The 72,089-nt window shown below is 32.8% G+C and overlaps 2 protein-coding genes, 2 long non-coding RNA genes and 1 other non-coding gene across 10 annotated transcripts; 3 read left to right on the top strand and 2 right to left on the bottom strand.

Moving 5' to 3' along the window:
- Positions 1-19,386: 19,386 nt before the first annotated feature.
- On the bottom strand, positions 19,387-20,267 carry LOC128039737 (uncharacterized). Its single transcript, XR_008194217.1, has 2 exons — positions 20,208-20,267; positions 19,387-19,646 (listed from the first exon to the last, which is right to left on the bottom strand). It is a non-coding gene; the product is annotated as an uncharacterized LOC128039737 (long non-coding RNA).
- A 146-nt stretch (positions 20,268-20,413) lies between these two features.
- LOC105785807 (uncharacterized) lies at positions 20,414-24,362 on the bottom strand. Of its 4 annotated transcripts, none has more exons than XR_001131196.2 (7): positions 24,199-24,362; positions 23,850-23,938; positions 22,885-22,990; positions 22,656-22,796; positions 21,649-21,878; positions 21,406-21,499; positions 20,420-21,300 (listed from the first exon to the last, which is right to left on the bottom strand). It is a non-coding gene; the product is annotated as an uncharacterized LOC105785807 (long non-coding RNA). The 4 variants fall into 4 exon arrangements; XR_001131195.2 differs by having other exon boundaries at positions 22,885-23,018; XR_008197993.1 differs by having other exon boundaries at positions 20,414-21,300; positions 22,885-23,938.
- A 4,558-nt stretch (positions 24,363-28,920) lies between these two features.
- LOC105785808 (F-box protein At1g70590) lies at positions 28,921-30,698 on the top strand. Of its 3 annotated transcripts, none has more exons than XM_012611974.2 (4): positions 28,921-29,523; positions 29,627-29,760; positions 29,871-30,053; positions 30,409-30,698. In XM_012611974.2, the coding sequence occupies exons 1-4, from the start codon at positions 29,004-29,006 to the stop codon at positions 30,574-30,576; spliced, it is 1,005 nt and encodes a 334-aa protein (XP_012467428.1). In that variant the 5' UTR covers positions 28,921-29,003; the 3' UTR covers positions 30,577-30,698. The 3 variants fall into 3 exon arrangements, with proteins under 3 accessions (XP_012467428.1, XP_052489761.1, XP_052489762.1); XM_052633801.1 differs by having other exon boundaries at positions 30,337-30,551; XM_052633802.1 differs by having other exon boundaries at positions 30,380-30,551.
- Positions 30,699-51,866: 21,168 nt separating this feature from the next.
- LOC105787013 (uncharacterized) lies at positions 51,867-54,384 on the top strand. The gene is made up of 2 exons (XM_012613480.1): positions 51,867-51,936; positions 53,954-54,384. The coding sequence occupies exons 1-2, from the start codon at positions 51,867-51,869 to the stop codon at positions 54,382-54,384; spliced, it is 501 nt and encodes a 166-aa protein (XP_012468934.1).
- A 6,792-nt stretch (positions 54,385-61,176) lies between these two features.
- On the top strand, positions 61,177-61,283 carry LOC128033150 (small nucleolar RNA R71). Its single transcript, XR_008189489.1, has one exon. It is a non-coding gene; the product is annotated as a small nucleolar RNA R71 (small nucleolar RNA).
- Positions 61,284-72,089: the final 10,806 nt, after the last annotated feature.

Consider the following 72,089-nt stretch of genomic DNA (forward strand, 5'->3'; position numbering starts at 1 on the left):
GTGAAAAGTTCAGTTTTCTATTCGAGGTTCCTATGTATGTATTGCAAGTGATTATCAAAACAATTCATAGTACTTAAGTTTTGTTTTAGTGACATGTATATTTAAGTTTCAGCTTGGCTAAGTACCTTTAAACATAAAAAAATATTATACATGGGTTTAATCTTGAGTGTGCCTCTTATAACATTTTGTATACATAATAGCTCGATCCACCACTACTTGGCGCAACCCTAGCGTCATCCCTCTCCACACACTTCTTTACAACTTGAAACATGAAATAACTTTCGTAAGTTCATAAGAACTTAGTGAGGTAATCCTTCAATACTTATTTCCTTATGCCCTAATGATTTAGATGCTTTGTCTATCCTTCATGTATCCCTTGATCTTTCTTTTTCGTCTAGCAGGTACTTACTAGGATTTTTCTCATGTACCGTGCTTATCCTTTCTTAGCTGAGGCCATTTCCTTTCCCTTAATATCATTAAGGACTTACCTTCCATTCTGAATGATTAACCATTTCCTTGTCATCTTCCAATATACAACCCATAATCATGCAAACTATTCCTTCTTATGAGTGTATCATAATACAACTTCATTACTTTCCATATTTCTTTGAATCTTGTCATTACACAGACCTTTATCCTCTTATTCACCTTATCAATGCACTTATAACTTCATTTCTTACTTACCGACTTTATCATTTACATTTGGGGCAAAGTAAACTACGCCAATTACTTAGTGTAGAGTTCGCCAACATTTCTATTTTATTCTCAAGTATCATTTCTTTTACTTATACCTTAAGTCTATGTAAGGTTCACCATACCTTTCCTTTAGAGGTCATTCCTTTAGAGTTCTCTATATACCTTATTCCTTCTGCTTGTCCCTTTTGAGTTCATTACATTTTCCATGCCTTCAAGGTACTATACTTACCATTCCTTCAAGAAACCTTACACACCATTCATTCCTTGTCCTTTGAAATTTTTTTTGTTCGTTATTCACCACAAGGGTCTTTTCTTAAATAGATGCCACAATGTCCATTCCTTAAATTGCGCCACGATTCTGTATTCTCCATAAAGGCTTTCCTATCCAGAGCTTTTCCACAAAGGTGTTCCTTTACATTTAATGCTCGCCACAAAGGCTTTCTTGTCCAAAGTTTTTTCCACAAAGGCATTTCTTTACATTCAGTACTCGCTACAGAGGCTTTCCTGTCTAGAGTTTTTCCATAAAGGCAATCTTTTACATTCAGTACTCGCCACAAATGCTTTCCTATCCAAAGCTTTTCCACAAAGGCATTCTTAAACAAATATTACCACAAAGGCTTTCCTTCTCCTGGAGATTTAGGGGATAGGGATTTGCCTAGTCTCACAGTTAGTAAGGTTTTCCCCTCATAGTCCTGGGACACATAGAGAACCACATTAGGTAATAAACTTCCTTAAATTTTTTCATATGATTCCATAACTCACCAGTTATGGTTTTACATAATATGGTCCGTCAACGTTATGGCCAAGGACCTGTCCTTTTAAGTATTCATGTTTTTAGTCCTTACGAACCCTTTTGACAACTCCGAAGATAGACACAAATTCTTCATACTTAGACCCATCTTTCATGAACTCATCATATTTTGACTTACACATAACAAACACATCCAGAATTTTCACACACAATAACATATTTCCATTATCCAGACACAAACATCCTTTAACCTCAAGATTCATGTTTCATACTTTGACCATGAAACTTCATGTTATCCATACATGCAAGTTCATAAATCGTATGTTCCTCATTAGAGTCATGACATCATATTTTACTAGTTCTATTTCACGATTTGGTTACTTAGCATAGAAGTTTCTAGAAGGTATATTATGCATGCATGAGTTAGTTTAGGGACTCACCTGATAACCTCAAAGGGAGTTTAAAATTTAGATCTAACCTTTCCTTGAGAAATCAACAGTTTGGGCTCTAGATCCATCATTCAGCCAGATGCTACAACCTCCTTTTCCTTGTCAAATAGAAACAATTCGTTAGAACCCATCTAGGTAGCCATTATCATCATTTGAAACCTAGACATCTCTGAAAGCCATATTTCTTCAATCATATTTAAAAATCTATGTTCCCTTGAAAAATAAAAGTCACGAACTGTACCATATAGTGAAGAAAATCACTAGAAATATCCAGGATTTTGAACTCAGCCTAGAGCAATGTTTATATCTCTCTTTAGCCCTAAATATTTTTTATTTTTCAGAGAAAAAGAGAATGAAGATAACATTTTTTTAACCCAATCGAAGTGTCCTTTTAACATAACCCAAGTCTTTATAAGAACTTGGCAAATTTCACATCAAGACTGAGTGGCGTTATCAAAATTTATCACTTTTAAGAACTTACTTGATTACTCCTTTAGCCTTTAACCTTTTCAGTTCACGTTTGGTTAATTCCTAACCAGATTTCCTCACAATTTTGTTGGCACGGGACCATAATGGCTACAGAGTGTACTATGCCACAAGCATGAACTCACATCCTGAAGGTCATTTTACATAACTATAAGTCTCATTTCACCACTCATAGTAATCGTACATGAAATCCTTACTTTATTCTCATATTAGAGTCTGCCCATTCTAAACGCCAAGAAGTGCATTTGGGCGAATACTATTTCGCCAATCGTACCCTTCTATAACTATGCGTCATAAACATATATTCGTACATTCACACCATTATTCTTTGTTTGGTCATACCTGATCCATTTCATGATTTCCCTTAACTATTCCTATTACAAAGGGTCTCATAGATATAATACTTTTGGTTTGCCACATACTCGGCCACACTCTAACTTCTATCTTCTTATCTTGTTACTATACAGGGTTAGCCATAACACTTCTTACGAAGATTTTTTTAGGATCCACCGAGCTAGGGCGTATAATCATTTTTGAGGAATTTTTATGCTTAGCCAAATATTTATGTCTTACTCACCCAAACCTTACTCTTTGTGCCTTACATCCAATAACATCGTTCGATCATTGGGACTTCGTCAAGCAACATGTTACATCCTGCTTCGACAGTCCTTCTCGATCCAACAATAACAACTGCTTAAACGATCAAAAGATTTCCATTAAAATATTTATTACTGACAATTTACTAATATTTCAACTATAAGCGACCCCTATGTACGACCTTCTTGTAACACTCTTCCCTTCTATAGTCGTAACATGTAAAGTTGTAAGACTTACTAGAAGGCGAATCATCTATCTTAGTTTGACCTTAATAAAGAGGGAGAAGAGAATGTTGATGTTAGAAGGAAGAACCTAAGCATTAAGCAGATAGCCAAAAACCATTCAAAGTGTCCACTTCCTATAAATACATTCTCGGTCCCCTGATTTCCTTACCTAATCCAGGGTAGGTAAAAGAAAATCTAGTGATGATTAACCTCACTGTTGAGCATTAAGTAGATAGCCAAAAACCATTCCAAGTGTCCACTTCCCATAAATATATTCTCGATCTCCTGATTTCCTTACCTAATCTAGGGTAGGTAAAAGAAAATCTGGCAAAAATAAACCTCATTGTTGACCAGTCATGGGGAGGTCAAATAAATCTCATTTACTCTTGTTGAGAAATGGCCAACCATGTTGCACATGATGATTTGTTTAGTTGGCTTGATATTGAGTACAAGTAATTTTTCATTCATTTAGCTACTCTTCTCTTTACTTTGATCTTTGCCTTCTGCTACTGTAGAATTCCAACAACTCCCAACTAACCTGATATGAAATCCAATTGAACAATACTCATACAAATCAGGCGAACTATATCTGAGCGGAGACTCTCATTTGGCATGGTTTCAAAAACAATTAAGTCTTCTTCAGTTTCCCCACACTCTTGAAAGTCTCTTAGTGGTCAAACAAAACTCTAGGGTGTGCCCCTTTATAGGCGCATACTCTCTTAGGCGTAATATTTCTTCACTTGAAAACATCCTGCAACTATTTCTTTAGATACCCCGGGAAAATGCTTTAACGCTAGTATGTGCCAATACTCTAACTCACCAACCAACCAGTCGAGTGGTGAATTAAGCTGCCATGGTGCACTTGCCTGCCTGCGAATGCACTAACGTCCAGATTGTGAATACTATAGTAAAAGATATATAGATGAAGAGGTATCCACAAGTTTATGGGTCCAGTTGTAATATAGTTACAACAGAGTAGGTGATTACTCCGAGAATCGTACCCAATGGAGGATAGTGCTAGATCAATTTTAACCTGAACACTAAAAGATCTAATTGGTACTCAAATAAGTTATAGTATTAAAGTAAAAATGAAAGGAGTTTTTAATATTTTTGTATTAATAAAATTATGTAAAATAAAATAATAAATATCAATAGATTAGAAAGTAGAATTAATCAAATCTAGTTATGAGAGATTTAGCTTACTTCGGTAATTTTCATTAACTGTTGCTTCGGGTTCCTTGTCAACCAACTAGTCATTGTCCAAGCAGGACCTTCTGTTCTTCCACTAAAATAATGAGTCATCGAGGACTACTTATCTTCCGACCTTACAGTTTAGACCAGCTCGGGGTTAAGGCATTCATGAATGGGCCATACCAATTTTGGGCTAATTCCCACCTTGATAACTTCCTAAGGTCGTCAAGCCTAGGGTTTGTTTCACGTTCTTCCTTTCTCGAACAGCTGATCCATTAAGCAACCTTACAAAATAGTTAATTCATCATACCTCTACTCACTAATCCCCAATAGAGGGATTAGTTCCTCATGGTTTTCGTAAATACTATAAAATTGATATAAAAGATTGACATAATAAGCAAATCAAAAATATAAGATTTAGGAAAATGCTTGATTTGTATTAAGAGCAAGAACGAATCCATAGCGTCTAATCGCATTCACAAATTAGATCTCCCGAAATAAAATAAAGACAAAACGGAAGTAAACTAAAACGTAATAAAAAGAGAAAAACTAAACTAAACTTAAGAGAGAAATTCTAAGCTAAGGAATTGGTGTCCATAATGTGTAAGAAATGAGCATATTTATAAATTTCAGGTGGTCGTCATCTTTAAACCTAGGTTAGCTAACGTTCTCAAGCTTTAAGTTTGATTATATGGACCAAAACGCCTCCTGGCCCGTGTTAATTGCAGTCCAGAATCGATGTCGTGACACATCAGGACCTATGTCGTGATAAAGGAGTCAATATAATCCTCTTGAGATATCTTCAAGGGTATGTCAGAAATCCTTAGGTTGTGTCGCGACATCAAAGGCAGGATTTTGATTTCTCTATTTTGCTCCCTATATTGCGACATTGATCATTTCGTGTTGCGACATAGTGAATAGTATCGGTTTATTACGCCTTCTAATGGTCTCCTGCACAGTTACAAAGTTTATTAGCTCACCCTTAGGCCTTATTCGACCCCTAAGGTCAATAAAAGATTCACTTTGCACATTTTATTAACTTTAAGAAAACTTACGAAAACATAATTAAAACTTAATGAAAATGCTTGCTTTCAAGCTCCTAAAGTGCGGAATTTATTTTGATTTTCTACACTGAATTACGACAAATCAGTGCCCAAAACAAAATTAACATACATTATCTCACTCTTAATTGAATTTATAAATTCTAGGGTGTGACAATATAGGTCTGCATAGGCAACTAATGAAGATAGAGTATGCAGGGATAATCCGCCAAGAGGTCAATGCTATTAAATTTGTATTTTGGTATTACATCTATCAGTGGAAGCTTTGTGTATGCAAGGCTTTGTGTAGTCAAACGTGAAACCTTCAGTTAAGAAGTCATCAGTTGGAAATCAATTGCAATTAAGTAAAATGAATTGTTCTCCGGGATGTGTGAGTAAATAAGCGGCAATATCATTGAAGATATTATGCCTAGTACAAGTGAGCTAGTTCGTATGATATAAATATTATGCCAATGAAATTGGTGAATTGTCCTAGTACAAACAGTTAGACTTTAATTCTTAATCATGAAGCGCCAGCTTGTTAGCATTCTGTTAATGCAAGGTATGGATAACTTATGTATGCGTCATTATGTATTGTAGGTAAAAAGGAAAATGCGAGAATTCGAGAAAGGACCAGGCTAGAATCTGTTATGCTTAGAGGGACATGCTCGTTTGATGTAATATACATACAACTGGGAGACCTAGAGGCAGAGCCTCAGGGTCTTAGTTGTAGTTGTAATTAAGTGGTCAAAATATAACTTCAATACTAAGTAAATATTCAATAGGTTAAAGTTACTTAACAAGACCATTGTATATTAAATTAAAGTTTTATCATTTAAATAAATTCTTGAGATTTTTGAATTCGTGTAGTGACGATGTTAAATATTATTTATCATGCATTGTTTTAATAGTGCAGATTGTAATAATGAAGGTGTTAGGTAAATTGGATAACTATGTTTTATTAATAACTGTATTAAGTATGAATGACGAAATATACATAACAAATGTGTTAGCTAAATGTGTTAGTATGAATGACGAACCGATCATCGGTTCTGGTCTATAAATTGGATAACGATGTTAAATATTATGGGGTTTACAATTTTAGTGGTATTAGAGCCAGGTTTAGCCGGTCCTTAGGAAATAGGATTTTGAAATATAGCCCCTGTATACTTGTTATGTTATTCTAGCTTTGTCCCTTGTCTTGTTATTCAGTTTTGTTATGTCGCATAGTGTATATGTATTGGTGAACAGATAATGGAATGTCAATGATAAAGGGAGACCCGCATGTTGTTGATCTAAGTATGAACATTCAAGAAATTGTAAGGAAAAAGGGGAAGCAAACCAGGAGAGTAAGCAATCATGAAAGTCCAGAGAAGAATAAAAATTTCATTAATGAAAGATATAGGTAAAATTACAAAAAGAAAAATTTAATTCCTTTCAACTAGTGGGGTAGGAAAGGCTATGCTTTATTGGGTTTCCTCCTCATGGCTAGAGCCTTCTACAGGAGTAGGGTTTGTTTCCTCTGGTTCTGGGGGATAGAAAAGTTTACTTGACTCTTTCCATCCTTTTTGAAATTCTTTCCACTTCACGCCTGAAGGATTGAGAATGTCAAAGTCAAGATCTAAATCTGTAACTTTCCACAGGCAATTGAAGTTTACTCGACTTACATCAAAAGGGCCCACAGCCACTTGGGCGTGCAACATTAAATTCATTTTTAACTTAGGCAGATAATTCTTCAGGTTTGCATTGGTTTCTGCCTTATAGTCCTCCAAAGCTTCGTGGTTTTCACTTAAAAGTTGCTCTAATTCATAAAGGTGTTGTTCCTCTATAGTTTTCCTATTAGCCTCTAATTGGCAGACTTTCTCCCTTATCTCCTTCCTTTTTGTCTCCCAAGTTATTCCTCTTGTCTCTCAAGAAGAGACAAATGCAACGAGCTCCCTATTTTGATGGATTGCATCCTTATGTATTTGGCGAGCTAGCTGAGTGTTCCCTCAACTGAACTTAAAGACTCTTCGAACATAGCCCACTTGACTTGGTTTTCGATGCAGGCTTCAGACAGGGCCCAACCAAGGAGTCCACACTCTGCCACTATAAACTAGAAAGTACTCACCAAATCTTTCAATGAAGGTTTCTAGACAGTTGATAAAAAAGAGTAGACACATTCCCTCAGCACTAGAGACAAGTCCCTCTCTTATTTCTATCTGATCTTGTGGGGGGATGAGGAAGACTGTCTTGCCCTAAAGGGAACTCTCCAAGGGAAGAAGGTTTGTACCTCGCTAGACGGAGTAGTTTGTTGAAAGGAACGAAAAGAATAAGCCTGAGAGAAGGAGTGGACTATGCCAAAGGTAGGCTCTGCAGTAGGTGGTGTAGTAGAAGGGATAGGTGGGTCCACAGGATTGGTGAACTCTATAGGAGGCTTAAAAATTTGAGGGACATCAGGTAAAGTATTTCCCACATCAACAGGTGCTGCTATCTCTAGTTCTATGAGACCCTTCCTCTACCCTTAGCCTCTTGCAGCCACTATTGCTGGTCCTTGCCTCTAGTGTAGTAACTTCTTTATCCTCTTATAAATTGTTCATCAAAGCTTCTACGTCTATGTTGTGCTGATTACTGGAAGAATTAGAGGAATTGGGAGAGCCTGCAACAGTAGCAACAACAACAGAGTCAGCCCTACGGGGAACTAGAGCTTTACTAAAAGACTAACCTCTATCACCCGCTAACAAGGAAGACCAACGATGGAAACGTATGTTACAGACAATGTAAAAGAAGTTGGTAGGTTCCCTTCTCTTCCCTGCCAATGCCAACACTAGCTCATTACTAGACCTATAAGGCCATATTTCACTAGCAAATTATACCCTTCAAGTATCCGCACCCAATATCAAGTCAACTATTCAAAAACCATTGGGGCTTTGCCCTTCCAAACAGTATCGAAAAATGTTCCTAACTGTTAGAAACTTCTCCAACTTTAGAGTGACACCAAATTTTAACTTATTTTATTGCGCCATTGAAATTTTGGAATAAAAAATTTGCCATTGGAAACAAGTGAACTTTTGAGGGATGGACCACTTAATGGGGAAGCCAAATCTGCCATCAAGCTTTCTCCTTACCTGGTTGTATTTGTGGTGGTTCAGATGGAGATTTGAAGCCTGGTTCTGGAGAATGGGCTCACGGCCCATGTGGGTATTGAAGTGGACCATTCCACTTAAGGCCCTTTGTGTAGTGACTTTCAACTAATAAATGTGTTAGAATAATAAATGGTGTCTCGCATCATTTATTGTATTCGATGAAGTAAGCCATCAGTGTCCACCATGATAGGCTAGCAAGTTTCCCCGGTGCAATCCCATAATCTTTTAAAATCACATAAGAGAAGGGATGTATAGGAATATGGAAGCCTGCCTCTAGCAGATACAAAGTGAGCATAAACCCATTGTTGAAGTCATTCAATCAGCACTCCCTTTTAATGACTTTAAAATCGTAGGCGAAGTTGGGCAAATTGATTCCCTTATTTTCCAAGTGCCTAACCATCTCTTCTTCAGTGGTCATACACTTATAAAGTGGGGTTTCTACCAGTGTACCAGCTTCACGATTTCATGGCTCGTCGCCACCTTCTACAGCAAACCTACCCCCACGACCCTTCTGAACTTAGCCACAATGACCACTGACTGTACCCCTTGTGCTTATTCTAACCCTAGCCATTCGAAGAAAAATAAAGCAAAGGAAGATGAAGAATGAAGGATTACCTTTAGAACTGGTTGAACTCTGGAACAAACAGTAGTAATGCTTTGGTGATGAAATGTAGAAGAACAAAATAAAAGGAAAAAGATGAAGAAAAGAGATTAAGGTTCTGAAAGAACTTGAATGACAAGAAAATTTGGGGAAAAACAATTATAATAATTATAAAGCCAATCGGTTATAAAGCCAATCATCCATAGGAACTTTCAGGTTTAAAAATAATTATAATAAACTATTCAAATCCTCCAATTCGTGCTCAACAACTGTTAGTTTCTTATAAGGGTTTTCTTAAACCCTTAGTATTCAGAAAAGCGAGAATATCTGCCAATATAAGTCACGTAGGCTCGTATTCAACAAATTGGGTTCGTCCATTATGTACTCGCCAAAATGAATTATGCAAGGCAACTATCTATTAAGGCTATATATATTTTGACACTCCGCAAGACTGTATCCTGCGTCTCTACGATAAGAAGTTGTGGGTTCGGCTTGGGAGCTTTACATCACCCTTCATTCAAGGTTGTTATATATTTATATTAATTTTTTTATTGTATAAAAACTTCGGGATGTACATAAAGACTTAGTTTGAATTCGTATTTGTAAATTTGATTGTAATATTGAATCTCTTTCAGTTTTCTTAATGTAGTTTTACTCTGCTATACATTTCAAATGCATGTATTCCTTGTATTTTGAGTTTAAATGAGTTTATAAATTGATTTATAATGGTTTGGAACTCAATGATAAGTTATAGTAGAGTTTGGGGATGTTTTATAGTGTTTTCGGATTAATTTTCAGCTCTAAGGGTTTTAGTATCAGTACTTGGCCTTGGAGGTATCTCAACAAATCAAACAAAATGCAAACATCTATGGTAGTAGGGACTTGTATCAGTACAACTAGGGAGTTGTACCAATAACACAATGTTAGGGCTAAACCACTTCATTGTTTTGAGTTATTTTGACTTTCTGGGGTCCATTTTGGGTCTCAAGCACCTCCGATCACCCCCAAACCTCTTCAAAATTATTTTAAATCAATTATAAAATCCCCAAATTATCTTTAATTTGATTTTATGATTTTATAAAAATGTTTTAAGTTTTGAAATTTTAAATAACTTTGAGATTTTGATCAGTACGTGCTTTAGTGGCACTTCCTATTTGTATCGTATGTCGAATGAATGGGGGGTGGTACATGTGCTTTACCCTATTTTAAACAGGATTTATTTAGGATTTACACTTCAAATAGGTTTAAATATGCCACAGGTTCATATACTCTTCAAGAAATTAAAATTTAGCCTCTATACTTTAATTTTGAGAAATTGGGTCTCTATACTTCTTTTGATTTGAAAATCTTTATCCCTTCGTCAGTTTTTGCTGTTAGGATGATTGATTTGGTTGCTTAAAAAAGGTAAAATAATTCTTCTAGCCTTATTTGTGTCAATTTGGTCCTTACTCTTCAAAAGTAAATAAACAATTACAAAAAAATGTTTTGAAATTTTTTATTTTCCATAAAAATATAAAAAAAATTATGAACAATTAAAAACTCTTTAAAATTGAAAAAAAATAATTTAAAAATATATGAAAAACATTAAAATTAAAAAAATTAAAAAAGAAATATTTACTTAGACATGCTCATGGGTTTGGATGAGTTGGGTTGTACCCTGGATCCAAAAAGATTTCAGGTCCAAAGTCGTTTTTGGCTTGTCCTGGACCATAAAAAATCTTATCTAAGCTAGTCCTAAGTTAGGTTGGGCGAGCTACCTGGCCATGGACAAGTCTATTAATTCACTCCATGAATGTCATAAGGTCTCTCCAAACTTTTTGAGCTATTTGTTCTGCCCATATGAATCAAAATTGAACACAAATTTTTAATTAGATTAATTATATATCAAAAATATTTTTATGTAAATTTAATTATAAATTATATAGAATATTAGTATAAAATATCTTTTTAATAATGATACAACTTTGAATATGTTTAAATTATTTAAAAACTATTTACTCCATGGTACATCGATTTTAATTATTTTTCCATTATAATTGATTTGAATTAAATAATGGTACAAAGTATAAACTGATTTGAATTAAATTTTAAAACATTTTGTAAATTTTTTTCAAAATATAGTATATAAAAATTTCAATGCTTAGTTTATTACCTTTTTTGCCAAAATGGTGTCTTTTATATAAAATTATTTTAATATAGTGTATTTTGAAAAAAATATTAAATTTAATTTGATTAGATTTATAGTTTGTATCATTATTTAAAATTTATTTTATACTGATATTTTATATACTTGTACTTAAATTTACATAAAAATATTATAATTAATCTTATTGAAAATAAATAAATAAAAATATGTTTAAATTTGATTTAATATTGACTGAACGAATAACTCAAAGTTTGGAGAGATTTTATTACTATTCATGGAGAAAATTAATAGACCTGTCCATAAGTCGAGCAGCCTGTCTGGCCTGATAGGCCCAACTCTAATTGAATCGAGCTTGAATAAGGTTTTTTATGTCCTGGATCGAATCGTCCTGAATTCAATTTAAATAGTAAAGAGATTTTTAAAACTACATTTAATTCTACAATACATATAATATTAATATAAAAATATATTTTAATATTTTATTAAATTTTGAACAGTGAAATGAGATTTTTAGGAGAGTCGAAAGTGGGACTGGACTTGAAATTTTTTTTACCCCGGCTATGGCCCAACTCATGGACAAGTTTAAGAAAATAATGTTGTTTTATAAATTTTATATATTTCATATATTTTAAATTATTTTAAATTATATTTTTTAATTTCTAATTTTTTATATTTTTATTGAAAGTAAAAAAACTTTTAAAAATTTTTGTTTAATTGTTTTTCTACATTTTAAAGACTAAATATCAAATTGACACAAAATTGTAAATAATGAGAATTAAAATAACTTATTTTACCTTTTTTATAACATTTATGTTTAAATTATTTAAAATTATTTACTCCATGAATGGTCATAATCAGTTTTAAATATTTTTCATATATAATTGTTTTGAATTAAATAATGATAGAAAGTATAAATTGATTTGAATTAAATTTAAATATATTTTGTAAATTTTTGTTCAAAATACACTATATAAAAATTTCAATGCTTAATTTATTACCTTTTGATTTTGCCAAAATGAGGTCTTTTGTATAAAATCATTTTAATATAGTGTATTTTGAAAAGAAATATATTAAATTAATTTTGAGTCTGTTTTAGTTTGTATTGTTATTTAAAAATTATTTTATACTAATATTTTATATACTTATATTAAATTTACATAAAAATATTTTTGATATATAATTAATCTTATTGAAAATAAAAAATATGTTCAAAGTTGATTTAATATTGACTAAATGAATAACTCAAAGTTTGGAGAGACTTTATTACCATTCATGGAGTAACTTAATAGACATGTACATAGGTCGGACAACCTGCCTGGCCTGATAGGCTCGACTCTAGTTGAGTCGAGCTTGGACAAGGTTTTTTTATGCCTTGGGTTGGACCGTCCTGAATTCAGTTTAAATAGTAAAGATATTTATAAAATTGTTATAAAATAAAGAGAGATAGAGAGAATAAAGAACAAAGAAAATATGAAAGCAATAGAGAATGTATTTTATTGATCAAAGGGATGATTATAATGATTCATTAGAGTCTCTATTTATAGGCATAAGAAGTATAAAAGAAGTAGAGATCTAATTCTAATAACTATTAGAATTTAAAGTACATTAAAACTTTATCTTGATCATGATGGACATCCACTTAATAAGATATTCATAACACTCCCTCTTGGATGTCCATTGGTAGATAATGTGTCTCGTTAAAACCTTATTAGGAAAAACCCTATGGGATAAAAACCTAATGAAGGAAAAAGAGTACACAATGTCTAATACGCATAATATGTTGCCTCATTAAAAACCTTACTAACAAAACCCAATGGGACAAAACCTCGATTAAGGGAAAAAGAGTGCAATGCGTATTTACTCCCCCTCATGAAAACATCACATATTTTCTCATATTCTACGTATTCAATCTTAAATACTAGTTTTTCAAATGACTATTTGAATGTGTTTGCTAAGCATTTATATTACCATTTTTTTTTAAAAGTCATGAGTGAGGGAAATTTTTAGGGAAATATATTTTGATCTCTTTAGGAGATTCAACAATAATCATAACAAACTTTAATCATGGTTCTTTTATAAAACACAAATAGGTATTTTGGGTCATTTTATAATCCTCCTTCAACTACTCAAATTTACCACATATGTTCAAATTATTTCAATTCATATAAATGAACAATTTCTCGAGAATTTCAATATGCTTCTAGCATCCTAAATCCTTCAAGGATTTTAATATAAACTTTACTATATAGTGATTCATAAACGTTGTAACAATAACCATTAGACGCAAATTAAATCTTTTATGAATTGTCAATTTAATAATATATCTAAAGGTTATCGCATCCACCACAAAAGGATATTATATCTTTTTGTAATCAATGTTAGGACTTAACGAAAAATTTATATTTTTATTCCGCTTATGCAAAACTACTTCAATTGTACCCTCACTGGCTTTATACATTTAGATGTTTGGACTACTGGTCCAAAAACTCCACGAATTTAATTGTACTTGAGTTGCGTCTTTCTATTTTGATTCATTTACTCCATATCTAAATTTCTCAATAGATTTATTCAAGATCCTCATTTTATTTTATTATTTCAATAATAATATTGCATGCAAACTCATTATCGACCACTTTTATTATTTGGTTCCACATTTTCTCGAATTGACATAACTTATCGAGATCTCTTATTTTCATTATTTTGAAATTCAGTTTCAGGTACCTGAATCTCTTCTGAAGTTCTTCTTATTAGTTATGTCTTAGGTCTCTTCTAGAGCACCTACCTCCATTATATGACCATCTAGAAGAATTTTCATATTTGGAACCGATCAAGCTATTGTTTATTCTAATTGATCGTCCTACTGGGACTTTGATTCAAATTAAAATATTAGATGGTATATAACACTTGGTTATTCTCATTAAGTTTGTAAATACATCTAACAATTAACTTTTAATGAGTTATCCTTATTGAACTTCTGGTTCAAATTACTTTCCCCCTAACTCATTACAAGTTATTATTTATCTCCCCCTAATGTAAGACCCCAAACCCATATCTGTCACCAGATTAGGGTTACAAGGCATTACCAGACATAGCACAGATCAAGACAGCCATTTACTACATTTCTTGTTTCGTAATTCAATCACATCAATACACATGCATTTTATATGTAATAACAATATAAATCAAAACACATTCAATTAAATTGTTATACATATAATTCACTTAACCAACTAAAATCAAATCATGCTTTTCTACTTAAAGTATATAAACAAATCATGCTTTAAATTTTTTTAAATATATCAATAATAATAATGTAATCACTTATTCGACCCAATTAATCTACATCGATCATAATGCAAATATCATATAATTTCAATAGCCAAACCTTATGACCAAAATTCATGGCATTTAGACTTCTACTTAATCATCAAACCTATTTTATTTCACATATATTGCATACATATATCCATCTGTTTATAAACATCCATTTTATTAGTAATTACCAAAGACAACAATCTATATATACAGAATTCACTCATTAAGTCAAAACAAAATGTATCATTTATCATATTTAAAACCATGCATGAAACATTATCAAACATTACAAATAGTCAAATAGTATCTAGTTCCTTACCAATTCATATGCATTTTCAATAATAAAATTTATCATATTCGATCATAAATAGGCAAATAATATTACACCCAACTCACATGCTTATCAAAATGAACCATTTACTAAGGCCAATTTTACTACCACATTTTATCACATTTCAAGCCTATCCATAAATCAAAGTATACATTATAAATGAATCCATAAATAACCATAATTGAATCATATTCATTACATATATCTTCTTACCAAATACATCATACTTATATAAATACATACTAGTACTTCCAAAATGAACTTAAACCATATTCAATTTCAATAATTAACCGGACATATCAATTTACTCCACCTATATGCTATAACCGAACCTATATATGTACATATGTATATATCAAAACATTTACCACATTATTAACTAAACATAGCAACCATACTTCACATACAAATGGGCCATAGCCGAATTGCTAAAACCAACACATCAAGTATTAAATCAAAACACATAAAACCGAACTTAAACAATTTAGTATCATAGTCGAATATATATAATGTGCTTATCATTACCCTTTATCGAATCATGTATATATATCAAACATCACAAACATTTATATATTAAGTATTAAGCTTGCTAATTTAAACTATAAGCATATACTAAGCACACCACACATATATGACATACATAATACTTAATTCATAAATTAAAATTATACATATCATTTCATTTATAATATACTTAGCATTTTACCCATTTATTCAATCCACATATCAAAACCTTTTCACTAAGCATAAACCGAATATATATATCACATACATATGAAATATATAATACTTCTGATACCAGCTTAAATCATAACTTAATTCAATCGATCATTAACAAAACATATCAAACAAGTCACACATAATCATACCATGATCGAATCTAAATAACTCAAGCATCAAATAAATCCATTATATTCAAAGGTATAGATACTAAGCTTGACCAAAAGAAATAAGCCATTTTCGGATGGCTTAATATTACATAACCCCAAATCAAGCATGTCAGCTATGCTATACATGCCATAAAATTGAATTCAATTTCAAAAAATACCGAAAGGAGTCGAAAGTATGATAGACTTTGCTGACGATCCCCGAACTCGTAACTTGACTCCAAAATCTATAAAACAAAGGTAAACCAGTACAAACACACAGAGTAAGCTATTTAAGCTTAGTAGGTCATAAGCAAAAACATATATATATTAACAAAGGCATATTAACATTTTACTAATAAGGTCGAATACACATAATTTCCAATACAAAGATATCATTTAGTACAAAAATCATACTTTAATCACACATACATATCATATGGCCGATTATAAACAATCATGTACACATATATATTTTCATTTTTAATATCACAATTACAACAATAGGTCAAATCACTTATATGTTCAACTATGCTAACACAAAGTCCATATTCACATAACTTTATAACATTTCAAGTAATCAACTTACCTTGTTTCCTTATAAACATTTAACTAGCACATACCTGAACCTGTAATTCGATTTCACATTCAGTCTTTACTTCACATTGCCCATTGAACCTTTCAGAATTAAAAAGGATACGTGAACAATCAGAAATCTCGTACAATGCCAACGTCCCAGACGTGGTCTTACATGCAATCACATATCGATGCCACTGTTCCAGACAGGGTCTTACACATAAACACAAATCGATGTCAACGTCCCATACGTGGTCTTACACGAAAAGCACATATCAGAGGTCCTATGTCATGACATATGTATCCTATCTATTCCTAGGGTTCGTATGGGACTTTCGGACATTTTATCTCGATCAAAACGAGCTCGAAACATAGTTCCCCTATCTCAAATCACATTTGGCCAAACACATATGTAATCGAATAATTCATTTCATCACATAACATTTATATATTCTTAATTTTAACAACACTTAAATGCCTATAGACTTACCTCAGATGTTGTCGGACGATATAATTGACTATTCGATAACTTTCGATTTCCCTCGATCTAATTCCGTTTTCTTTTATTCTTGATCTAAATAAATTCAAATTTAACTAATTTAATCACACATTCATTCAATTTAATCCAAAAACACATAAATGGGAAAATTACCATTTTGCCCCTGACATTTTACACTTTTTGCAATTTAGTCCCTATTGCATAAAACACAAAATACACAAAATTTGCATATACCATAGCTGGGCCAAATCTTCCTATAGTCCATCTAAGTTCACATATTTTATTTATTTCAATTTTAGTCTCTAAAAATATTATTTTTGCAATTTAGCCCTAATTACTCAATTTCATCAAAAATTTCAATACAAAACATATCTTTTATTATTCATCATCAAACTTCAGAAAACACAATTATTCATCAATGGAATAACTCAAAATATTCATAAAAATAAAAAAATTCAAGCATGGGTCAGATAGTATTCGAAGCAACGATCCCAAAAACATAAAAATCATCAAAAACTGAACAAAATCTATACCTTAATCAAGACTTGAAAGTGCCAAATGAAACAAAGCTTTAAACCCTTTTTTTCTTTCAAATTAGGCCAAAAGATGAAGAGCATGGCTTTTAATTTTTTATATTAAACATATATTAACCTTATTATTAAATTACAATATTAACCTTTACTAATATATATAAAACATATATAATAAGGTTACATTAGTCCTTTGCTACCCACTAACTTACATAGTGGGCTAATTGCATCATAAAACCTCTAAATTATAAAGACAACAACAATTAGGCACTTTCATATTTTACCATTAAATTTTCATTTTACGCGATTAAGCCCTTTTCTCAAATTAAGCACACAAACAATAAAATAAATTCACGAAACTTTCACACATAATTAACACAAAAAATAATATTAAAATATTTTTTAGACTCAGATTTGTGGTCTCAAAACCACTGTTCCAATTAGGGTCAAAATCGGGCTGTTACAGCTAATGTCGGGAAAACTATCGAATCAAAATTGTAATAACAAATTATGTCATAATTGAATCTCGAATACATTCAAAACATCTCATAATATAAAGAAACTTGTAATTAATATGTATTCCCAACTTTATTTGAGGATTCACTCATCTTTGTGCGTTGTGGTGGAGCAATTGGAACATATACGCACATACAAAATTCAAAGATGAGAAATATTTAGCTCTTGATCAAAAAACAATTATAATGGGGAGTATTTATAACTTATTGGCTTGATGCTAACAACACGTAAATCAACATAATCTCATGTTGAAATAAGAAGTTTAGTCCTCATAAGTAATGGTTTAGACATTAATCAGAGGTGTTTAATCAATAATTTCTCTAAACCATTATCCGCAATCTTTTACAAAAGTTTTTCAAACTCAATCAATAAAAGATTGAGATATAAACTCATTAGTATTAGCAAGATGAATTGTCTCAATTGCATGATCTGAAATTAATTATTTAAACAAGCAATCTTACAAACGACAGGTTGCAAATTGATAACACATATGTGATTATTTTGTAGATGCAACTACCAAAATCATATAATGTTAAAACCACCCACATGGTGGATGAATGAGCTCATAGTCGTTTCAGAAATGTAAGACATTAAATCTCAACTTTGGTAATGAATTTCTAATAATCAATTTTCATTGAGAATAAGCAACATATGAGAATTCTTTTAAGTTAAAGAATCTTCTAGTTCTTTAATGAATGTCCATATGAATTCTTAATTAATTTTGGAATCATATATGATCCAGGATGGTCTAACTGGTTATGCCAAGTAGCAAATGCATTTGTATAAGTAAACTAGAAGTTTACTTTAACATGTGTTTCAATTGTACTAAATTCTAACAAATTAATACTTTCACTACGCCAAAACAGGCTTTTAGCGGCGCTTTTTTAGGCCTTTAAGCGCCGCTAAAAGTATTTGCGGCGCTTTTAGAAGCGCCGCAAAAAATGCCGCTAGTGACAACGTCGCTAACTTTAGCGGCATTTTCAGAAAATAAACGCCACTAAAGACCATGACCTTTAGCGGCGCTTTTCCCACAAATGTCGCTAAAGACCATGACCTTTAGCTGCGCTTTTCCCACAAACGCCGGCTAAAGACCATAACCTTTAGCGGCGCTTTTGCCACAAACACCGCTAAAGACCATGACCTTTAGAGGCGCTTCTACCGCAAACGCCACTATAAGTCATAACTTTTTAGCGACAAACGCAACTATAAAAATGACTTTTAGCGACGCTTTTTCACAAACGCCGCTAAAAACATAACTTTTAAAAAAAATAAATTAAATAATATTTATTTCTATGATAAATATTATATTATGTTTTATTTTTGATATTTAAACTTTAAACTATATACTTTTAAGGATAAAAAAATTAATTAAATTAAATTTTCTATTAAAATTTTAACTTTAAAGGTAAATATAAAAATTAATGAATTTAAATTTAGAATTAAAATATTATGTTCAAACTCATATGATCTATATTAACTCGGCCAAATATAAAAGAAGCTACAAAACACGTAATAATTAACAATCATGGTTAAAGAAGCTAGTATACAAGGTAGCTACAAAACCCTGTTTCAATAACACCTAATTCAAGTTCTGAATAAGATAAACGACCATGGAATGCAACATTAAATAACACTCTACTTGAAGAAGTGCTAAGCCTTGGCTTTTCCAGCTTGAAGATATTGAATCCTCCACTACACCTTCAATATCTAAAGGATGCAAAACCAAATGATCAGATAAACCAACAAACTTGGTAAACAATAGAGATGTTAAAAATAAAAAATATATATAGCCATTAAGGCTCAAAAAATAAATATAACAAACAATTATGTGCAGCTTTAGTAGCAGGTTGAACCATACTAACAAACAATCTCAATCATAGCTCTTCCATGTGTCACAAATAGGCATTCTTTCTAATGATTGTCTAAACTATTCAATTTTTTAACAAGGAACAATAGTATTAATTTACAAAAGCGAATGAAACATGTTTTACTATTATTGTTTAACGTTATATAGAAATGTCTTATATAGCATAAAAGAGAACTAAGGCATAGAAAAAAGAACACCATAATAATTAAATTGATCATTGATATATTCAATTTTTCCAATACAGGTATATTCAATTTTTCCAAGTTTTTCCATGAATCTGAAGGGTCATAACTCTATACCCATCATGTCCAAACATGATTCCAACATTGGTGCCAGACTCAGGTATTTCAAGAAAAATAAAAAATCATAGCAACATTGGCCAATGTAAGGGATAACGATACCTTGGTCAAGCAAGATATCGCCGCTCATCTTGTCACCAACATAGCAAGTGGAGCCTGTGTTGCCTTCCTCATCAAAGACAACCCTTGTCCCCACAGTGCCTATGAACATTGATCTTCACTTTTTTTCTTCAAGATCCGTGTTGTTGACCGAAAATAAGAAAACCAGCTCAAAACTGATTTCAAGTAATGGACTACAAATAAAACAAATCATTAAGGTGAAACTACCCAAGGGCATACATAATTGACTAATGTAAACGATCTACCTATTCCCAAAAAAGAAAAACTAGAATCTGTGCAAGTTACCACATAACCGGGTAAGCTTACGAGCCAGAGCAGCTATATAAAAGAATTTACCATTTAACCTACTAGTACATAAATGAAATTATTTTTCCTTATTGCAACTAATATAATCATAAATAATTTAAGAAAACAACTAAAAACAACTCTTATCTACCTAAAGCATAAGAATTCAAAATCTTTTAGATTATTTGATAAATAAAATATTTTATCTTTCTTGCCAATAAAATAAAATAAAATAAAAACCAGAATCAAATTAGTTCAACCTCAAGTCTTTAGTCAAATTTAATTAAACCTCAAGTTCTTTATCAAAAGAAAATAATATATATAAAAAATCAAGAAAACAAATACCTAGTTTGATTGGCAAAACTTCGTTTTCTTTAGTAGGCGGCCATTGGGAAGATTAACAATTAATTAAGAAGATGAAAAGAGATAGACCTTGAAGAGTTTTTACAAGCAAATTGATTAAACTTCTTCTATGTTTGAATTTTTTGATATTCGATTCTTGTTTTTTATTTTATTTTATTTTCATATGGCATATTATTATTTGAATTACAAAATGTTTTCAGGCAGTACAGAGAAACCCTTATCTACCTAAAGCATAAGAATTCAAACAAAGGAACTGAGCTTCACTGATTATGTATAATTTTTTCATAAATCAAAATATAAGTTTATTATGTATTAATTTATAATTTCATTATTTTATTCTGTAGGTGAAAGAAACAGAATAAGCATGTCAAATCTTGGAACCTTGGTTAAATTTTCTAGATACTTAATAGCCAAATCCACATCTTCCCTGCCAAATTGATAAGCCAATAAGGAGTTAAGAATCTAGCCAAACATAAAATAATAAACTGGCATGAGTCCTAGGCAGTAGAGATCATAGAAAGACTTCATTTACCTGAAAAATGTAGCGACACATTTAACAATGTCAACTAACATGGAAGCAGACATTGCATTTTTAAAGATCTGTGGTAAAGCACTTGGAGATGAACCTACAAATTAAAAAGGAAAATCAGTTGTGGCACAAATGAAGAGACTTGGACGAGAAATAATAACATTCACATGGACATTCATCTTAAAGGACCCCATATAGGTGACTTATTATGTAAAACAGAAATAGAAAATATGAACTAACACAGACCTTCAGAAGATGAGCCTGTAGCGAACGATCACTAGATAGGGCTTTACAGGAAACCTCAAATTGATATGCTGTATTTGGAGGGCTGATGCTTTTTGCAGCTTCAGCCATGGCTCGACTAGCTGCACGAGAAGCAAGGTCTTACACTGAAGCCTTCATCCACAAACTTAGTGCCTGCCTCTTTCTTTGTTGCGAAGGCAGTATGCTCTTCCTGCCATAGAAATTCACGACTCCTACAATCAAGCATCAAGTTAGCAGTGCAAAATCCATCCTCAAATATTTTAAATAAAAACTCTAGCTTGCCATCGAAAATAATCTACACATATGTGAACATTAACAACTAATGCTAAGAAAATACGCAATTTATGCATGGAACATGTCACAGTCAACAATTAAGTCTATGACTACAAATCAAAATACAAATCCAGAACAATTATAGCTAAATAATAGGAGATTTACAGCACTATCATATTTACATGTAAAGAATCCATGAGATTCTCCAACAGCAAAGATAGAATATCAAAAAACATTAATAAACGGATAAATAGTCAAACTAGTAGAGTTAGTATATGCATGTCATGCAGGTCTAAATGCTGGAGCTCAACTTCCACTGAGATGTATCTCCAGCAGCAAAACAACTTCTAGAAACATTACCATAAAAAGAAATTGGATCGGCAAAGTGAGAGCACCTGATCAAATAAGATAACGAATTAAAGAGACTGAGACCTTTGCAGTCTTCCACACAAGATAAGAAGTATTATAACAATTCCAGTTATGAAAGACACAAAATGAGATCGAAAAAGATATGGAATATCATAAATTCCACAAGCAATTTGTTAACTACGGTGCAAGGGATAGCATGATGAAAGATAAAAAAATATAAAAAAATACTACACACAGAAAATAAATAAATTGCTGATCAACAAAAACTTGCAAAATTAAAAATTAAGCCACTTTCAATAATTCAATTAAAGTTCTAAAATCTCCAATGATAAACAGAAGAGTCTTACCTCAGACAATTTTTCTGATAACGATGTTATCTGAGAATTGTATAACTTTCTTTTCTCTTCAATAGCTTCAATTGAAGCCTTCTCTCTAGCACACTGTATTGCATTTTCTTCCTCCATTTCCAATAGTGAATTAGTAAGTTGCTGCAATATCAAAGGCACGGTCCAACAAACACAATTAGACTACCAAAGACACAAAGCTTTCTTCATAGCCAATGATATATTAGACTACCATTGCCAATTCTTCCTTTTCTGCAAGCAAACTCTTAATGGAGGCTTCCATTCCTTGCTGGCTAGAATTAGATTGTTCCAAACTAAGTTTCTGTGCAGTCTAGAGACTACAAAATAAGAAATAAACCTATCATTCTGCACAATTATCAGAAGTAAACCGATAAGAACTGGGAAAAGGATATTCTCTCTATACTAAGATCCTCAATCAAGCTACTTTAGCAAGGAACCACTTAGTAATAACTCAAGATTCTGTCATCTATATATCGAAAAACTCATGTCCACAACTCAAAATCACTCTTAAATCATCCATCAAGCACATCCAATCTTACAACAAATACTGCCAACAAACTTAGCCGGTCTCTTATTTCCTCTCTAGTTAAATCAATAAAATCAGCATCCAATGCACACCTTATAACCTACGATTTTTATACTCAATTTCGGTCACAGCAACCACAGTTCAGAGATAAAACCCACCCTATCCACCAAAATTAGAAAAAAAAATGAAAAAGAATCCATCCTATCAAAACATTCAAATCTCAAACCCAGAAAAAGAGAATAATAGTTAAATAACCAGCTATAAGACAAAAATAATTACGCAACCAGAACAAAAGAAATCACATATATAGCATCAAACAAATAATAATCCAGCTAAATCTAGATATAATCATAACAAAAATATATATTTTCTCCATTTATCTACGAATGAAGAAAATTGAATAACAAAAAAAAAATCAATATTTTTGGTGAGCAAAACTTATAAAAGAAATCCAAAAATCCATTTCATTTTTCTAGCATTTTTATAAACATTACAAAAAGAGAGATTAGCGTCAAATAAATCCATGAAAAAAAATAGAACTTACGGGATCGGAAGAACTAGAAGAACGACCGGAAGCAATTGAGATAAGGAACTAAGTTTAAACAATAAGGAGGGAAAATGCATATAGGAAATAAGGAGGGAAAACTCACCGAGAGACCTTCAATGGGATCTAGGTGGGATCTAAAATGCTTTGCAAACTCAATCCCAACTGCTTTCTTCTTCCAAAATTTCAAATGCCCTAGTAAAAATAAATAAATAAAATGAAGACAAGCAATCTATAAGCCAGTACCAAAATCCCATTCACTGTTAATGCCTCAAATATTACAGATTACCACAATCCACGCACAACTTACTCTTCAAAGTTCAAACCCATAATTTGTATGTTGAAGGAAATGGAAATAAATGATGAGAAGAAGTTGAGAAAGGCAAAGTCACATGAAGAATTAAAATAGATAAAGATGGAAATAAATGATTGAGAAGAAGTTGAGAAAACTTTACCTTGGGTATGTTGAAGGAAAGAAAGAGGCTTCAGAGTCACATGAGAAATAGATAAAGTATGAGCTCTTCTAAGATGTATCCAAAAAGAGGGAGAAAGGGGAAGATGATGATGAAGACGGTGGTGGCAGAGAGAAACACTTAATGTTTTGAAGATACCAATTTTAGGGGGGAAAATTTAGGGGTTTCAGGGGGAATTCTGGGAAAAATGCCTTAAAATATTATTTTATTTTGAACAAAATGACACCGTTTTGTTATTTTGTTTTTTATAAGTTGATTTATTTTTTGCACGCCGCTATTGCTTATCTTTTGTTGTGTTTTTCATAAAAATGCCACAAAATATTATTTCATTTTGAACAAAATGACGCCGTTTTACTTTGCTAATTTTTTTTTATTTTTTATTATAAATTGATTTTTATAAAATAAAAAAAGTACTCTCAAAATAAATATTGTATATTTTAATAAGAAAACAAATGATAAAATTGCTGTAATTAATTATTAAGTTAGAATTATCTAAATTAAATAATTACCTATATATCCATATAATTTTTATTTCATTTTTATTTTGTATTTTTTCTTATAATTTGGTCCTCTCCAAAATAAATAATTATACCTAAATATCTATATCAATCTATTACTTTTTTAACTTATTTATTAATTCTATTTAAACTAATATTTAAATATATCAAATGGTTTAGATTAAATTTTTAAACTATAAAAGCATTAATTAATTGTATATCATTTAACAAATCTCAAGTAAACCTTAACCTTAAACCCTAAATTAACCATTCAATACATATAAAGTCTATCTATTATATATCTCTAAAATAATTTAAACTATATTCATAATTTCAATATGTTTGATTTACTATTATCTCTTTTACAATTATATAAGAACATATTTAAAATATAAATTAAAAAAATAATTAATCTAAACTCAAAACCTTAACTCGACCCCTGAATCTCTAAACCTTAAATCCCTAACTCTTAACCCCTAACGTCTAACCCCTAAACCCTTAACCCCTAAATCTTAAATCCTAACCCTTAAACCATAATCCCTAAATCCATACTCCCTAACCTTAAAATATGAACTCCTAAACCGGCCTTAAGTCTTAAATTAATCATATACCCTAAACTAAAAACCCTAAACAAATTTATTATATCTTTTACAATTATATAAGATTAACATATTTAAAATATAAATTAAAAAAATAATTAATCTAAACTCAAAACCCTAACTCGACCCTGAATCCCTAACTTTTAACCCTTAGTGCATCTAACCCCTAAACCCTTAACCCTCTAACCCCTAAACCTTAAATCCCAACCCTTAAACCATAATCCATAATCCATAATCCCTAACCCATACTCCATATACCTTAAAATAGTAACTCCTAAACTGGCCTTAAATCTTAAATAAATCATATACCCTAAACCAAAAACCCTAAATTATAATGATAATTAATTCAATATTTTAAAATTAATACTATCTCTTTTACGATTATATACAAAAAATTTTAATATATTAATTAAAAAACAATCAGTAATCATGTATCCAAAAAACTTTAAAATTGTTTTAAATTAATACTATCTCTTTCTTAAAAACGCCGCTAAATCCCCGAAAGCTCAAAAAACGGCGACGTTGGGCTTAGATTTTTTTGCGGCGCTTTCTTGAAAATGCCGCTAAATCCCCGAAAGCTCAGAAAACGGCATCGTTGGGCTTAGGTTTTTTTGCGGCGCTTTCTCAAAAATGCCACTAAAGCCCTGAGCATTAGCGGCGCTGTCTTAAAAACGCCACTAAATCCCCGAAAGCTCAGAAAGCGGCGTCGTTGGGCTTAGGTTTTTTTGCGGCGCTTTCTCAAAAACGCCGTTAAATCCCCGAAAGCTCAGAAAACGGCGTCGTTGGGCTAAAGTTTTTTTGCGGCGCTTTCTCAAAAACGCCGCTAAAGCCCTGAGCATTAGTGGCGCTTTCTTAAAATCGCCGCTAAATCCCCAAAAGCTCAGAAAATGACGTCGTTGGGCTTAGGTATTTTTGTGGCGCTTTCTCAAAAACGCCGCTAAAGCCTTGAGTATTAGCGGCGCTTTCTTAAAAATGCCGCAAAATCCCCGAAAGCTCAGAAAACGGCGTCGTTGGGCTTAGGTTTTTTTGCGGCGCTTTCTCAAAAACGCCGCTAAAGCCCTCAGCATTAGCGGCGCTTTCTTAAAAACGCCGCTAAATCCCCGAAAGCTCTGAAACGGCGTTGGCCTTAGGTTTTTCGCGGCGCTTTCCTAATGCTTATTTTCAGCGGTGTTTTCCGTAAAGCGCCGCTAATGATCGATCTTTAGCGGCGTTTTTTAACCAAACGCTGCAAAAAACGCCGCTAAAAGCCTGTTTTGGTGTAGTGTTTTACTATCATTCCTTTTACTTTGTATCCATATATAAGTGCTATTGTGACATTTACTACTGGAAATGTCTAAATCAATGTGAATATTATAATGTCACTAGTTCAACAAAATAAATATAATTTCCAAACAATTATATGCAATATTCGCTTAAGGGAACATGCCAAAATATTCAAATATCTAAAAAAATTGTAACTTCAGTGCATCCAACCATAATGAGCTTTAGATAGAATTATCATATTTTATTGCTCATAAATAGATCTTTCACAGTCAAATATTTTACTTCCAACCCCTTATTGGGGATGATGACAAAAGAATATCACAAAGATTATAAAATAAATATAAATTAATAACCCAATCCTCTCTTTTCATCCTTTCAAAATAGATATTTATAGCAATAGTGATTCATATGAAATATAATATTTTCCTCATTCACAATCTCAATATAAGATCCATTATAAATATATTTTAAAACCAATGGATTAACTATCATAAGATATTAATATATTAGCTATTCTAGAGCTTTCGGCTAATTTTATACTATCAAATATTGGAATAATATTTGTTTATTTTGGTACCAAATAAGATAAATACTTTCTATCTATAACGATAGAATTTACTACTTCATTCTCATATCTTTCCTCAAAGAATATTAATGAAACAAAATATTTAGGCATATGCCATATATGTAGCCAATAATCTTTCATATCACATTGATAACATAAGTTATTTTTACCCTTTGAAGATTTATCTTAAGAACTCTCATTGTTCTCTTATTTATTACTATGTTCCCAGTTTTAGTGATCCATAATTATATCTTTTATTTTTTTTATGTTTGCGTTCACTTCAGGGAATGCAATAGATTTACTAGGATGAACTTATAAACGTCCCAATAGATTATTTATTTCAGAATCACCATCGCAAATATGCGTGAATTTTAAATTAGAATCCATCTATTAATGTTGTCATGATTAGTCTCCAATTATAATAAACATGATATAATAAATAAAATATAGCAAAATATACCTGAAAATCTTTGACATCATTGTCATCACCATGATCCATTATGAGATTGAATCTTTCAACATCCTGAAGATGAAGTTGTAAGGGTGAAAGTTTAAGATGAAAGAGGAATTGGATTTGGGGGGCGACTTCAAAAGATTTTAAAAGAAAAAAATAGAGAATCATCGTGCTGATAACGTGTTATAAAATAAAGAGAGATGGAGAGAATAAAGAACAAAGAAAATATAAAAGCAATAGAAAATGTACTTTATTGATCAAAAGGATGATTACAATGCTTTATCAGAGTCTCTATTTATAGGCATAAGAAGTATAAAAGAAGTAGATATCTAATTCTAGTAACTATTAGAATTTAAAGTACATTAAAACTTTATCTTGATCATGATGGACATCTACTTAATAAGATATTCATAACAAAAATTACATTTATCTTGACCGTTAAAGTTAACGATCCCCAGTTTTTTTCCAGTTAAAACTATCACATGTCACAACACAGTGCGACATGTGGCGAAAAATGATAAAAAAATAAAAATCAATAAAAGTTATAGAAAAATTACAAAATGCTTCTTTTGGTATGATAATTTTTATAATTCTTTTACGAATTTTATAATTCTTTACATTTTTTATCATTTTCTTACGACTTTATAAAATTTCTATTTTTTTTCTATATTTCTATATAGTTTATAATATTTTTCTAATTTTTAATAAAATTAAATATTTCTTATATTTTTATTAAAATTTAATATAGTTTATAATTTTTATTTTTTTAATTTTTTTTGCCACATGTCATGCTATAGTTGTGATATGTGGTGATTTTAATTAAAAAAATAGGGGCAGTTAGCTTTAACGATCAAATGGCTTTTTGGATGCATTTTAGCAATTGAGTGAAAAAAAAAGTAGGGGCCTAATTGCTTTTTTGAAAATGTTTGAGTGTCTTTTTAATGCATTTTGATAGTTCAAGTACCTAATTGAGTGAAAAACAACAATAAGGGCTTAATTATTTTTTTTTTGAAAATGTTTTAAGGCCTTTTAATATATTTTGAAAGTTTAAGTATCCAATTGAGTGAAAAACAGAGATTTAATTATTGTTTTTGAAAAGTTTGTGAACTTTTTACACCATTTAGCCTAAAAAAAGTAGAGAGATATAATGTCTAAAAATAAAGTAAGGACTTAAATTTTAAATTCTAGAAGATTACAGGGTCCTTTCACATATTTAAACCCTTCAAATATATTTTCCGGTAAGAACTATAATTAAAGTACCACGTGTCGAGTTACTGTGTTCCAAATTAATATAGAGGTCACGTCATGCTACAAGCAATTGCTCCCATAGTTCTTTCTTAAAGAACAAATAAATAAATGCTTCCCCTGACGCTTTCTCTATGCGAACTTAGGAAAGTAAAGCAGGCAACATGAACCAAAAAACATTGCTTTACCGATCGGACGCCTCCCGGTTCATTGCGTTTCCGTTCTCCAAACCCGACGGAAGAGATGCAAAGACCAAATCTTCACGCTGGTCCAAGGTCAGTTCAGAATCGTCATCATCTCCGACCAACGATCCCGATTTTTCAGCTCTCCCTTTCGACATATTAACGAAAATCGCGGCGCCGTTTAATTTCCCGAATCTTCTAGCGGCGTCTCTGGTGTGTAGGTCTTGGGGGGACGCGCTTCGGGCTTTGAGGGAAGCCATGGTACTACTGCGTCAGGGGAAGCAGTTCAAGCACGGTCGAGGCGGTGTTGGACGCAATTTGGAGAAAGCTCTCGTCTCTTTTCTGAAAGGCGCTGCGCGTGGCTCCACGCTTGCCATGGTCGATGCGGGGCTCATTTACTGGGAAAGGGGTCAGAAGGAAGAGGCGATTGCTCTTTATCAAAAAGCTGCTGCCCTTGGTGACGCTGCTGGCCAGTGCAATCTCGGAATTTCATACTTGAACAGTATTTTCTCTTTTTTTTTTTAATCGAAATTCATCAACTTTTTCTCAAATACTAGCTTATAATTTAATGCCATACAGTTTGAATTCTTTTTAACGATATCCAGCACAACCTCTAAATCATAAGGAAGCTGTAAAATGGTTGCATCAAGCTTCAGTTGGGGGCCATGTTCGAGCTCAATACCAGCTGGCCCTTTGCCTACATCAAGGTCTTGGGGTGGAACAAAATCTTCAGGAAGCAGTAAGGGGTTCTTTGCTTACCGGTTTTAATCATATTCATAAATCGAGCGTGTTGTATTTGAGAAAACTCGGATGATAGGATTTATTTTGTTGGTTACTGTTGTTTATCAGGTTAAATGGTATCTAAAGGCTGCTGAAGGTGGATATGTGCGTGCAATGTATAATGCTTCCCTTTGTTATACATTTGGGGAAGGTTTATCACATAGTCGTAGACAAGCGAGGAAGTGGATGAAGAGAGCAGCTGATCGTGGCCATGGCAAAGCCCAATTTGAACATGGACTTGCTCTATTTTCCGTATGTCACTTTCTTTTTTCTTTGTTTAAAAATATAGAGAATAATAGAAACATGTGTGAGATACTGAATGTCTTTTAATTGCAAAAAGTATTTCTCTTTGATATTAGCTGAAAGGAATGTGATTTTCTGCTTATGTCAAGTTGAAGTAAAATGGGGAAATATGATTGAGGGGGGGAAACAGAACCCTTCTTTTTCTTCCGTTTTTTGCTCGTATGCAGACTTGCTTCTGGTTCGAGTTTTTCATTTTTTGTTGGTGTGATTCTGATTATTTCTACCTTCTCAGTGGCAAAATTGTGTGCCTATACCACTATTATATTTATAAGCAGATATGGCTGTGATGATAATATTTGGGCAGGAAGGGGAATTGCTGAAAGCTATAGTGTATCTTGAACTTGCTACACGTTCTGGTGAAACTGCTGCAACTCATGTCAAAAACGCAATTCTTCAGCAACTCTCGGCAACTTCTCGTGACCTTGCCCTGCTTCTTACTGATAATTGGCGTGCTTTGCCTTCCTCCCGATGAGTATACCTACACTGTTTATTGAACTTTCTCATCTAATCCTGTAATTGCCTGTTACTTTTGATTCTCTTGTTATATGCTTGACGAGTGACAAGAAAATTATTAATATATTATGGTGTTGTCTCCTTTTTGTCTTCTGGTTCTAGTGTCATTGATCTTTTAGTAACATTCAAATTGGGTTTTTGTTATTTTTGCCTTGACCAGCGAAAAGGATGATGATAAATGTTTCAATACTTACATTGGAGGATATGAATTTGCACTATTGACCTAAATTTTATATGAAGGTGGGCCTTCCTTAGGCAACCATGGGGTTAAGTAATAACATTATTATTGTATTCTACTTTGTAAAAAAGCCGTTAATGTTTTTCTTATTAAACATGAGGAATAATATAAATAATATTTAAAACCGTACATATATAGAAGTCTATTGTACCTACACTGCGCACCCCAACACTTGTCTTTCAGCGGAGCCGATCTCTTAGTGAGGCATGTGCACCTAGTGGACTTGACTAAACTAGTGTACCTTTTACTCTGTACCATAGGCGAACTTGAATCTGGTGAACCTCACAAAGTACACCTTTGTTGAACATATATGACACATGGGAAGCTAAGAATCAGATTACAAGTTATCCGAAGATGTCATATTTTAAGATTTCTTGCTGGAAGTATCCTTGATCCTGTTGATAATGAGTAGGATCAAATAATTTGATGGGGTAGTTGCTAAACTGTACCACATAGTTTTGGTAACAACAAATGCTGCAACAAAGATAGCAACCATGCTATTGGAAAGGGTGGTTTCAATTTTTTCCATACATAATCTTTTATATAAACGTTAGGGTGCGCGGATGCTAAGATGGAATAACCTTGATAATATGCTCAATGTCCCTATCGCAATATGATGAGCCTCCTTCCGGAACAAAAGGACCAAAATCTTCCACGTCCCACGTTGGATTTATAGCTTGGACCTTACCTGTTAGTCCATAATCCGGCACCCATATTCTAGAAACTATACAATTTTGTTACATGAAATGTGTCAAAGTTAGAGCAAGTCATTCTTGAGAGAAATAAATGAATTTCAAAAATCTTGGGCAAATCCAAAGAAGGTTTCCTGTGCATTCATCACAAAAAATCTCTAGATCCCAATTTTAGGTAGTTGCCAATAAGCACAAGCCAGAAAACACAATATGTGCTCAGGCCACAATTCGTAACTTCAATACCCAGATTTGTTATAGTCTCCCCTATAATATTCCAACCGGCCCATGAATCAGTTATTCCTAAACGAGTTAGGAAGGATATAATGAACATACATTGTCTCCACATTGGGCCAACAATGGGATTGAAGGGATCAAAAACGACTAATTCAAATAGAGCCAACAACTAGCCCAACCAGCAACTAGATTCGTATGCATTATATGAACATAAAGTAAGCGACCGGAATAATTCAATAAGGCGGTATGAATAGATACCAAGGCAAACTCATGTAAGTACTCTTTTATCAACGAAAAATACACTATGTAACTTTATTGCATTGGAATACTCCCTTTTTTTTATGGATTTTTTAGGAGAAAGGATTAATATTTGTTCAAGTACATTAGTGATCAAGGGAGAATTTGGCTCACAAGAAAAAAAAGAAGTAGATCTATTTTATAGCCAATAAGTATTAATATGCGATGGGGTTTGATTTTATTTTTAATGAATGAACGCATCCCTATTTGTTAATCGAAGGAATTGTTGAAAAAAATTGATTCGAAAACAATTTTTTTGTACAAAGAAAAATTAAAATTTGAAAATCAAGTCGGTATGTGATATCTATAGCAATAATTTTTTTTCTCAAACCTCTATTTTCAACTAGATGTCATTTTCGGCTTTCAATCGAACTGCCTTCTCTAATATTATCATATCACAAATTGCTTCAACTGTGGGTTCGAATGAATTCGAACAAACATAAAATTAAAAAAATAAAATTATTTACTTTATTTTTAGTAGGAAAACAAATCTCTTTTCAATAGAAACTGGTAGAATTGTTATTTCGAAAAATGAAATTTATATTCAGACTCACTATTTTTGGGCAGAATAGCAATATATTAAAGTTTTGGGTTTTTTCGTTTCATGTATTAATATGAGGGATCTTTGGGTCTCTTCTGTATCGGGTTTAATTTTAAGTATTTCTTGAACTTTTAACCCAATACTTTATAATTCAAAGCGACTTAATACAAGTTTTTCTATGTTTTAAAATAAATATCATAAATTAATTTAAATAAATAAATAAAATTTTGATTAAGTAATTTTCACAATTCGATCCTAATTTCATTAAAATCATTGTAACTTTACCGTAAAAGAATCTATGAGAAAATATATTTAATATTTCTAAGTTTAACATATTCACTACAAATAACTAATTTAATTTAATTTTGAACTTCAATTATTGAATTAATTAAAAATAAAAATTTATAAATTAATTTTTCAGATCGTCTCTATTTAGTGAGGAAGCGATATTCATTTTCAAATGTTTCTCATTTTTTTCAATTTTACCATTTCTATCGATTTTGTTTATTTAATTTAACATGCAATTCATTTCTAACTTAAATAAGTTAGTGGAAGGATCGATTGGACATAAAATGATTTATTTGTTTCAACTTTTGTTTATTAATTATAGTCTCATTTAGTAACAAAGTCATTCTATTAGGGTATTGTGACTTAACTCTTTTAATCACATACCGTTACGAAAATAACTCGATTAGTACTCGTTCAATGATTTTGTCTAAGTGTGTTATCTTCATAGGATATCATTAATCTCTTTTAGTAAATTTATTTTCAGTATAATCTTATTTTATTTTATACTAATCAAGACATCTTTTTCAATAAAAGTCAATCACTATCAAATAGTAATGAAGTCATTCGTGACAAAAATAAATGACTTGTGACAATGTTTACTTTACATCTATCTCGTAATGTAAATGGGATAATATCATTTACTCGTATTTTGGTGTGAATTTCACTATTGTGAATGACGCTATATATTTTAGAAGTTCTTTATTCAATTTATCAGCTTTCGATTTCTTATCTATTTGAACTTAGGCTTGTGCTTATATTAATGTATACGAGTCATGTATATATTGTTATCCACTCATGATTAAGGTGTATTGTACTATGAACGTCTCAAGTAAATAACTTCATAAATGGATTCGGGATTTATTTTCCTTAGGTTCAGTTAAATGTAATGTCAGTCTAGGCGATTACATCAATGTTTTTATATTCTGGGAGTTATTAGCTTTGATGTTTATATTGGACTTGGTAGATTACATATTAATCTTTCAATCGGATGGTTTATTTTCGATTGGACTTAGGTTCGTTTATTGATATAAATTGTCTTTTCGTATTACGATTGACCACGTAATACCACTTAGTATTAGTTTGAACATTAGGCAACCAGTGAGCCAAAATTTGCTTATATTTTGCTTTGCATAAAAAACACATGAAGACATTATACAAAGTATATTGATGTAATCCATAAATGATTTTATTAACCAACCTGTTCAAAAAATTACAAGTGAACATAGACAAAAATACTATACTTAGGGTACCAAATCCAACAATCACATCATCATTACTGTTAGGAAACCAGATAAAATATCAATGTTAGCAGTATTTTTGAATAGTGATGATGTGATTGTTGGATCTAGTGCCCTAAGTGTAGTATTTTCGTCTATGTACAATTGTAATTTTTTCGAACAGATTGATTAATAAAATAATTAATAGATTACATTAATATCCTTTCATAATGTACTCATGTGTTTTTTTGCATGCTAAACAAAATAGAAACAAATATCAGCTCACTAGTTAGTCTAATGTTTAAACTAATACTAAGCATATTACATGATCAAATCGTAATATGAAAAGATAACTTATACTAGTAGATGAATCTAAACATCTTTAGTCTAATTAGAAATAAGCAAACCGGTTGAAACACTAATATACTGTTTATTAAATCTAATTTGGGAGATGTCTTGTGATGGGCATCGGACTTGATGACTTTTACAAGATAGCGATATAGATGTGACTGGCTGGATTGATAGTAAATCAGATTAGACCCAATAAGAATAGATCCTAAATCCGTCTATAGATTTATTTACTTGTGATGTTTGAAGTGTATCATACCTTAAATCTTGAATGGACTATGTATACGTGACTCGTATACTTTGATGTAAGCTTGAGTTCAAATAGATATGAACCAAAAGCTAATGCATTGGGTATAAGATATGCAGTATACATAGTAGGGAAACTTATAGCCTAAGACATGAGTAAATGATATCTTTTTATTGACATTACACAATAGGTAAAAAGTAAACATGGCATGGGTCGTTCGTTTTTGGGATGAATGACTTGATTACTATTAGATGATAATTGACTTTTCATGAAAGAAGATGTAATGATTATCAATGAGATAAAATATGATCATATTGGGGGAGTGGATTTATCCCAAAAAGATTAATGATATCCTATGAGGGTAGCACACTTATGACAAGGTCATTAGATGAGTATTGGTCGAGTTGCTTTCATAATGGTATGTCATTAGGTAGAGGTTAGTCATTATACTATAATGGAATGGTTTCATGTCTAAATGAGTTTATAAAATAGATGAAAAGTTAGAACTTAATTATACATAATTTGAGGTCTAATCACATATGTATAATCAGTTCCTCATCTAGCTCGTCAAAATATAAAATGAACTTATGTTGAATCAAATGAATAAAAATAGATGAAATGGTAAAGTTGGAGAAATGAGAAGCATTTGGAAATGAATGTTATTTTGTCATTAAATGGAAATGACTTGGAAAATTAATTTATGATTTTTAAATTATTAATTAATTAATTAGTTGAAAGTTTGAAAATGGAATTAAATTAATTGGTTATAGTGAATTTGTTAAATGTAGAAATATTAGATATATTTTCATATATTTTTTACAGTGTCATGATTTTAAAGAGTTAAAATTGGGTTGAGAAAGTTATATAATTTGATAAGTTTATTTATTGATTTAAATTAATGTATGATATTTATTTTAGGAAATAGAAAAAAAATATTTGTTGGGTTGGATTGATTTATAAAGTCTGGACTAAAAAGTCCAAGAAGCATTTATAATTATAGTCGATGCGAGAGAGACCCAAAAGCCCCTAATGCTAATACTTGGAACGATAAAGCCTAGCGTATTTAATTAGGATTGCTCCCCCTCTCTTTCTTAGTTGGAGTAGGATTTTGTTTTTCTATTGAAAAAACTTTTACTAATTCAACAAAGGTTTCATTTCTCTTTATAAATAGATGGCACCTGTATGGTTGAACATATACGATTTTGAGATATTGTTGTTCTCCACGAAATTCAAAAATAATAAGGATCCATTTAGCCAAAAATACATGTGTGACTTGTAAAATTTATTTTTACAAATATGAAAAATAGGCTCAGTTTTCAAAATTTTAATTTTTCGTTGTTCAAAGAAATCATTTTCAAACCAAATTTTTTTCTAACATAATGATGTCATCGCGCACACATCGCTATTTTAGGCACATCACTATCTGTAACTTTTAATTGATAATATTTGGATGGATCAGTCTTGAAGAAGATTAATGTACCTTTCAACTTATTTGACTACCGCTAATTAGTACAGAGTTGTATCGATCCATCTTTCTTTTTAACAAAGAGCACCGGGGCACCACAAGGTAATGTACTAGGACGTATAAAACCGCAATCTAGAAGATCTTACAATTGAATTTTCAACTCTTTTTGCTCCGTTGGCATCATACGGTATGGAGGAATATATATTGAAGTTGTACTCGGGTAAACTTCAATTGCAATTTGAATATTACAATCATGAGTCAATCTTGATAATTCTTCTGGAAAAACATCAGGGAACTCATATATTGTTCGGATTTGGTCTATTTTACTTTTATTCAAGTTCGAGTTAATAATATAGGATAGATATGCTTCACAATTTGATTCAGAAGATTATTAGCTCCAATTGATAAAATAATAAGGGTAGAATCGCTTGATTTTATGCTTTTAACGTCAGTGATTTCACCTTCTAGACTCTGAATAGAGAACTTATTTTTACAACAATTAAATATGAAACCATGCTTAGTCAATAAGTCTATTCCAAGAATGTTAAATGGCATGATCAACAGATCAAATGGGAACGATCTATTTTGGATTTCTAATGGAAAACGATTGTACACTTAACCAATGAGCATAGATTGCCCTAAAGGACTTGAAACAACCATTGCTAGGATTGACATTTTAGATTTCGACTTCCTCAATTTTAAGGAGCTAGAATTAAAATACGAATGCGTAGAATTAGGGTTAATTAAGGCATGAACATGTGTAGAACATAAATGAGCTATACTTGATATAATTATTTTCCTTTCTAGTTCGAATCATAGAAGCTTGAATAGGAGCTCTAGCTTTAGAGTGTTGTGCTACCGAAATAGTTTCTCTCCTCTGACTAGCCTTTACAATAGTGCTACCATGGTGAACTTTTTGACCTCTAATTGTATGAACAGATCTCTGGGTGGTAGTAGGAACATCATTAATATTTTATAGGCGATCACAGGCTAGATGCGTTAAGGATTCACATCGAAAACATGGTCTTATCTTTTTTTGACATTCACTATTGTGCTTCTTCCCACAATGCTCACATGTTGAAATGATCACGTTTCCCGTTAGACCCCTAGCACTGCTTACCACTACTGTTGACTGACCAGCCAAACGTTTTCTGTCTTGTTATCCCGTAGAGTTGATCTCTATGATGTTCGAGACTCTTTAACTTGTTTAAGAAAGGGTTGTGAACTAATGGTCCTGACCTTTTTTTTTTTGAAGGCTTGGAAGCTTTCAGTTAAAGAAAGGTCAACACTTTTCAACCCTTAAAATTGACGAGTTGTAGGCATTAATGCAGTGTGTGAAACAACTCTTACTATTTTTGAAAGAAACCCATAATTGTGTGCAGTAAATCCTTATAACCTCCACCCTCACGATGAGGTTTATCAACTCTGTTTTATTGGGCATCGACTTGCTTAGCATAGTGTATCTCGATCTCTTCTCGATTCTCATCTTTAACAATGTGATCATTACTATTGATTTTTTCTTTAACAATGACTTTTTAGATATTTTTAGCTATAAAATAGAAAAATTCATAATTAGTATCCAAATTTTGACTCAGACTAGACTCAATCTTGCATATACCTTTAGATTCATTTTTGAGCTTGATGTAGTCAAAGAATCGGCTAAACTTGTAGCTCTGATACCATTAAATTAATATTTCATACATGATCAATTCTTGGGTTTGAGCTACCGAATGCCACATTCGTTGTCGGAACAATTACAAACTTAATTTCAATCTAGTTTACAATTTATACTTGTAATTGTGAATAATACATAATTTCTTAGGTCTGGTGCCCTTAGTGTAATATATTCGTTTGTAAACTTGTAATTTTTGAATAGACTGGTTAATAAAATAATATGTGCTTTACATTAATATACTTTGTACAATTGTAATTATGTAATTGTGGCATGCAAAGTAAAATAGAAGTAAATATTAACTCACTGGTTGTCTAATGTTTAAACTAATATTAAGCGATATTATATGGTTGGATCATAATACATAAAAATAACTTATATTTTTGGACAAACCTAAATATGTCTTTAGTCTAATAAGAAACGAGTAAATCGATTGAAAAAATAATACGTCTATCAAGTTCAATTGGGGAGATGCTTTTTCTTAAGCATCGGAGTGGATGACTCCTAGAAGATAGACATAGATGTGACTGACTGGTCTGAAAACACATTAGACTAGATCAAAGAAGAATAAATCTTGAATTTTATGGATTTATTCACTTGTGACGTTCAACATGTGGCATACCTTAATCTTGAGTGGATGATAGGCTATGTATGTGTGACTCATATACTTTGATGTAAGTAAAGGCTTGAGTTAAAGCAGATAAGAACCAAAAGCTGGTGCGTTGAGTATATAACTTTTACAGTATAAAACATTATTCACAATATTAAAATTCAAGTTTCAAGTTGAGGCTAGAAAATGCGAGAGGAGTCTGATGAGATAGCTTGTTGCTAATGTTGGCAAGCGTGACCAACACCCTTTATAAGCAATTGAAAAGATATAAGACTACCAAAGTGATTCTAGACAAACTAGAGGACATGTCCAGATGTCAAGTTGTCTTGACTCAATAGTCGACTATTACTAGTTTGATGAATTCCCAATAAAAGTCTGACACTCCAGTAAAAGACCATATGATTACACTTATGAGATACTTTGCCAAGGTTGCGGATAATGACACAAATTTATTTCAAAACACTTAGATCAAAATGGTGTTTAAGAACTTGTCCAAGGACTTTTCTGGCTTTCGAATCACATATAAGCTTACACAACTCAAGAAGGAATTACAATCCTAAGAGTTGATGTTGAATGACGATCAGTTGGTCTAAAGAGCAACAACAAAAATAATTGTGGCTTCTTTTTCAAAAGGGAAGGGAAAACACGCTAATAAAAGTAAAGCTAGGGTATCTGGGCCACCACAAATGGAAAGGAAGAGAACTAGAAAGCCTAAATACTTATCTAAGTCTAAATGCTTTTTTTTTACAGTAAGAAAATGCGTTTTAAGGCAAACTATAAAAAGTGGAAGGAATACTTGATAGAGGCTTGTTTAGTGGAATACTCATCATGTCACTAGGTCATTGATTTGAGAGCCATTAATCACATATGTGTTTTTCCACAAAGGTTGAGGAGACGAAAGATCTTAGAGATAAGAGTCTATTGTTGCGGATCGAAAATGGGACAACTGTGGTAGTTGAAGCAGTGGGAGATGTACATCTTTATTTTCATAATTTTAGGAAGATTAATTAGAAAAAAAAAATTATATACCAAATTTTAAAATAAACTTTATTTATGTTGTATGTTCATATAAAAACAACTTGACCCCGACTTTTAATGATAATATTGCAATATGTAGAAATCTTACACTTATCTGTAATTGATGAATGTCAAATAATCTCTATTTTATCAACCAAATATGTACACACTGTTAGAGACTGAAATCTTCAATAAAAGACTTCAACATTCTCACTCTAATAAGGTGTACCTTTGCCATTTGAGACTTGATCATATTAACCAAGAAAGAATCATTAGACTTGTGAAAGATGACACTTTAAGTTCTCTTAAAGAAGTTGATCTTTCACATGTGAATCTTGCTTGGAAGGTAAGATGAGTAAGCGATCTTTTAATACAAAAGGAATGAGGATTGTGAAACCTTTAAACTTGTGCACACTAGTATATGCAGCCTTATGACCGTCAGTGTAATAGTATGTAACCTTTATTAATGATTATTCTAGATATGAATATATGTTCATAATGCACTGCAAGAGTGAAACCTTTAATAAGTTTAAATAGTTTCGTGTGTAAGTGGAGAAATAACTAGGGTTACCCATAAAGGCACTTCAGTCTGATTGAGGTAGGAAATATTTATTAGATGGTTTCTTAGGGTGCCTCGTAGAAATCCTAATTAACCACGTTAGGCACTCCTTCAGAGAATGATATGGCAAAGAGAGGAAATCAAAAGTTGTTAGACATGGTTCATTCGATGTTAATTTATTCGAAGTTGTCAATATCCTTTTAGCGATATGTGGTGCAAACGACTTGCTATATTTTGAACGATATACTAGTTAAAGCAGCATCGAAAATTCTATACGAATGGTGACATGACAAGAAGCTGAATTTAAATTATTTAAAGATCTAGCCCACGTATTGGATAAATATGTGAAGAAGTTGGATTTAGAAAAAAAGTGTGCATGTTTGCAGGATATCCAAAAGGAACAAAGGGTGGTCCATTTTATAACCTGAAAGAACATACTATGATAGTGTCTACTCATGGTACTTTCCTGGAGGAAAGTTACATGAATGAATTCAAACCTCAAAGTAAAGAAGTATTCGAGGAACTTTCAGGAAATACACAAAGCCCTGTGAAAATGGTTCCAAAACCAGCTCTTAATAGTAGACCTACAAACAATTAGCAACATAAGGTGCCTTTTCATAATGGGAGGGTCTCTTGTAGGCCTGAGGTCTTTCGATCTGGGGGAAGTGTTTTAAACACTAAGTCTGTTGAATAGGAAGATGATGACCTACCCAAATATGATGAATATATGAAGAGTGTTGATTCCAAGCTCTACGAAATAGCTATAAAGTTGATATGGATTTTATAGATTCCAACTTAATGTGGGAACTTGTAGACTTACTGAAATGGATAAAACCTATAGGGTGTAAGTGGATCTACAAGAATAAAAGAAATGTGGATGGAAAAATGGAAACTTATAAGGCCAAATTTGTAGCAAAAGGTTATATTCAGAAACAAGGTATTAATTATCTTTCTAGTTGCTATGCTCAAGTCAATCCATTGTGGCACCTTTCGATTATGAGATCTAGCAAATAAATGTCAAGACAGTATTTTGGATCGACTATCTTGAAGAGAGTATTTATGATGCAACCCATTAGATATATAACTAAAGGAAATGAGTATAAAATTTTCAAATTGTTTAGGTTCATATATGAACTCAAGAAAATATCCCTTTCATGGAACCAAAAATTTGATCAAGTGATCAAAACTTTTGAATTTAAGCAAAACATTAATGAACCTTGTGTTTGTAAATGTATAGGGGATGGAAAGGTGGTCTTTCTCATTCTAAATGTCGATGAAATTCTACTTATTGGGAATCATTTGAGGTCATTGGCATCGATTAAGCTATGATTAACCCAACAATTTAGCATGAAGGTCTTGAGAGAAGCTAATTTTATTTTAGGTATTTAAATCTTAAAGGATCGAAAGAACAAATTGATAGCTCTATCCTAGTCTTCATAAATAGACAAGATATTGGAAAGTTATGCAATGACGATTCAAAGAAGGGAAATTAACCTTCTGTATTGGGATTTCATCTTTCTTTGGAGGACTGTCCTAAGATAGCAGAAGAAAGAGAAAACATAAGAGAAGTTCCTTATGCTTCAGTAGTAGGAAGTTTCATGTGTGCTATGTTGTGCACACATTTAGATATTTGTTTCTTAGTGGGTTTGGTGAGCCGATATCAGGTAAATCCAAGATCAATACACTAGCAAGCAGTTTAGTGATCAAACCCCAATGTTCGCGCACTGTGGCTGAGAATCAAAATTAAAAAAAATCAATAACATAGCGGTATCTGCGAGTGTGACAGTCATTTGTAATATTTATAAAATTTAAAATGGAACACTTAAAAAGGATCAAACCCAAGAGATTGCCATATTTATAAATGTGTTTATCAAGTTAATTACAAGTTAAGTAATTACTAATCTAATCAAGTTAAAAATTACTAGCGCAAGTTTCAACAAAATATATTTTGAATTATATCTAAATTAACAAATAAAATCGCCAAACTAACTTTCTTCCTTTTTACTAGAAACAATGCAAATGGATTGCAATGATGATTTGATGAGTCATGGATAATTTACAAAGCTAATAAATTTATAATGATCATATTTTTGCTACTCCAAGTTAGGACTGTTCTCTTGCTATCATATTAAATTAGAAGATACCACTTAAGCTCTCATCTTGGTCTCACTTAGGCATATAGACCTTCTATTGATCTCACAATTCGACATAAGTGTATCAAAGTCCTACGTGATAGAATTTCCTCTCAGTCTTATCTATCTAAATCTTCCACTAGAGGTGTTAATTCTAGTGTAATATGCATTAATAAATTTGAAAAAAAACAACCAATCAAGGAATAAATAATAACTTAGCTAAGTAACTCACTCATCAATCAACCAATAAAATAATTCAGCATATGATTAAATTTAATTTCACACAAGCATTTTAACAAACACATAGTAGGCATAAAATATAAAAATAAGGGTTGATAAAATGCTTATTAATAGATAAATATCAAATGAAGTGTGAGCATTTAATACTTCTCCATCCACAATGTTCCAACAAAAATGAAGAAATACAAATACCACAACAAAAACAAAAGAAAAGAAAAAATGGAAAAAAATGGAAAAAAAATGAAAACCTAAACTAAGAATGATGAAACTAAGTAGAAAATGCTTAACCAAAAAAAATATGAAATCAAAATATTATAAAGTAGTATTTATAGTTTACTAACATTTAATCTAACATTGACCATTATGCCCTTAAATGAAAAAAATACTTAATCTTATTTGGACATAAAATTGCCTTTGTAGTTTTTCACCCGTTAGGCAACAATATCGCAATACCCAAAAAAATAACTAAATTGGGAGTCTTGGGATCTTAGTATCACAATACCAATTACTCGGTATCACAATATCACTAGAATTGTCCTTAACTTTGATCATTTCAGCATTGTGAAGGGTATCACAAATTTCATGCCTTAGTATCGTAATACCCTACTTTTGAATGATGATTTCTTCAATTTTGGGCCATTATTGACTTCCTACACCACTTAGACATATCATTAGGTCCCTCATGGCATGCGTGGTCAATCTGGGTCTCAAAAAGGGTGTGGAACTAAACAAAAAAAATTATTAATACTTAGAATTAAAAATCAACAAAAACATATAAAAATACTTAAATTTCTTGAGAATAAGCTCCTCAAGTTTATTGGAGAGCCTAATTTGATGCATCAAATTACGACAGATCATTAAGCATATACTCAAGTATTTTCGAAGAACAATGGATTATATGCTTTTGTATTCTAGATGAGATTTTAATCGAATATATTGATTCTGACTTCCAAACATGTCACAATTTGAGGAAATCAACGTCAGGTTGTGTTTTTTTCCTAAGTGATAGGTCCATTGTGTGGAGAAGTGTAACGCAGAGCTGCATTGCTGATCGCCTATAAACATGTTATCTTTTATAGTAAAAATATCACACAAAAAATATATAAAAGTGTCTGCAAGTATACAAGTCAAATTGTAATATAGTATATGTGTTTACAATGGAACGCATGAAGTATTCCGAGGATTCCACCCAAGGGAGGATGGAATAAATTTATAGAAAATCTTTTTACTATAATAAGTCTAAATAGTAATAACTAAATCGTATATTACGACAGCTCATAAAGTAGATTAATAAGAGAAATTAAATAACTAAAATAAATAAACAAGAAAATAAACAAACGACTTAAATCGATTAAACCAATCAAGAAGATTAACTTGTTTCAGGTTTTGTAATTAACTTCGATTTATGGTTTTAGGGTGGATTAGCTACCGATTAACTAATTATTACCTTCCAACCTCTAACTGAAAATTGATTGGTTGATACTCATTTATCTCCGACCATACTTTCTCAACCAGGATAAACTATGATTTACTCGGTTAGACGTATCTCTCGATCTTGTTTAACTTATGCTTACTTCATAAGGTTGTTAAGCCTACGGTTTAGGAACGCATAATCTATACCAACTAATCTTCTTAAGAAGCCTTAAATTCTTTGTTAATCAGGTCCCCATCCACTCATTAATCTCTCTTAAGGGATTTAGCCACTCATATTATTCATAATCTTAATCTCAATTGAATAAAACATGTAAAGAACATGATTAAATTGAAAGAGAAAAGAAATTAGAATAATCTTGGATTTCAATGTCAAATATAGAATGGAGTACTAAATCTCTCGATCGAAATAATGAATAATGTCACTCACAAAGGTAGATAACGGAAATAATTCAATATTAGAAAAGAATTCTTGGATAGAAATTGATTCCAAGAGGAAAATTAAAGAGTTATATAGAATGGAGTAATAAATCTCTCAATCGAAATAATGAATAATGTCACTCACAAAGGCAGATAATGGAAATACTTCAATATTGAAAAGAATTCTTGAATTGAAACCGATTCCAAGAGGAAAATCAAAGAGTTAATGAAAAAAGCTAAGAAAACTAAATCTAATCCTATTCCTAATATATGAGTGATTTTGAAGGTGTCTAAGACGACTTAGTTACATCAAACCCTAAGGTTTTATTCATAGGAGTGCTGACAACCTGAATGACACGTCTTAAGCCTTCATATAAAGTTAATTGCGCAAATGAAAATAACTCTGACATTTGCCTTGCATGGCATAACACGATAGGTGTTCCAAGCCTTGTATGGCTCGTTTCATGCTTTAACGGCTCAAGAAGCTTGTGCATTACTTGTCCTTTACTCCCACGTCAATTGGGCCTATAATTCATTATCTTACATACTCAATTTAACATATTAACACTACCTAAGGCTCATGTCAACCAAATAGGTCACAACACTCATAAAATGTGTTAAAAAACTTATTTTATTAATATTTAATCGTAACTAATAAATATCGAAAGCATAATATGAAAGACTAAATTGATTAGAAAAAATACGCATTAAGTGTGAAAATAGACTAAAATAACAACTATATTTGACGGTAGGTCAACTGCTCACTCCATTATGGGGGCGAATATGTGGTTGCTTTTAACTTCCAAAAAAGCAATATGGCTTCGAAAGTTCCTCACGGATCTTGAAATCATTTAGGGTATGGGAAAAGGTATCACATTATATTGTGACAGCAGTGTGATAATAGTTAATATTAAGGAGATGAGAAACCACAAGAGAACAAAATATATTCACCGAAAGTATCATATCATAAGGGAGGCAGTTTTAGATGGGATCGTGGATGTATTCAAGGTTGCATCCGAGGAAAAACTTGCGGACCTGTTTACCAAGAATTTACTACCTAGGAGTTTTGAGAAACACGTGAAGAGTATGGGAATGCAAAATATGACTCATCAACTTCACTAGGGCAAATAGGAGATTCTTAGATTTGGTGCCCTGAGTGAAATATATTCGATTGTAAACTTGTAATTTTTTTGAACATATTGATTAATAAAACAATTCATGGATTACATTAATATACTTAGTATAATTTTCCTCGTGAGGTTTTTGCATGCAAAGTGAAATAGAAGCAAATATTGACTTACTAGTTGTCTAATGTTTAAACTAACACTAAGCAGCCATCCTTCGTTTTTTTTAGTGTGCCTTTTCTAAATTCTAATTTCTAACGAAGGGGATTTTTCTTACATTTTTTTAAATAAAATGAAATTTAAAATGAAATTAAATAAAGAGAAGTTTTGGCTCGTTTTCCTATAATTTATAATATAGAAAAAATTCGCTGAACTTATCACACAAACTTTTCATTGATCTATTTTTCATTGGGATTCAATCTAAATCACGATGTCCTTTTTTGTTCCTGAATGGGTTTCATCAAATTTTTATTCAATTTTTTTAGGTTTCTACTCTACTCCAAGTAAAGATTAGCCCGATTTTGATTTGCGCATATAGGACAAATGACCCAATACTACATCTTTTTGCTATGATTTCATTTCCTTTTTATTTTAATTTAATTCCTTTAGCTTTCATGTTTTTCGCAAAATATTCAACGTATTTCTCGGTATTACGTGGTCGGATCATAATACGAAAAGATAGCTTATATTAGTAGAAGAACCTAAACATGTCCTTAGTCTAATAGAAAATAAGCAAATCGATTGAAAGACTAATATGTCGTCTATCATGTCTAGTTGGCGAGATGCCTTGTCTTGGGATTAGAGCATATGACTCTCAAAAGATAGAGACATACATGTAACTGATTAGACTAGCAATACATTGGACTGGACCCAAGAAGAATAAATCCTAAATCTTCTTATGGATTTATTCAGTTTTGGCATTTAAAGTGTGACATATCTTAATCCTGAGTGGATGATGAACTATTTGTGCGTGACTCGTATACTTTGTGTAATGCCCCAAATTTTGGGCCTAGAAGAAATAAGTTTTGAACCAGAAAAAAGTTAGGAGATTGCATATAATTATTTAGTTTGATATAAACTGATAGTTGTATAATAAGACGGGTTTTCAAAAGGTAACCGTTTTCAAAGACACTACGTTTTTGCAATAAATGAGATTTTGGAAAATTTATAACCTTTTAAAAGTGATTAGTTTTTAATGATGCACGCTTGGAAATAAACAACCCATTTTGGAATCACCGTTTAATAATGAAATGATTAATTGATTTTAAAGATTTCAACAACAACAAGTTTTACGCTAAACACTTCAATGTGACACCGCTAGATTCGGCCATAACTCCTACGCCGGGTTTGGGGTGTTGCATTTAGTGGTATCGAAGTCAGATTGCAAAACTCGGCTGTGGAATGAGTTTTCAAATTTTTGGATTTCAAAAGGTTGTTTTTGAATATGTGAAGTGTTTTGAGATACTTCTTCTGAAATGTGTGGCACACCGAGTCTCCAGCGCCTAATCCGTAAGTTTCTGAAACTGTTGTTTGTTTTCATTAAAAAACAGTAGATAGAGATACTGTGATTTCTTAGACACTAGACTGTATTGCTACACTTAAACTTAGAGTTTGTATTTATTCTGTGTGTATTCTGGAAATGATACGCGTGTGATATTCATTCGCTCCGATGGATAGATGGTGTGGTAGGTGCTTGTATTATTCGGATCAGAGTGCGTAGCAGGAGCATAGTGGTGAAGTCTGTGTGGTACGACTATCTTGTTAGTTGGAAATTTCGAGGACGAAATTTCTTTAAGGGGGTAGAATTGTAACGCCCCGAATTTTGGGCTTAGAAGAAATAGGTTTTGAAGAAGGGAACAGTTAGGAGACTGCACATAAATATTTAGTTTGATATAAACTGATAGTTGTAGAATAAGACGGGTTTTAAAAGGTAACCGTTTTCAAAGACACCACGTTTTTGCAACAAGGGAACAAGGGAACTTTTTAAAAGTGATTAGTTTTTAATGATGCACGCTTGGAAATGAACAACCCGTTTTGGAATCACTGTTTAATAATGAAATGATTAATTGATTTTAAAAATTCCAACTACAAGTTTTACGCTAAACACCTCAATGTGACACCGCCAGATTCGACCATATCTCCAGGCCGGGTTTGGGGTATATAAGTAAAAGTCTGAGTTCAAATAGATAAGGAACCAAAAGCTGGTGCGTTGGGTGTATGAGTTTTACAATATGTAGCATCTTTCAAAAAGTAGAATTCTTAGCCTGAGACATGGGTAAATGATATCTTCTCATTAGCATTACACAATTAAGGAAAAGTAAACGTGGCCATAGGTCGTTCGTCTTTGTGATGGACAACTTGATTACCATTTTATAGTAATTGACTTTTCATGAAGGAAGATGTAATGGTTACCATGAGATAAAATGGGATCATATTGGGAGAACGAATATTATCCCAAAGATATTAATGATATCCTATGAGCGTTTGTAATTAACTTCAGATTAAGGTCTTAGGGTGGGTTAGCTACCGATTCACCAATTATTACCTCTCGGCCTTTAACTGATAAATCGATTGGTTGATACTACCTTATCTCCTGACCTTACTTTCTCAACCAGGATAAACTACAATTTACTCAGTTCGGCTTATCTCTTGATCTCATTTGACCTTTGATTACTGCCTAGGGTTTAGGAATGCATAATCTATACCAACTAATCCACTCGAGAAACCTTAAATCCTCTATTAATCACGTTCCCATCCATTTGTTAATCTCCTCTAAGGGATTTAGCCACTCATATTATTCGTAATCTTAATCTTAATCTCAATTCAATAAAACCTGTAAAGTACATGATTGAATCAGAAGAGAAAAGAGATTAGAATAATCTTGGATTTTGATGTCAAATGAAGAATGGAGTAGTAATCGCTCGATCGGAATAACAAATAATGTCGCTTGCAAAGGCAAATAAATGAAATACTTCAATATTTTAAAAGAAGTTTTGATTCAAAATCGATTCCAAGAGGAAAAAAAAGAGTTTATAAAAAGATCAGAGAAAACTAAATCTAATATTACTCTTAAACTACAAGGATTTTTGAAGGTTTCTAAGATGACTTAGTTACGTCAAACCCCTAAGGTCTAGTTTATAGGAGTGTTGGCAGCACAAATCAGGACTTTGGCTCATCCTAGGTGTTCATATAAAGTCAACTGTGTGGATGAAAATAAACCCGACAGACTTGGGCAGCACGTTGACCTATGTCACACCATAGGACTTGCATGGAGCGACACGATTGGTGTTCCATGACTTGTATAGTTTGTTTCATGCTTTTATGGCTGGGGAAACTTGTGCATCACTTGTCATTTGCTTCCACATCAAATGGGTCTATAATTCATTATCCTACACACTCAATTTAACATATTAGCACTACCTAAGGCCTATGTCAACCAAATAGATCACAACACTCATAAAATGTGTTAAAAACATATATTTTACTAATATTTAATCATAAATACTGACTACTAAATACCAAGAACATAATGTAAAATAATAAATTGACAAGAAAACAAGCTCCTTAAGTGTGGAAATAGATCGAAATAACAACCATATTTGATGGCAGGTCAAATACCCCCACACTTAAGTGTTTGCTTGTCCTCAAGCAAACTAAACAAAACAAAATAAAAGCTAAAAACAAACTAAACTGAAAATTAAAAATGAACATGCAATGAAAAGAAAATGTACTTGAACTAGCTTGATACAGGTAATTGGATAGAAATATATTAACCAAACAATGTAAATATACATATCTCTAGAATGATATACAATTGACTCACAATTTCTAAATTTAGATGGATTACTTCACTAAATTACATAGTAAAAAAAATAAAATAATGTTAAGTATAGGTTTCCATTAATACAATCTATAAGTATACAATTATGTTCAAATGAATATAAGTGGTAAAAACATCCAAACTCAGCATAATTTCATCCATATAAAGTACTACTTGAGTCGCATAGGACTTTTTGGCTTGTAATGTTCTACGACTTATTCAAAGAACATGCTCAACAAAACGGTTAAGAAAGAAAGTAGTTTGGCACATGATATTATTCTTGATACTCCCCCGAGTATACATGTAGCTCACCTCATTATATCCACTTTCTTAACCTTTCTTATTTGTCCATTTACTAAGGCATCATATAGTATTCATGAGTACAATCATCTAAGCTCGTAATATTTTTTTGAACAAATGCGAGCATACTTTTTTTCCAACTCAGTTTGCTTTTATTTTATTTTTTCATCGATATTTTCTCGATTGGCATTTTGCCTTATTTTTCTACAAGCTCAAAATTCTTATAATCACTATACCATACAATTCCTTAGTTCACTCAAATATTCTTTTCTTTTGAAACCATCGTGATGTATCTAGCTAATCCCTCAATATCAATGCAAGGACCAATAAATAAATTACCAAATACATTATATAATAGACTTAGGGTTTCATTTACGGTTCATCAAGAAAATGGATTCAAGCTGAAAATAGGTACCAGGGAAAATAATTACAGGATATCTTCTTGGCTAAAAAAATGTCTACCAAACAATGCCTTAGGTTGTCTCTAGGTAATTCAATACATGGATTAAATCAAATAAGCCTATCAAATTCTATAGCCTATAATTTAATTAATCATGCTATTTATATACCTATTTATCATGTGGTATACTTAAAATTTTAATTCTATTCACAATGTAATAAATTGAACTAAGTAGTCTAATATTAAAATTTAGAATCAATTATTATCAAACTAAATTTATAATTTATTCATAAAATCCTATTAACATGCTCCTAACCAATCACTTATATTTCTACAAGCTCAAGCACATAGAAAATACACAACAATAAAAATTTAAAAACTATTATAAAAAAGGAAAATAAAATAAAATAATAGAAAAATTTTAAAATTCTTTCTAAGTCACCCCACACTTTATTCAACACATTGTCCCTAGTGTGTAATTAAAAATACAAAGGAAAGAGGTTACCCGATTAGCATGATTTGTACAATACAATTGGTGGGACTACTCTTTTTCTCAGTTTTGGGTCCATCTTGTATTGCCTTAAAAAATTCTGGGGTTCGCACAAATAAAAATTTAAAACACACAAATATATACAGAGAATACTAAATCCTAAACTAAATCCTAACTAATTAAAAAAATTAACAAAAATTTAAAAATCATTCCAAATGAAAATAATGTATGAAGTTGAAATTAAAAATTTTAAAATGTTCAGAGCTAGTTGGAATCAGTGTTCGACTCCTCAATTATCAGTGCCATGCCCCTTTCGCGCCCCATAAATGCTTTAGTAGCCTACCTTCCCAAGGTCTTGGCTGGGCTATGATAGCTCGGGTCACGGATCACCACACCCTTCCTTGATGTGCAATCCGGTATTCGCTTATAATCTAGTGGCACGATCGGGGTTTCCTCCTCTTGTCATCGTCATCATCATCCTTATCATTGACCCCTTTTTTGCCTAACGGTAGGAATCTCTCAAACATGTTCGAGAGTGGTGCTGGTGTTTGCTATCTATTTTGTTCTGCAATTTCCCATACCTTACATCCATCATGTTTGGCACTTTGAGATGGACACATCTGCGAGTCCCGTCATCTTCGACATGTGAGCTTTACTCTTCCTTTTCATCAACTGGGTATCACCCATATGTTTAGTTCTTTACTCCTTCCCTTGGTTTTTCTTCTATTAGAGCTCAAAGAACTGGCCATATAATATTTCCTCGAGCATGCTCCTCGTATATTTAATGAGTGGCTCAATAGGGGACATGGGAACGTCAGCTCGACGGCATAGAGCGGTAATCAAATATGGGAACTACATACTTTGCTTTCGGCTCCATATGCACTTAAGTATATCATTCTAAATCTAGTAGTAGATGCAAATTTGCTCTCTTTATATTATATAATAAAGTATAATCACTCAATAGGCAGTAATATTAGAAGCATTGTGAGTCGGTGTCAAGCGGGTGCAAATGAATTGCATCCACATCTTGGCCATTGGGAACATGATGGTTGTGTTAAATTTTAGAGGCACCTTGTTATTGGCTTAGAGAGTCCACATACCACGCCCCTATGTCAAATAATCGATTATACTCTTCATATCAAAATTCTCGAACGTAAATAAGTCTAAGGTCTTTAAATAATAATGAGTATAATAAGGGCCATCGTAATATAAAAAAATCTCGCGAGGTGCAATTGACACCTCTTTACCCCGAATAATAACACGAGTGATCATTTCACCTCGTTGCTTGTAGTTCTCCCTATCCTTCGGGGAGGCATAGAATTCATAAATGATAGCTTCAACCATCGGTTCAATCAGGGTTACGTAAAAATTATTCCAACAATGTGATCTTACGAAATCCCAAATATCATTGCATGTAGACATGGTGAGATTGAACCCTCATTCTTGGATGAATGAATACCCACCCATATGGAGAAAGAACCTGTTGACTTTTGGGTTATGGAAGCGATTGGCATCGATATTGCTCAGTGCCTCGATGGTGCGTTGGATTTTCCTTAGTGCATTTTTCAAATCGAAGCCAAATGACAACAACCCAAGTAATAAAATTGATGAAAGTAAGGTTAAACCACAAAACCTCGGTTAGTTGCCTACAAAATTTGACCCTCAATAGTTATGGAATATAAGTCTAAAATAAAAAGGGAGAATTGGAAAACTATGATGAAATGAGAAGAAGATAACTTATGGAAATTGAAGGTAGGAAATATGAAAAATCAAAGCTATATCTCAAGGAAAAGGTGTAGAGGTTAAAGGAGAGTGTTTGCTTTTTTTTTTTTTGGTGTTTGAAATATGTGTTTTCATGCCTAAATCGATAGGTATAAATAAAATTTCAATAGGCTTTATATTTGAAATGGCTTGACTTCAGTTGAAAAGCATAGGCGTGTCCCGCCATATAGTATGCATGGTGCGACATGACGCCTTAAAAACACCTATTTTAGCTTTGAAGTGCTCATGTCACGTCATGCATAAACTATGGTGTGACATGACACTTTAACATCAGATATTGTGGTTTCGAAGCTCATGTGTCGCGCCATAGCTAATGCATGGCACAACACGATGTTACTCCTAGCCTATCAAGATGTGTCGAAGTCCTTCGATCGTCCATTTTTGTCCCCGATTAGCTTCTCATAAGCATTCTGGTCATATGTTGTGCACTTAAAATTTATGGTGTATGTGTTGGTGTAAATCCTTGTTGGTAAATTGTTTGGTAAAAGTTGTGATGGTGGATGCACATGGTGATATCTAGATACATTCAAATGATTTTTTTGATATGATTAGGTTAATATGCAAATTGGAATGTTTGAAGCTTGATAAATGGTTAAATTGGTTATGTTAGGTTACATTTGGAATAAGGTATTTGAACATCTAAATGTTTGGCTTGTGGATGAACTTTTATATTTTCTATCTATAGTTTGAAGGATGATTGAATGAAATTAAATTGTGTACATGTTTTGATTGAATGGTTGTTGTACATATGTTTGATTTGTGGTGCCAATGAGGGCATATTGGTTAGGAACTTAGGTTGATTGTGAATTGGTATGTTTTATCTTGTTTAGTCACATTTTGGATAGTTTTGACTACTGGTTATTTCATAGCGTGGAGCCTAAGGATTTGGATGTGAAATGACTTGATTTTGAAGGTAGTTTTGGAAAAACACGCCTGTGACACGGGCTGCCACATGGTCGTGTGATTCATTAATTTTTGGTACAAGGTTGTCCACATGGTCTTAGAGAGTTACATGATCGTGTAACTTTAGTTTTGAATTGTACACGATTTAAGAACACGAGCGTTTGGAGTAGCCACATGACCATGCTTAGAGCCACACGAGCTGGCCTCTTTCACTCGACTTAGCCATACGGTTGTGTGCTGTTTACACATTTTACTTAAATTTTTGTAGAAGTTTCACTTTAACCCAGTTTTGACTCTGGTTAATTTTAAATTTTTTATAAGCTCGATTTAGGGCCCAAATTGATTGTAAAGCATGGAAATGAGTCTAAATGATTTATTTGGTTGTTATTTAGTAGAAAGTATGGAAAATCTTCAAGATTTGTTATTGTAACACTTTATAGCTCGAATCAGTGATTAGACCGGGTATAGGGTGTTACATTTAGTGGTATGAGAGCTATGATTTAGTCAATTCTAGGACTTAACATAGCATGTATCGTGTCTAGAAATACATATCACTTTATAACCTGTGAGAGTGTAATGACTCCTAATAATTTTGAATTGTTTCTTATAGATTAAAGATGTCAACTGATTTCAATCGTTTAGTTTTCGTCAAGCCAACCACCGATCAAGGGGCTACTCATAATTACTAGAGTTTCAAGAGCCTAGAGAAGAGGCTCCCAATGCCTTTTCTATATGATGCAATATATACTTAATATGTACATGAGAGCTAACCCCGCGACTCAACAATTTCTAGCCCTTGTCCTTAAAGTCCTATACAACCGAATATCTAATGAATTTCTATGATAAAGCCTGAAAATGCGAACCTGAAGAGTTCCGTGGTAAGGTGGGTGATGGTCCAACCAGATCTGAATACTGGTTAGAGCATACTCAAAGGGTTTTAGATGAGATATTGTGTCCTCCATATGACTGTTTGAGATTTGTTGTGTCGTTGATGAAAGTGGAAGCTTTTTACTGGTGGACTGCTCTAATCGCGGTTGTACCTAAGGCACGAGTGAATTGGGTATTCTTTAAAACTGAGTTTCGAAAGAAATACGTCAAAAAGAGATATCTCAACAAAAGGAAAAAAGAGTTCCTCAAGTTGAAACAGGGTAACCAATCTGTTGCAAAATATGAATGTAAGTTTGTTCAACTCAGTAAATATGCTTGTGAAATTGTATCTTCTGAGGAAGAAATGGGTATACGGCTTGAAGATGGATTAAATGACGAGATCAAGTTGTTGGTTGGAGTGATGAAAATTTGAGACTTCGTGGTTTTGTTTGACAGAGCTCAGAAAATGGAGGAAGTATATAATCACAAGAAGCATAAATGAGACGAAAGCTCGTGATTTCAAAAAATGTGGTTCAACAAAAACATTTTTTATTCCCTCGCAAAAGAAGATGAAAGAATTGAGTAGTCATTTTTTAGTGTCATCTACGTTTTGAGGTAAACACCGTTCAAAACAACACAGTATGAGATCATCGATGCCATCTATTGTCACTGTAGGTCACGTCTGAAATGTAAACAAACTAGAATATGGTCAGTGTGGTCGGAATCACTTTGGTGAATGTAGATTGAAAGATGGATCCTGTATTATTTGTGGATCTCCTGATCATTACAAAAGGGATTGCGCAAAATGAACTAAGTTAAATGAAGATCATAATACAAAACCTGCTATGACTTCTACTAGAGGTAAATGACCAAGAAATAGTGGTGCTACAGGAGTCAGCAAAAGTGGGACCAAAGATTCAGCGATTCGACCTGACGATCGAGTTCCTGCCAAAGCTTATGCAATCCACGCATGTGAAAAGGCATTAGCTCCTGATGTTATGCCGGTACCTTTCTATCTTTGATGTTACTATGTATGCATTAGTTGACCTTTGATCGACAAATTCATATATATGCACTTCGTTAGTAATCGAAAAGAATTTACCAGTTGAGTCAACTGAATATGTTTTAGAGTAACAAATCCATTAGGTCAACGTGTTGTAGTTTATTTGATATGCAAATAGTGTCCACTGAAAAGTCATGGCTACGAATTTCCTGCCAATTGATGTTATTGCCATTTAATGAATTTGAATTTATCTTGGGAATGGATTGGTTGACGGTTCATGATGCTGTTGTGAATTATTGTCAGAAACGAATTGATTTGAGGTGCTAGAATGGTGATTTGGTTTCTGTTGAATCTGAGAAGCATGATTGTGTTTCAAAAATCATTTCAGCACAAAAGTTGATTTGAAAATGCTGTGACGCATTTTTAGCTTATATTCTAGATTCGAGAGTATCAAAAATTAAAGTTGATCAGGTGCCGACAATATGCTAGTTATAAATATTTTTCCTGAGGAGTTGAAGGGTTTACCACCATAGTGAGAAGTTTAATTTCTGATTGAGTCAGTGCTAAGGATTGCTCCAATATCAATTGCTCCAATATCGATTGCTCCATATTGAATGGCTCCAACAAAACTGAAGGAACTAAAAGCTTAGTTGTAAGAAATAATTGGTAGAGGTTTTATTTGACCGAGTACATCGCCTTGGAGTGTACCTATTTTATTTGTGAAGAAGAAAGATGGATCAATGAGGTTGTGTATAGATTATCAGAAATTGAACAAAGTCACGATAAATAGCAAATGTTTGTTACCTTGTATTGATGATTTATTTAATCAGTTGAAAGGAGCACAATGCTTTCGAAGATCGATCTCAAATCTGGTTATTATTTGTTGCGAGTGAAAGATGTTGACATGATGAAAATAGCGTTTAGAACCTGTTATGGATGAATTCCCTTCATATTGACGAATGCCTCATTAGTGTTTATGGATCCAATGAACAGAGTGTTTTAGACACACATCGACAAGTGTGTTGTTGTTTTTATTGATGAGATTCTAATTTATTCCAAAAATGAATTCGACCATGCTCAATATTTGATGATCATTTTACAGACTTTGTGTGAAAAGCAATTGTACGAAAATTTTAGCAAATGTGAATTTTGGCTCAAATAAGTTGAATTTCTCGGTCATATGGTTTCGGCTTAAGGGATACGAGTTGATCTGAGCAAGATTTTTGTGATTTTGAATTGGAAGCCTCCGCGAAATGTTTATGAGGTACGTAGTTTCCTAGGATTAGCTGGATATTATCAATGGTTTGTTAAGAACTATTCGGTAATAGCATTACCTATGATGAAATTGTTACAGGAATATGTTAGCTTTGTATGGTTTGAGAAATGTTAACAAAGTTTTGATCAGTTGAAAAATATGTTGACAGAGGCACTAGTGTTAACATAGCTTAAATTGGGGAAAGAATTATTGTTTACAGTGATGCTTCTTTGACCGATTGGGGATAAGTCTTGACGAAATTGTTTTTACGTTTAAAATTTGGTGTCATTATCTATACGACGAGAAATTTCATGCTTATACTGATCACAAAAGTTGAATTTGCGATAACAGAGGTGGGTAGAGTTGCTAAAAGATTACAATTTGGTGTTAGACTATCATATGAGCAAAGCAAATGTTGTTGTTGATGCTTTGACCTACAAATCTGTTTTTGCTCTTTGATCGATGAATGCTCAAGTTCAGTCAAAGTATGATGGTTCTATTTTGGCTGAGTTGCAATTTGATTATCGAATTTGTTAGCTAAACAAAAATGGGTTGAAAGTGACAGATAAAGTCTAAAGATTTTCATCTGCAAAAATTTGATGACCGATTAAGATTTTGTTACCAAATTGAAATTCAGTACAGGTTTTCATCTGCAAAAATGGGTAATTTGTTACCAAATTGAAATTCAGTATAGCTTTTCATCTGCAAAAATTTGATGACCGATTAAGATTTTAGCTTGGGAAGTTAAAGAACTTCGAAACGAATAAATATCGTTGGTGAAAGTTCTTTGGTAGTGTCACAGTGTTGAGAATGCCACTTGGAAACCCGAAGAGCCTATGAAAATTCAATACCCGAATCTCTTTTCTGGTAAGATTTTCGGGGATGGAAATTCCTTTAGGGGTAGAGTTGTAACAACATGTTTTTCAGTGGTGCAAAATATAGTGGTGTCGAGACCATGATTCCGACCAGTGAGTTAGTATTTTATTATTTGTTTATTTATTATTTATAAGGTTATTAAAGTGCTATATTAAAATTTGGTTAGAAAATTTTAACATTTAGATAGCTAATTAAGTAAAAAGGAGTAATTCGAAAAAGCTGCAAAAGTTATTTCTAGTAGTTTAAGGTGTTTAATGGCTATAAAAATTTGAATTGATGGATTAAGTGGTAACTAGACCACATATATAGGTAATGGACTTTTAAGGCCATTGTTTAATTTATTGTTAAGGCTTATATTAAGGGTAGTATGGTAAATAAGTAAATAAATTAAAAACAAACAAAATAATTGGTGATCATCTTCTTCATTCATCCATTTACAACCTAAATCACCATTGAAAGAAGCTTGGGAGAGTGCGGTTCATGCCTTAGCTTGCATGTAAGTGATTTTGGTTTCTGTTTATAGTAATTTTTATGTTTTCAAGATCGTTATAGCTTAATCTAGCTAACCTGGAGACCAATTTGTAAAATTTTTAATTGTTTAGAATTTTAACATAGATGAATTTTTGATGTTCTTGAATGTTTATGATAAATTATTAAGCTTGATAGTTTCATAGGACTATTTTGTAAAGTGATTTTAGTTAATTCTAAAGTTTAGGGATGAAGTTGTTAAAATTGTAAAATATCATGTATTTTTTTGTGATTAAGTGATAAAAGTGAACTATTTAGGGACCATATAGAATTTGGCACAAGATGTTTTGGGATTAAATTGAATAAAAAGTGAATGATTAGGGTAAATGTGTAAAATGTCATAAAACGGTTAATTACACGAATTTAGGCATTTTAAGATGTTTAAATTGGTTAATTAAATTAAATTATTTGAATCAAGAAACAAACCAGTTTGTTGATAAATGGGGGAAGGAAAAGGTCATCGAGTAATCGTCGTTGCGTGTCGTTAGCTATTGTATTTTGGTAAGCTTGTATTACATTTATTATGTCTATAATGATTTTACTTATTACATAAATGGAATTGAATGTTGTTAAGATCTATTGGATGATTAATTAAATGGAATTATAAAGTTGAATATGAAATGTACCAGAAAAGCAGGATAAGCCCGTGTGAACTTAGTGAATAGCTAGGACACAAATGACATGTCATTAAGGCATAGCAGGCTTTGTGTCGGTGTATTTTTAGCAGGTTTCAACTTGGTGTATATTTAGTAAGCTTTGTACTGGTGTTGTATTAGCAGACACTATGTGTCAGTGATTTATTTAGCATGTACTATGTACCGATTATGGATACCGTACCAATGGCTTAAGGTCCTACATGTGTGGTGGATTCTCTAAAGCTTGTATGAGCAACATCGCGTATCGGTTAATGTCCTTATGTTAGCTCTTATGAGCATTATCCTCCCATTAATCAAAAGTTGATTGACTAATGTTCTTCGGTCAAAATAATTATCTATTAAAAGGAAAATGGAATGAGATGACATGATGATTTGTATCTTAGTAAATGATTAGTTGACATGTTGTGTTTTGATGAAATGAATCATCTAGGTTTAGTTACTTCAGGAAGTTGGAATGATGAGATATGATAAAGGGATTATTAATTTCATTGTTATGAATGATTTAAATTTATATTGATCGGTATGATATGTTTGATTTTATGAACTTACTAATTTTATTTGAATGCTTACTTTATTTGGTTTATGTCTTTGCAGATTGTCAGACATTTGCTGTTGATAGGAATGTCATTGGAGATCACACTATCCTACAATTCATTTGGTAGTGATTCATTAATTTTGGCCCGATTATAAGTGGCATGTAATTAGGGTTTTGGTTATTTAAATTATAAGCATTTTTGTTATATGTTGTGCACTTAAATTTTATTGTGTATAAATAGAATTTCAATGGGCTTTATGCCTGAAATGGCCCAATTTCGGCTGAAAAACACAAGCATTTCACACCATAGAATATGCATGGCGTGACACGACACCTTAAAAACACCTATTTTAGCTTCGAAGTGCTCATGTCGTGCCATATCTTGTGCATGGCGTGACATGACACTTTAACATAAAAAATTGTGGCTTCAAAGTGCATGTGTCGTGCCATAGCTTATGCATGGCATGACATGACGTTGGTCCTAGCCTTTTAAGATGTGTTGAAGTCCTCTGAGTGTTCGTTTTTGTTCCTACTTAGCTTTTCATAAGAATTTTGGTCATTTGTTGTGCAGTTAAAAATTTATGGTGTATGTGTTGGTGTAAATCCTTGTTGGTAAATTGTCTGGTAATGGTTGTGATGGAGGATGCATATGCTGATATCTAGATGCATTCAAATGGTTGTTTTGACATGATTAGGTAAATATGAAATTTGGAACATTTGAAGCTTGATGAATGGTCAAATTGGTTATGTAACACCCTATACCCGACCCGATCACCGAGCCCAAGTTATAGGACGCTACACCACCGTCTCACATCGATTTCATCATAATTGTCAGATTTAGTATAGAAGCATATTTATTTTCTTTTTTTACTATAGCAATCATGCAAATATTAAGACATGAAAACTCAAATTAAATTTTAACCATGCTAACATACGACAAACAAACAAAGAATGGACATACATCGAGCATTGGGACCACTCGAAAAATTTTCCCAAATATGTTACATAGGTATCAATACTAAAGGAATGGTATTAATATTTTCTTTAAGTGGTATTAATACCACCTGAAAAATTGATGCCAAACTTGTATTCTGTTTCTCACCAAAATTTGCAAACGTCAAAAACTATTGGTACCTTTTGCAAGGTATCAATAAATTTACCCTGAGTATCGATACTCGGGCCAGGGTATCGATACTAAATCTATATTCTGTTTCAAACATACCGTTTTAAAATTCTCGCAATCTACGCTTCTTTGATAGTATATCTTTCATAAATTTCACATAATTGGGCATCTGCTCCAAAGCTTCAACCAGTGGTATGTTGATGTGAACTTGCCTAAGGACACCTAGAAATATCTTAAACTGGGCCTCTTGTTTACAATTGTGGAATTGTCGAGGTGGTGGTCATCTTTCAATTTGCTGATATTTTTTTGTTATGGCTTTTTTACTGGCAACATGATCTAATTCTGCTGCAACATTCTTTTGTTTAACCTTTTCAGATGCAGTGTGGTTTTTAGATGTTTCTTGAATCTTTCCATGGTTGATACTTGAGTTTTCATCTTTTGCATTGGCATCTCTAACAACTTCAGGCAATTGAATTCCACTTCTAAGAGTGATTTCCCTACAATGCTCTTTCCCTTGTGATCTCGAATTCTTAGTATCACTTGGCAGAGCTCCTTGTGGTCTCGAACTTAAAGCATTTTCTATCTGCCCCACTTAATTCTCAAGAGCTTGAAGGGGTGCAACTTGACTTTGAATTACATCATCATTCTTGCCCATATATTCTTTCAACAAAGCTTCAATAGATGATGATGATGATGATGATGAAGCTAATGTTTGACCTTGTTGCACATTTTGCCTTGGCATAGGTTGAGAATAATCAGGAGGTACACTAATGGCATTTTGTCTTGCACCATTGTTGAAATTCTCCGCTCCTTGATTATTCTAACTAAGTTTGGATTTTGCTTCCACCCTAGATTATATGTGTTGGAATAATGGTTATTATTTCGGTTGAAATTTCCCATGTAGCACACTGATTTTGGATTTGATGGGCATTCGTAAAAAAACATGGTCTTCACCACAATAAACACACGCTAGCTCAGTTGCTTTCAGCTCCTGAACTACAGTTGACCTTTTCATTGTCTTAATCAAATTAGTTAAAGATAAGACTTGAGTAGTCAACGAAGTGATTTCATCAAGCTCTGTAGTGCCAGCAGTTCTCCTGCCATCCCAACTTGTGTGGTAAGATATTGATAATTATAGTTGGTAATCCTTTCCAAAATCTCATATGCTTCATTATAAGATTTATCCAACAAATTACCTTTAGTAAAAGATTCATTATAAAACATCTCCATCTGTGCCCAGTGCTGCTGGAATCCATGCATTGCGCATTTGCAAATTAGTTCTTTAAATCTTGCCCAGGCTTCATGCAATGTTTCATATTCTGATTGTCGAAAAGACGTGATGTCATTTCTAAGCTTGGAATTCATGTTTGGCCGATTATACCATAGCAAAAAACTCAGGCAAAGATCATTCCATGATGTCACTGTCCCTGACAGCAAAGCATTAAGCCATGCTCTTGCGCAATCTCTCAAAGAATATGGAAATAGTTTAAGCTGTAAAGCGTCTTCAGGAACACCTTATTGACGAAACGAGTCATAGACTTCCAGAAAAAGTCTGAAATGTACTCTTGGATCTTCCGTTGGCAATCCACTGAACTGCCCTACTATTTGCAACATCTGAAACATCACCGGTTTCAATTCGGAATGTCGAGCTTGAATGTGTGGTCTAACTATCCTTGGATTCAGATGATCCAAAATTGGCACAACATGTACATGAATTGGCCTGTCTTAGTCATCTATCACATGATGAATAGGAATATCAACATCTTGACCATTTGGATTTAATGTATCATTCAGACCAGGATCATTCCTGTCCCTAGCCATGTTACACACTTCTCTTCTCTTTCTTCTCAAAGTTCTCTCGATCTCACGGTTAAAACGACACTCTTTGTGAGTAGGAATGCCTCTACTTATACACTAATGACAAACCTGTAGAAATTAAAAACTACTAAATTAAATAAAACTAATGAAATTAAGTAAAATAACCAAACCAACTATCACCAAATTGCCAATCCCTGGCAACGACACCAAAAACTTACCGCGTGTGAATGTGTTACGCAAATTGTGCAAGTATTAACGTCGGATCATGTAATAAAGTGATAAATGAGATCATCTCCATAGGGATCGGTGAGGTATAAATTGGTCAAGTTATTATGAAGGAGTCTGATTAATGATCTGGCAAAAAAAAAAAGTGGCAATTAGGAGAATAACGATGTAGAAAATGTGCAAAACAAAATAGTAAACAATTAGGGATGCAAAAATAGAGATGCTATGGAAAAGGTTAAATAATCTACGATGTTGACTTGGAAGGTTGGGATTATTGAGAATTTACCCTTATTAACCAATAATGCCTTGACAAAAACAATTTTATTCTACTGCTTCGATGAGATCTAAAATGACCTGCTTCTTTCGAGAGCAAGACATCAAGTTACCTACCTAAAATAATATATGTATACAGGCCTTTAACACAGTACCCAACACTATTTTATTTTCTTTTCGCATGGAACACTGCTCTATATCTAGATACTGCTACAAGTATTCGGTCGAGTACTTGCTCATATCATTCAGTTTCGTTCGAACTAACCTAACCTTGTTAGTATAAGATTAATCTCATAACCATGCAACACATTCATATATGTCTAGAGATTATACGCATGCAATTCATAAAAACCATTGAATGAAACAGTAAATTAAAACTAATTTAAGCGGTGGCCAATAATGGAAATAAAAGTTTCCTCAAGTAATCCCATCCCTATGAGGTTTAACTCATGGGTTGGTGAATAGAATCAAGATTCAAAATAGTAATAATTCCATCTCTTTAAATCAAATTATGATACAAAAAATAAAGAATTAAAGGTAGAACTCAAGAAGATAGCTTTCGCCTATCCAGCCTACAACTCCGGCTACAAAATGTCTTCCGGTGACCAGGGGGTCTGCCCTCTTCTTCCCTCCGCTACCCTCTATTTTTGTCTAAGGAATTTCTCCTTCCAAAATGACTCTCTAACCATCCACACCTTTTGAATTTTTATTTTTGGGTTTTATATCTCCTCTTTTAGGGTAGACTTATCACCCCATGATCCCATGATCTTTTTCCTCTTTTTTAGGCTAATTTTTTGGTACACTTACAACAAGGCTAATAACGATTAAGTGTTGACTGGGTCACTTCCTGGCATTTCCACGACACTCATGTTGGCAAACTGTCCAACCTTTTGCCGCAACAAACCTTCACTTTTTTACTCTTTTTTCTCATTTTGCACCTGCCACTTAAAAAACAAATCATTCCTGCAAACAATTAGAAGTAACATATAATAGCATTTAAGCATAGTCCAAACATTTTAATGTAATTTCTTAAAAAAACTAATGGAAAATCCTAAAATTCCACTAAATTTACATAGGTACAAGCAATTAAACAAGTCTAAAGGCATAAAATATAACTATTTTCAAAAGTTATCAATAGCATAAACCTAAGCTGGACCTCCAGACTCAACTTGTGAAGCAACAGTATGAGCAACAACTCGCTGCCCAACCGGTTTCCCATTATCTCTACCAAGGCCTAGGCCACTAGCAGGCTTAAAAATAGGTGTCGAACTCTAAGTCTGTGAAACTTGAACTATATTTGGACAATCCTTCAGAAAATGTTCTTTCGAACCACACTTATAACAACCACCTATCAACTTACGGCACTCTCCAGGATGTCTACGATCACAATGCACAAAAAGCGACCATCCAAAACCACCAATTGAACCACTAGTACTAACTACAATACTATTTTGCTGCCCAGACTGATTTGGCCGTATCTCGTGTCTTGCACTCCCATCAGAACCCTAATTATCATGTCTTCTCTTAGACGGTCGTTTAGAAGCACAATCAGAAGCGCTCTTGCTAGTCTCAGCCACCACAGAATGAGCTGGCTCAACCAAAGTCTCCTAAACATCTTTGGCTTTTTCCACAAGCTCATCAAACAACTCAGCATTTTAGGACACCAAGTAAACTTGAATCTCAAAGTTGAGCCTAAAATGAAACCTCTTACAATGGTCCTTCTCAGTAAGAACCATCTCAGCGTATACCGACTAAGGTGCACAAACTCTGCCTCATATTCAGCCATAGACAAATCGTCTTGCACAAGATCTAGAAATTTTCACTTACGAGATTCCATATACTACTCGCCCATAAACTTTCTCCTAAATACCTCTAAGAAATAATCTCAAGTTAAACGATCAGTGGTTGTACCTATCTTAATAGTATCCACCAACAGTGCGCCTCCCCACCGAGTAAGGACACAATACAACCCAATTTCTCCTTGTCAGAACATGACATCTCCTCGAGGATCCTTTCAACTCCTTCCAACGAGTACTTAGCTATAGTCGGATCGATCCCTTTAACTTCAGAAAACTCTTTACCACCAAAGCTTGAAGATGTTTAAGTTGTAACCTATGATTCACATGTGTAGGATTGGCAGGTGCAGGAGCAAGGTTAGCACCAGCAATGTGCTGAAACGCTCCAATTATTGCTGCCATCAGAGGGCCTACACCCTCATCAAGTATATTCCCTCTACGTGGCGGTACAAGAGGTGTAAAAGATGTACCATCCTCTTGAGCGCTAGCTCTAACATTAACATGTCTAGAAGGTATATCGAATATAATAATCTAACATTTACAAACAAACAAGTAAATGTGTGAGTGGTGAGGGAAATGATCCAAGGCTTGTTCCTGGGAGCAAAATTTAGGATTAAAGGCAATGTGTTTCCATTCCTACCCCACATACAATTCAACTAGAACATTTCAATAAATCTCATGCAATTCAATCAGATTCATATCAACAGGTTCAAGAAAACAAAGAGACTTAAACTCATGTGTTTCGAAAGTCCAAACACACAATAATCCATTAGGTCCGAGAGTTATCAAACCTAGAGCTTTGATACCACCAAATGTAACACCCCATACCTGGTTCGATCCTCGAACCAAAATTCTAGGGTGCTACACCACCGTCTCATGTCGATTTCATCATAATCATCACATTTAGTATACAAGAATCCTTATTTTCTTTTCTTACTATAGCAATCATGCAAATATTAAGACATGCAAACTCAAATTAATGTTTAACCATGCTAACATATGATAAATAAACAAAGAATGGACATTCATCGAGCATTGGGACCACTCAACATATTTTCCCAAAAATGTTACGTGTGTATCGATACTAAAAGAATGGTATCGATACCACATGAAAAATCGATACCAAACTTGCATTCTGTTTCTCAACAAAATTCCCAAATGTCGAAAACTATTGGTACCTCTCGCTAGGTCTTGATAAATTTACCCCGAGTATCGATACTAAATCTATATTATGTTTCCCTGCACTTTCAAAAATACAGAGGTACCATTGTTAAAAACTAAATATCGATACCTCTGCTCCACACTATAAAATCTCAGCATACATCAACATTAAAACCACTCAAACTTGATCTTAAAATACATCCTTCGGTCAAAATTCATGTTCAAGTCCACAACTTTCAAACATAAATAACATGCAAACAACCCAAAAATTGACTTAGCATAACAAATATAAAATCTAGCACATTGGCCTATCACATTGCCCTTATTCCCAAACATAAATAAGCATATAACACCTACTAAAAGAAGCTAAATAATTAGCTTAGGTCAATCCCTAGAAGGCCACGCTGCTCACACCGACACTATGTATCTGCAATGGTTTAGAAGGAGTGGGTAAGCTTAACAAGTTCAATGAATGCTCAGAATAACCACTACATAAAAAAGTCATCATGAATTAATGAAACAAACCTACATCATATTCATATCATCTACTACTCTTATGAAATATTTTACACTGATAGCACTAGAAAGAACCTAGGTTTTCCTCCCTACTTATTGGTTAAATTGTTCCATTTAGTTATCCTGAGTATATATTTTAACATTTTCATTTTAGTAAATTGCATTTTATAACTCAGTGAATCCTAGCCTATTTTATCCTTAATTTTGCTATCTTTATGCATTAATGTCGCTACATGAGTTAATTCTAGATTGCATCCAGAACTGTCGCCGCACCTGAAAGCTATCTGGATAAGAACTAAAAATGCGTGAGCTGTCCAGTCTAGTATAACCAACCTGTACGTACAAGGACAGAATAATTTTGAGGAAAGGACACCTATACTGTTGGAGGAGGACATAAAAGGTTGACATGAGAAGAAAAATAAAGTAGGGGAGAGCTTTTCTAGACCATCATCTTCTTCATCCTACCTTGAAGCTTGCGGCTATGGTAGCTTAAGCTTCTCACGGGTGAGCCAATGTGAAAATTAATGCAGATTAACTTTTGACGAGGAGACCTAACTACGAGACAAGAGGGAATAGAGAGATTCAGTCAAGTTCTCTAGGAATAGTATTCCCCACTTGATTCTTTCTTATTTCTTTCTAAATGCTAGTGATTACTCTTTGTTTTCTGTTTGTATGGAAGTACACATGAATTCTTGGTTAAATGTTATCTTATTCAATCTTGCTTTTATTTTTTAAACCTGGGGTTTGAATGTTTCTTAACACGGAAGTGTTATTGCAGTCACTGACACTGGAAAGTGCAGTGACAGTTCGAGCCAACAAGCATTACAATGGCAGTTGAGTGAGGATTAGAGGAATTTAGTCCACTTGTTCTTAATAATGTCATATTGCCATCATCAGAAGGTGGGGTTAATATGCATGTTTGAGTCTCAGATTAAATAGAGGAGTGACGCTTGGTAAGATATACATTGAAATTTATTGCCTCAACAATCACCTATCCTTTTATACCTTGTGACCACTTAGTATTCTGCTGAAGATTCATGTTGGGGATCCCAGTTCATCATTATCATATTTTATTTTACTGTTTTCAAGTTGTTGCTCTGACAACTATCATCACAATTTATCTCATTTTTATCTAATTTTTACACCAACATTAATAGATAAAAGACAACCATCCCTGTGGGATCGATATCCGACAGACTCACATCTATCTACTATACTTGCATCTACAGTGTATGCTTGCACATTATTGTTGCGACGTTAAACAGTCGATCATACACATTAATCATCTTTCCTGAATTCATTCATGAATTTTTAAGCATATAGTATATTTCAATAACATATAATCACATTCAATCAATTTTTATGATAATTTGGCTCTTGAGATTATAAAACATGAAGTGGACTCTATCACCACACATCAAATACACTCCAACACACCATACATACATATCCTGATGAATGAAGCTTAGCTCAAATTCCCTTATCTCTCTGAAACTGTCCTTGGGCCTCAACGCCCTACATATATCACAACACAAAGGTGAGTACTCACAATCGTATGGCATGTCAACTATATCCAACGGTCTCATAAGGTCACAAGGAAAAAATATCCACATTATTATCACATATTTACTTACATATTTTCCGCACATATTCACTGCATATTCACATTAGTAGCACAATATAATCTCTATCATATGACATGAAAACATATCCACATATTTACTGTCATTTAGCATGAATAACATACCCTCATATTGACTTTCACAATAGTCATCACAAGCGTATAGCATATATCATAGCATCTCATATATGTTCATGACTTCACAAATTCACAAGCAAACATATTTCACATTTAATCATATGTGTGAGAACACTTACACTAAAAATTTAGAGTAGGTTTTCGGCTGTCTCTAAATTTCCAATTACACAATGAATTATCTATGAGTAGCAATCCCAAAACACTCACCAGAAATGCTTTTACCCAAAAGCCAAAAGCTTAGACACACTTTTCCTTACCTTTGCCTCTACTCATTGAAGGTCCTATTGACACCGACACTTCAACAAGACAAACCACACAAACATATAATAACAACTAGTCATCGACTCACCTTAAACAATAAAAAACAATAGCCTAAGCTAAGTTCTCTTTTAATCAAAACATTCAACATAGGAAACTTTAAATTCGAATATCTCCACCTACACTTAATCTTTTTGTACAAAACAAATTTTATTTCATCTACACATTCATCTACGACCAATTCCCATCTTTTAAACTACACAAAACTACACATTTTAACGTATTAAATTTTTTTTACAAGTATAGGCCATTATGACGAAAATTTATTAAAACACGAGAATTCCTTAACGAAACTTCAAAGTAGCTTTAGAAACCTTCTAATTATGTTAAAACAAGTTGAAAAATAATTTAAAACCAAATTTTAATCCACAAACCCGAAAGCCACCATTAATGACCAAAATTTTAACTTTTATCTAAAACATGCATTTTAATGGCTAGAAATTCAATTTAAAAGTCTAGATAACATTTAAAAGTAATAAGAAGATGATTGGTTTCCTTGAATGCAAGAAAAAAAACTTTGGTAAAAATTCAAAAAATCCAGTCTTGAAGAAGATGTTGAAATTAATGAAGTTTTTGGGTGTTTTCTTGGTTTCAATGGAGATTTATAGTTCAAGGGATGATGGAAATCAAGAGGGATTAGGAGTTGGAGATCAAAAGCAATTGGAAGAACAAGTGGAGAGCAAGGGACGACACAACTAGTACAGAAGAAAGAAATAACGTGAAACATGCTGTAGATGGGGGGTTTTTAGGTTGATTTTAAAATTATGGGTAAATTGCTTCATAAAAACTCAAAGTTTTAACTCTTTTACAAGTGAGTCCTATTTTCAAAATTAAAGATATTTAAAACTCATTTTTAGAAATTAGTTTAATATCCTAATAGCCTTTGTTGAAAACATTATCGGTTACCAAACATACGAAATTTTGAGTACATATATGCTAAAATTCCTAAAATATCCTCGAAACTTCTAGGCCCAAATTTGGACTGTGACAGGTTATGTTAGGTTGCATTTGGATTAAGGTATTTGAACATTTATAGGTTTGGTTTGTGGATGAACTTTGATATTTTTAATCTATAGTTTAAAGGATGTTTGAATTAAATCAAATCGTGTAGATGATTTGATTGAATGGTTGTTGTATATATGTTTGATTTGTGGTGCCAATGATGGCATATTGGTTTGTGGATGAACTTTGATATTTTATGTCTATTGGTATGTTTTGTCTTGTTTAGTCACATTTTTGATAGGTTTGATTGTTGGTTATTATATAGCTTGGTTCCAAAGCATTTGGATGTGAAATGACTTGATTTTGAAGGTAGTTTGGGCACACAAGCCTCTGACACGGACTGCCACACCGTCTTGTGCCCTACACGGCCATATGACACGTCTGTGTGATTCATTAATTTTTGGTGCAAGATTGTCCACACGGTCTCATAAAGTTACACAGCCTAGTGACACGACCGTGTGACCCTATTTCTAAATTGTACACGGTCTGAGAACACAGGCGTGTGGAGTAGCCACACTGCCTGACCACACGGCTGTGTGACCCCTATTGACCACACGGCCGAGACTGTTGCCGGAGTCGAGCACGAGGCTTTACTTGACTGAACTTACTAGTTTGAGGCATAAAAATTTGCTTTTAAAATTAATTTCACTATTTACAACAAAGCTGTCCAATCGCATAGCAGTTACTAAATTAACTATAACTTGAGCTACGAAACTCAAAATTTAGATCCATAACTTTTTCCTGAAACTAGACTCATATATCTTCTTACCATAAATTTTTCAGAATTTTTTCTTGAGCCAATTAGTATAGTTTATTAGTTACAGTCTTCCCTATTTCACTATTTGACTATCCTAACCTCTCGTCACTAAAATTCAATTTTATCAATGTATGATTTTAATATGGTGTTCTCACTTGTTTTTACAGAAAATAAACTTATTAAGGAATCTATAAATATAAATTATAACTCATAAATATTTTTGTAAAATTTTAATGATTTTCTAAAGTTAGAACAGGGACTCCAAAACAGTTCTGTCCATATCTAACTAAAATCCACATATCTCAGCATATAAAATTCCTTTTTCTACACCGTTATTTTTCTATGAAAATAGACTCAATAATCTTGAATTCTATATATCATTCACCCTCTAATTCATTTTATACTATCCTTGGTGATTTTTCACATTCACATCACTACTGGTGTCTAAAATCTGTTTCATTGCAAATTTTTACTTTTTCACATTTTCTAGGTATAAACTATCACCTAGGCATTCATAATACCAAACATATTCTTACTTAGCCATTTTAATAGCTAAACATTATCACATATTCACACATCATCCTTTAGCATTATCAGAAGGACATACATTCAAAATGACTAAGTCCCTATACATGCCATAGTTCAACATTGATCATCATAAAATACCGAGTTGTTGTAGTTGATAGTGTGGATGCTCTCTGACGTCTTTAAGATCCCTAAAGTAGGTTTGCAATACTATAAAAGAATTAAGCATAAATCTTAGTAAGTTTACAAGTAAATACATAACAACACTTAACACAAATAATTATACTCAAGTAACGTGATCCCTAATTTCCTCTTTACTTAATCTTTTACCCCTTCTCTTGCTTGTTTACTTAGCTAACTCACGATTATAACTTACTCTTCTCTTGCTGAAATTTTGGTTCTCAATTGATAACATAATATGTTCTTAACTCTTATAACTCACCTGAATTTTCTATTTATGCTTTTACCTAAACTTTCATGGAACGTAATTTCTTTACTAGCCCGTTGAGCCACATTGGAATAATAAGGATACTTGGGTCTCTTTTCTGATAATAACATGCCAAAGCCATGTCCCAAAAATGGTCTTACATGGGATGTTTCTTGTACTGTCAATGCCATATCCCAGATATGGTCTTACATGGGAGTTTTCATATCGGTGCCCATGCCATGTCCCAGACATGGTCTTACGGGGGACCTCTCATCTCGGTGTCAACGCCATGTCAAAGACATGGTCCTACATGGGACCTCTCATAATCTCAATGATGCCAATGCCATGGTCCAAACATGGTCTTACATGGGATCTCATCACCCAAATGTCATGACATTTGTATCCGATACATGCCAAAAGTTTCAACGGTACAAAATATAGCCAAATCCACCCACTTAGTTTTCAACCTTATTCTTTCCTTTGTCTAACCTCGGATTCTGTTCTTCTTGATCTATAGTAGAAAATTTAGTTTATTTAATACTCACATTTACCAAAATAGCCCTCGACTCTAACTTTGGCAAAATTATGATTTTACCCCTAAACTTTTACATAATTACACCTTTGCCCCAAAGCTCAAAAATTAAACTTCATCTCTTATTCTTATGTTTTATAACATGCTGAACATTTTTTCCTTCTATGACAACATCAAATTCTTACTCTAACACTTACTTATGAACATTAGGTATTTTACCGATTATGTCAATTTTCTCGTTTTCACTTAAAATCGACTAGCAAAAGTTGTTTAACATAATTTCTAGCTCTATATTCTATCATAAAGCATCAAAATAAACATATTTCACCTATGGGTAGTTTTCCAAATATAAACCCTAGGTTAAATTATTGCTAGAATAAGATAAATTAAGCTACCGAGATTCCAAAAACGTAAAGAACATTAAAAACGAGACTTGGAATCACTTACTATGAGCTTGAGAAAGAGAAGAAACCCTAGCTATGGCTTCTTTCAAATTTGGTAGCAAGAAAAGATGATGAACACAAAATTTGCATATCTTTTTCCCTTTTTAATTCATTTATTTACTAAATGACTAAAATGCCCTTACTTAAAAAAATCCTATTTCACTTATCTCATGTCCATTTTTGTCCATCACTAACTAATGGCCTAATTACCATATAAATACCTCCAATTTAAAATTTCATAACAATTGGACACCTCTAACATGTAGAACTCAACTTTTGCACTTTTTACAATTTAGTCCTTTTGACTAAATTGAGTGCCCAAACGTCAAAATTTTTGACCGAAATTTTCATGAAATCATTCCGTGAAATTGTAGGCCATAAAAATATAGTAAAAATAAATTTTTCCTCATCGAATTTGTGGTCCTGAAACCACTGTTCCGACTAGGCCTAAAATTGGGATGTTACATTTCTCCTCTTTTTTAGGTATTTTCGTCCCCGAAAATCTTACCTGTGAAGAGATTTGGGTATTTTTTTCGCATAGCCTCTTTGGGCTCCCATCTGGCCTCATTAACCCCATGCGTATTTCGTACCACCTTCACAAGTGCAATAC

This window comes from Gossypium raimondii, chromosome 1 (genome assembly GCF_025698545.1).
Source record: "Gossypium raimondii isolate GPD5lz chromosome 1, ASM2569854v1, whole genome shotgun sequence".
NCBI lineage: Eukaryota > Viridiplantae > Streptophyta > Magnoliopsida > Malvales > Malvaceae > Gossypium > Gossypium raimondii.

What these genes read in the sequence shown, in the direction of transcription:
- LOC105785808 (XM_012611974.2), top strand. Translation starts at nt 29,004, where the DNA reads ATGAACCAAAAAACATTGCTTTACCGATCGGACGCCTCCCGGTTCATT. An exon ending in CGGAATTTCATACTTGAACA is followed by an intron (nt 29,524 to 29,626) that starts GTATTTTCTCTT and finishes AACGATATCCAG; the next exon opens with CACAACCTCTAAATCATAAG. An exon ending in AACAAAATCTTCAGGAAGCA is followed by an intron (nt 29,761 to 29,870) that starts GTAAGGGGTTCT and finishes GTTGTTTATCAG; the next exon opens with GTTAAATGGTATCTAAAGGC.
- LOC105787013 (XM_012613480.1), top strand. Translation starts at nt 51,867, where the DNA reads ATGGAGAAAGAACCTGTTGACTTTTGGGTTATGGAAGCGATTGGCATC. An exon ending in TATTGCTCAGTGCCTCGATG is followed by an intron (nt 51,937 to 53,953) that starts GTGCGTTGGATT and finishes GCGAACCTGAAG; the next exon opens with AGTTCCGTGGTAAGGTGGGT.